This window comes from Arachis hypogaea, chromosome 2 (genome assembly GCF_003086295.3).
Source record: "Arachis hypogaea cultivar Tifrunner chromosome 2, arahy.Tifrunner.gnm2.J5K5, whole genome shotgun sequence".
NCBI lineage: Eukaryota > Viridiplantae > Streptophyta > Magnoliopsida > Fabales > Fabaceae > Arachis > Arachis hypogaea.
In genome coordinates, this window is record NC_092037.1 from 72,856,868 (window position 1) to 72,928,956 (window position 72,089).

The 72,089-nt window shown below is 37.9% G+C and overlaps 2 protein-coding genes and 1 non-coding gene across 7 annotated transcripts; 2 read left to right on the top strand and 1 right to left on the bottom strand.

The window, feature by feature from the left end:
* Nucleotides 1-1,075: 1,075 nt before the first annotated feature.
* On the top strand, nt 1,076-2,777 carry LOC112747932 (protein ENDOPLASMIC RETICULUM-ARRESTED PEN3-like). The gene has a single exon (XM_025796142.3). The coding sequence runs from the start codon at nt 1,157-1,159 to the stop codon at nt 2,591-2,593; it is 1,437 nt and encodes a 478-aa protein (XP_025651927.1). The 5' UTR covers nt 1,076-1,156; the 3' UTR covers nt 2,594-2,777.
* Nucleotides 2,778-22,685: 19,908 nt separating this feature from the next.
* LOC112747956 (uncharacterized) lies at nt 22,686-31,605 on the bottom strand. 5 transcript variants are annotated; one of them, XR_011873289.1, is made up of 10 exons: nt 31,364-31,537; nt 29,149-29,235; nt 28,965-29,001; nt 28,739-28,812; nt 28,536-28,629; nt 28,357-28,439; nt 27,700-27,912; nt 24,328-25,100; nt 24,141-24,225; nt 22,686-24,062 (listed from the first exon to the last, which is right to left on the bottom strand). XR_011873289.1 is itself a non-coding variant. In XM_025796174.3 (7 exons), the coding sequence occupies exons 1-7, from the start codon at nt 31,603-31,605 to the stop codon at nt 27,739-27,741; spliced, it is 714 nt and encodes a 237-aa protein (XP_025651959.2). In that variant the 3' UTR covers nt 27,623-27,738. The 5 variants fall into 5 exon arrangements, 3 of the variants coding, with proteins under 3 accessions (XP_025651959.2, XP_025651954.1, XP_072074962.1); XR_011873291.1 differs by having other exon boundaries at nt 24,141-25,100; nt 31,441-31,555; XM_025796174.3 differs by lacking the exons at nt 22,686-24,062; nt 24,141-24,225; nt 24,328-25,100 and having other exon boundaries at nt 27,623-27,912; nt 31,441-31,605.
* A 9,853-nt stretch (nt 31,606-41,458) lies between these two features.
* On the top strand, nt 41,459-41,566 carry LOC112766787 (small nucleolar RNA R71). The gene has a single exon (XR_003184553.1). It is a non-coding gene; the product is annotated as a small nucleolar RNA R71 (small nucleolar RNA).
* The last annotated feature ends 30,523 nt before the right edge of the window (nt 41,567-72,089 follow it).

Genomic DNA, 72,089 nt, shown 5'->3' on the forward strand with positions numbered 1-72,089 from the left:
CGAATTAAATGTATTTTATTAACAGAAATCATCTTGTCCTATTTTAAAATAGATAAAGACTTAAGTATTTATTCCTTAAAAAAATTTTATTGATATATTTTTTGAGTCCCGCTACACATCTAAACAATTTAACATTCAAGTTCATCCAAGTCATTTAGTTTATGCTGCGAAACTTCGTCGTCTTCTTCTTCTTTCTCCTCTTGCTGCTGCTTCTTCTTCTTCTCCTCCTTCTCTTTTTTCTTCATCTTTTTTTCGTTATCGTCATCATCATCACCACCATACCACCATATCCATCTCCTCCTGCTTCTGTTTCTTTTTTATTTGAATTTCTTTGATTTTCTCCTTCCTTTTCTTCTTTTTCCTCCATCATCATTATTGTCATCACCAACAACACTAATATTTGGCTAACATCTTTATTGATTCTGATTCTCTGTGGCGATCAAATGAACCGAAAATATTATCAAAACGAAATCATTGTATAATACCAAATGAACCGAAAATGGTCCATTATATAAATTCAAATTCAGAAACACTTGCGTCTCGAATGAATCGAAAATATTATCAAAATGAAACCATTGTATAATACAGAATGAACCGAAAATTGTCCATTATATAAATTCGAATTTAAAAATATTTGTGTCTCGAATGAAGCGAAAATTAGTTCAAAATAAAACTATTGTATAATACTAAATAAACCGAAAATTGTCCATTATATAAATTCAAATTCGATGATAACGATAACGACAATACGTATTAAAAGAAAACAATGACGATAACGATGATAATTATGATAATGATAATGATAATAGAAGAAAAGGATAAAAAAAAATGAAGAGACGAAATTTCAACGAAAAAAAAAATAAAAAAAGAAGAAAAAAATGTGTTGTTGGTATCAAAAAATAATAAAAAAAGAGAAAAAAAAAAGATGTAACATTAAAAAATACATAACTCAAATTATTTAGATAAACTTAAATATAAAATTATTTGAATAAAAAAAATTACTCATTTCTTTTAAGAGACTAATCTATCTAAATATAAATTTCGAGGTTCTTTTACGTTCCTTAATAGTTCAAAAAGAAAACCGAAAATGACCAAAAGTCCAAAACTAAGATAGGGAGAAGCATCAGCTGATAGACATAGTCATCACCAGTCAACAATGGAGGCAGAGGGCAGTTCCCAAGCCTCTGCGGCGGCATCAGAGTCCCAAGCCACCAGCGAACGCATCAAGCTCAACGTCGGCGGCAAGCTCTTCGAGACAACCCTCTCGACCATCCGGTCCGCCGGTCCAGACACCCTCCTCTTCGTCCTCTCGAACCGCCCCGCCAACGACCCCAACCCGGTTTTCATAGACCGGGACCCCGAAATCTTCTCCGTCCTCCTCTCCCTCCTGCGCACCAATCAGATCCCCTCCGCCGCCTGCCGCTTCTCCACACAGGAGCTTGCTGACGAGGCCGCCTTTTACGGCATAGACTCCCACTTCCGCTCTGCTGCCGCTCCCCCGCCCTTCTCCGGCATCGATGCTTCCATCGTCAAGTCCATCAGTCCCGCCTCCGAGGGTCTCCCTTCCACCTTTGTCGTCGCCGACAACGGCGCGGTCTGGATCGCCCACGGCGGCCAGATCTCCAGCTATGACTGGAGCCTCGCCCACACCGACACTCTCCGTACTCACCTCGACGAGATCGACTCCATCTGCCGCGTATGGACGGAGATCGCTGCCGTCGGATCGGAATCCGATGCCGGACTTCATTTCTACGACTTCTCAAGCAGCCGCCACGTTGGATCCGTACACTGGACCGATCCTTCAGATCCTCGCATATTCAAGGCTCGCGTTAACGCCATAACCGCCTCGGAAACCTCCGTGTTCGCCTCGTTCGATTGTCCTCACCGCGAGAACATTGTTCTCGAGATCGACAAAGAGAGGATCCAGATTGTATCGCAGTTAGGGCGCCAATCGGGGAACCAGGCAAAGCACATGGTTCCGTCGAAGCTGACGTTTGTTCCGGCAACCGGAGTTCTCGTCGGAACCGCCATCACGAGCGGCGCGTTCGGCTACTCCGGTTACATACGGATTTGGGACCCCAGGTCCGGAGACGTGGTTTGGGAGACAAACGAGCCTGGTGCGGGTCGGAGTAGCAGGTTCGGAGACTCATTTGCTGACGTGGATGTTGACGCGGAAGGGTTATCGATTTTCAAGCTGTGTTCTAAGTCTGGGGATTTGGGTATGGCTGACATGAGGCGTTTGGGGGATGATCCTTGGGTTTATTTGGAGGAGAAGAACCCTAGCATGGTAAATTATGGTGGTGAAGTGAATAATTTGTTGATGCATTGTTGTTGGGGGCAAGTGTTTGTTGGAAGAGATGGAAGCTTGGAGGTTTGGTCAAGGGTTCAAGCCCATGGTGGCAGCATCGAAGGTGAGAGCGGGCGTGAAGGGTTGTTTCGGAGGAACTTCGTGGATAAGAGGGGTGATTCAGAGAGAGGGGATATAAAGAAGATTGAAGGTGGTGGGGATAGGTTGTTTGTTAGTAGGGAAGGTGTTGAAGGTATTGAAGTGTGGGAGAGTTCTCATACTTCTGGAGCTGTTCCTGTTTCATGACCCCTCCCCATGGATTAGGGGCCTTTCTTTCTCAACATTTTAGGTAGGGGTTTCTTGTTTTGTAAGATTCATATATTTTTTTCCTTCTGATGATTCAATGAGAAACTGTTTAGTTAGTTATAGCGCTGATATTTTCAGCTGTATACACTTGAATAATTTATAATAAGATGCAATTTCCCTTACAGTGTATGTGTTGGTTGTGATTTTGTTATTACTCATTAGTCACCGTGTTTTGTCAGGTTCTTTGCTAGGGGTTTCCATTTTTTTATGCAAGGTTCTTCTTCTTTCATGAAAACTGTGTTATTAGCCATAGAAAGTAGTTCTTTACTCTAATAGCTTGAACATTTTCATATCAAGAAGTGTCTTGGACTTGGTTGTGAAACTATGATCTTGGTATAGTGCTGTTTGGATATCTTCAATCTGATTTACTGATAGTTGCTAATTATGTGAGTATATTTTAGTGAAAGCTTTGGGATCATTTCAATGTTCATGGTCAATTAAGTACTATACTTTTCTGTGATGGCCTTAGTGAACTTTATCTTTCACTATAGTCCTGTTATGTTTGACATAATGATAGAGAAGCATGATTTGTGTACAATGCACCATTCTTGTTAAGGGATATGTTCAGTACTTAGTAACTATTTTTGTTCTCTTTTTTAATGAATGTTATGATATAAAGCTTTGTTTTTTTTTTCACTGCAACATTTTGCTAACAGCTTTTTTTTTCGGATAAGTAACACAAGGTAACTAGAATAAGAATCACAAAGTAACTCAGCCTGTCCGAAAGAAGCAGGGGTCAATCCGTCGCAGTTTTTACAATATCAAAACACCAAACATATCAAGCTAAACAGCACATTTTTATAACAGCTTTTATGCCTTTGCCAGTTACTATTGTCTTTGATCACACTATATTTATCTGCTTTGTTTGTCGTGTTTCCTGAATGAAAACCTTTGTCATGGAAGCCTCAGATCATATAGTTTACTTTTGTTGCAAATTCTCCCCTTCATTCATTGCTCTATTGGCGGATTACAGAACACACCAGTTACTTAATTCTAAGGATCTCAACTTCAGGTATGTTTACATTACATGTATAATTATTAATAATCTATCTATATTCGATGACCACCATTTCTTAAACTGTCAGGTCTGGATTTTAATATTTAAAAACGTAGTTACTTGTATTTATGATGACTTGATGACTTTGTAAGTATTCGCATTTTATATAGTACTACATCGAATTTGATTATCTTGTTTTAGGATGGGATGGGCATTAGAAGTAGATTTCAGCACTACAATTTCCCTACTACTTACCCATGGTTGATATTTCGTCAATTTAATCTATTGCTTATTTATTTTTACTATCATGAGCCATTGTTTATTGATATTATGAACATTTGAGGACATCACCATCTTGTCGTACTATAATTTTCTATTATATTCATTTTCTGATTTCTGAACTCAAGCTGTATGTATGATATAGCATGATTAGACATTTCAAAATGTAAACAGAAATCGTCATAAATAATGAGGAATCTGAGGGTTAGAAACTTCACATATTATTAGAGGAAGAGTGGATTGGATGCTGTTAATCCTAGGGGAGATGGTGCAATTCAGCCCTATTAGGGATACATAAGGCTTTGGTTGAGGAAAATTAAAGAACCAAACTCTTTTAATCATGCTTACAAATTCAGGTACACTTCTGCATTCAAATATTGCATTCAAATATTTCTTTCTTAATGATTTAACATGGATAATCTTGGTTAAGAAAATTCTGAAAATTTTTAACAAGTGGTTTCAGAACCATCTATGATTGAATTATTGAGAAATAATAAAGATTTATTTTTCTTATTCAGTATTCTTTTTAAAGAGTTTGGCATTCAAAGATTTAATCCTAATCTTATGTATTATTGCTTTCTTATATATATTGGTTATGTTCGCATTTATATATATATATATACGGATTGGATTGTGTAGCAATAATTTCAAGCAAATAAGAACAACAATTTTGTATTCGAAAATATTTGTGATTTTTTTTTACAAATAAAGACATGATTTTTTGTACAGTAACGAATTTATATGAAGCATTGTATATAATGTCGCGTTTGTTTTTTTAGAACAGAACAAGACAAGATACTGAGAATAAGACATAAAGGATAGAGACATAGAATTTAGTCTTCTTGTATTCTGTTTGGTGATAAAATAGAAATTATAGAAATCTAATTTATTCTCATTTTTTTTCATTCAAAAAATTTGAGAAAAAATATAATAATAAAAAATATAATTATAAAAAATTAATAAAAATAATAAAAGATTTAGCATACTTATTTTGGTGAATTAATCGGTTTTTACACGTCATTTTTTTTTAATTATAAGATGTTTGATGAAAGTTCTCAACCACGGACTTTATGGGTATGTGGTGTTCGATGCTGAGTTTGAATTTGTTGAACCTGTTTTAAGTAGCTAGGGATTCGTGTTTTGATTTTACAATTTAGCAGCTATTGCTGATTGTAAGCATTTGGTGTAGTCTCCTCCACAAGACACTGATTGATGCTTACAAATGGGTTCCTTTTCATAATTGGTTGCAGTTTCAACCTCCAAGACCGGTAAGCACGGTCACGCCAAGTGCCACTTTGTAGGAATTGATATTTTCACTGCCAAGAATGTTATAACCGAGAGAAAAAAAAAAAAGAAGTGGAAGCACGGGAAGCACATTCCCCCACTTAAATTTTTCTTTTTCCCTCCCCCTTCGGTGAACTCCCACCAACTTAAAATCCTCTCTTTCTCTTTCTTTTTTTCTCAACTCTTTTATTCAACTTTCTTTTTCTACTGTATTTCATTTTCTCAAAATCTCAAATCATGAAATGTCAACTTAATGAGTGAAAAAAGCATTTAACTTTAAGTTCCAATTATTATTGAAATTTCAAGGTAACTCTTTAATTTAATAATTAGCCATATCTCTAATTTTTGTCATCTCTATATTTATGGGTATATATAAATCCGAATTAGGGTTATTAGAGTTAGAAAATTTGGGGCTTTTGTCAAGGTGAGTAAGATTATGTTAATTGACAATATTAGTAGTTCACAAATATCATTATTGTCATATTTCTAAATTTGTAGAATTATTGGACATCATTTGGTAGCTCGTTGATGCGCTCAGAGTTGCTTTCGGTTCTTTGAAATCAAGTTGTGAGTGGATATTATGTCTATAATTATTTTTAAATATATTATTATCAATATTTATGTTGAATTATTATTTTTGTAGTTTGAAAATATTTGATTATTGTGATTTTTGAAAATAAATATTGATTTGTGAAACTTATAATTTTATAAAAATACACACGAGACGATATTTATATATTTTGTAAAGCATACATGTTTTCTTATTTGATTTTATTGAATTTTAAATAAAAATTTTAGTATGCAATCTTATATATATTGGATTTGTTATGGAATTTAGTAGTATGTTATATGTATTAAAGATTTTTATAAGTGATTTGGTTTGGATTGGTTTGGGAGACTCTGACTAGAAAACCGTAGTTAACGGCAGTTATGATGTTAATCTAGATGCATCTGGTTCAGACCTCAGCTAGCAGGGACGTTGCTAGCCTAACATGTAGGCTACACGTTGGATCTGTTATACCGTACGAGTACACTAGAGGAAAAGGGCTACCTTTAGAGGTGGAGCCGCCCTAGGTGTATAATATTTGATTTGATTTGACTTCTGGAATGAGAACTCCCATTTCAGCTCATCCGCTTAACTACTTATTTATTTGTTTGCATAATAAATTAATATGAATTTCTCATATCTGAAAAGAAATATAATTTTCAAGGTAAATTCTGTATTGTCTCGTGTGAGTTAATAGATGTAATGTTTGCTTACTGAGTTGTAAAACTCACCCTATTATATTCCCATATTTTTCAGATACAGGAGTCATTTCAGGTTCCATTCCACCTGCCCCTCAGTAGATCTTAGTCATTTCAGTGAGTCCTTTTTCTTTCCAAGGGCTAAGTGATTATGTAATGGAACTTTTGCTCAAAATTTAGATTATGTCAATGCTTCATATATCACAGGCAGGATTCTCGTGTGAGCTATGTTATTTTAAAATCTTGAACTATTTAGATAGTAATTATAAGTTGGTTATGTAAGACTTATGGATTTAACTATATACTCTAGTTATCAACTTGATATATATATATATATATATAATGCGTATTTTGGATATATTTGGTTGTGGATATAGTTGGAATATGCTGCTGTTGTTGTCTGTCCTGTGTAATATGGAGCAAGTGTCATTTAGTTAGATCACAATTGTGCAAATGGAAGCCGGCCCATTTTCATAAAGTGTGACGTTACTAGAGGCCTATAGGAAGTCGTCCTCAATCTTTTGATCTCATAATTCTTTTTGTTTATCCTATTGTCTTTGAACTCCATATACATATGCCGTTGGTGATCCAATCGCTTTATTTACTCAATATGTGGAAGATGCCATCTAAGAAAAGACGTGGTGGAGCTGTTAATGCTCCTGATACTGCTGAATCCAATAGGGTAGGATCTCCGCCACTTGGAGCGCTTCGACAAAGGCCAAGGAGCCAAAGGATAGCTGATAGGCGCGAAGGAGAGAACCCCGCAATAAGAGAGGCTCAACCGGACTTAGCGGCTGAATTAAGGGGAATGAATCAAACCCTTAATGCGGTATTACAGGTCCTAACAAATCAAAATAGGGGCGAAGCAGAAATTCCTAGTATGCCGAATCCTCAGCCTCATAGAGTTCATCAATTGTTTGGGGATCAAGAGCCGCCAATTGAAAAGTATTTGAAGTTAAATTCGTCCACTTTCAATGAAGATTCATTGGATGAAGATCCACAACAATATCTAGAGGATGCATAGAAAGCTATTCAAGCTCTCAAGTGCACCAACGAATAGGCTGTTGAGCTCTCAAGTGCAGCAAGGTATTGGTATGAGTCTCTTCTTGAGAGCAAAGAAGCAGCTGGACTTCCTCCTCCCTCTTGGGAAGAGTTCACTAAAGAGTTTCTTTCTCGATTTTATCCAGCTAACAAGCAAGCAGAAGATGCAATTGCCTTTGAAAGATTAAGGCAAGAGAATATGACAGTGACTGAGTATGCTAAGGAGTTTACTAGACTTTCTAAGAGTGCTCCATACTTTGTGAATTCAGAAGAGATGAAAGTACGCCGGTTCGTTAGTGGGTTGGCAGAACCTATGTTCACCACTCTTATGCCTGAAGTCGGACGCATGTCTTTTAAGGATGTCCTAAACTCTACTTATGGAATTGAAGCTGGTATAGTGGAGAGAAATGCTTTTAAGGATATTGGTAAGAAGCCTAAGATAAAGGGACAATTTTCTGGTGGAGCTAGTTCAGGAGGATTTCAGTCTCATCATGGTCAGACAAATCAGCAAGGTTATTCGGGGTATCGAGCTCGTCTTCAAGCATCTTTCGGTGGGGTTGCTTCTTCTGGATCTGCTCCCATGAGTGTTTCGAATCCCAGACCTTTTGTTAAGAGCACCTTTTAATCTAGTGCACAAGGTTCAAATTAGACAAGGCCAGCTCAGCCCTATTGTCTTCAGTGTGGGAGTTACCATTCCGGTATATGTTTCAAGGCTACTAGTGCATGTTTTGGTTGTGGTCAATTTGGTCATCTTAGGAGGGATTGTCCGAATTCTAGAGGAGGCTTTGCTCTGGTATTGCACGTCCTACAACACAAATGCCATCATCTTTAGCTATGTATATTGGAAATTTTTCTGGTCCTAGTGGCAGAGGAGCAGGTGGCAGCGGTCAGACTTATAACAGAGGAGGGAGCCAAAAAGGAAGAGGTCAGGCACGTGTGTATGCTTTAACTCGTCAAGATGCTCAAGCTTCTAATGCTGTGGTGGCAGGTACTTTACAAGTTTGTTCTTTAGATGCTCGAGTGTTATTCGATACGGGTTCTCATTATTCATATGTATCTCCACATCTTGCATCTCGTTTCGATAAACAACCTGAACTGTTATCCCACCCATTTCATGTTGGCACTCCACTTGGAGTCTCTACGGTGGTCCGAGTCGTGTTTTGGTTTTGTGTTGTTAGAATTAATACGATTGAAACCTTAGCTGATTTAATCCTTTTAGAACCAATGGAAGATATTGATGTCATCTTAGGCATGGATTGGTTAGCAGCTTGTCACGCTGATGTGGGATGTTACTCTAAAACTGTAAAGTTTGACATACTAAGTATCTCACCTTTTGTTTTTAAGGGTGATGATTGTCCCACTTTAGCTAGCATCATCTCATCTATGAGTGCTATGCAATTGATGGATAAGGGAAACCAAGAATTTCTGGCAGTTGTTAGAGATGTTGATGCCGAAGTGCCTAGTCTTGATCAGGTTTCTATTGTTAGAGAATTCCCTGACGTGTTCCCTGATGAGCTACTGGGAATGCCGCCTGACCGTGAAGTTGAGTTTTTCATAGATTTGGCTCCGGGAGTCCAACCTGTATCCATTCCTCCCTATCGTATGGCTCCAACTGAGTTACGAGAATTAAAAGTTCAATTGGAAGATATTCTAGGGAAAGGATTCATTCGTCCTAGCACTTCTCTGTGGGGAGCTCCTGTTCTATTCGTAAAGAAGAATGATGGAATGATGCGACTATGTGTAGATTATCATCAGCTCAATAAGATAACTATTCGCAACAAGTATCCATTGCCAAGGATTGATTATTTGTTTGATCAACTTCAAGGAGCTACCTGTTTCTCAAAAATTGACTTGCATTCAGGGTACCACTAATTGAAGATAAAAGAGGAAGACATTCTGAAAATTGCTTTTCGTACTCGGTATGGCCACTATGAGTTCTTAGTAATGTCCTTTGGTCTGACGAATGCGCCTGTAGCTTTTATGGACTTAATGAATCGAGTCTTCAAACATTTCTTAGATCGCTTTGTTATCGTCTTCATCGATGATATCTTGGTGTATTCGAAAAGTGCTACGGAGCATGAGTATCATTTGTGGACTGTGTTACAAACCTTAAGGGATCACAAGCTCTATGCTAAGTTTTCTAAATGTGAGTTTTGGCTTGATCAAGTGACATTCTTGGGGCATGTGGTATCAAAAGATGGAATCATGGTGGATCCAAAGAAGGTTAAAGCCGTTCAGAAGTGGCCAAGGCCTACCACAGTGACAGAAATTCGTAGCTTTCTAAGGTTGGCCGGATACTATCGGCGATTCATCAAGGACTTCTCGAGAATTTCGGCACCATTAACCAAGTTAACTCAAAAGAATGTGAAGTTTCAATGGTCAGAAGCTTGTGAGGAAAGTTTCCAGACACTTAAGGCTTGTCTAACCTCAGCACCAGTTCTTGTTTTACCTTCTGGGTCTGGGGGATTCTCAGTCTTTTGCGATGCATCTCGGATAGGACTTGGTTGTGTATTAATGCAGCATGGCCACGTTATTGGCTATGCCTCGCGACAACTCAAGAAGCATGAACAGAATTATCAAACTCATGACTTGGAAATGGCAGCGGTCGTCTTTGCTTTAAAGATTTGGAGCCACTACCTTTATGGTGAGACCTGTGAAATCTATACGAATCACAAGAGTTTGAAGTATATATTCAACAAAAGGATTTAAATTTGAGACAACGGAGATGGATGGAGTTGCTAAAAGATTACGATTGTACCATTTTGTATCATCCTGGAAAGGCAAATATTGTAGCAGATGTCCTCAGTAGAAAATCTATAGATAGCTTGGCCCATATCACTCTTGAAAGGAGATCAATTGTTGAAGAAGTCCATCAATTGGAGGCCAGTGGAATTTAATTTGATCTTGGAGAATCAGGAGTTTTCTTAGCACATGTTCGTGCCCAATCTTCCCTGATAGAACAGATCAAGGTTGCACAAAGTGATGATCTGAAACTAAGAAAGCTTATGGAAGATGTTCACAATGGGAGGAACTCAGACTTTTCTCTAGATCAAGATGTATTGCGTTGCGGTCAATGCTTATGTGTGCCAGATAACCCCGACTTGAAGAAAGCTATTTTGGAGGAGGCTCACAATTCTAAGTACACAATTCATCCGGGCTCTAATAAGATGTATCAAGATTTGAAACAATTATTTTGGTGGGAAGGCATGAAGAAAGACACAGAAATTTTTGTTTCTCATTGCTTAACTTTTCAATAGGTTAAAACTGAACATCAAAGACCTGCTGGGTTATTGCAACAAATTGAGATACCTGAATGGAAGTGGGAAAGGATCACGATGGATTTTGTAACAGGTTTACCTCGTAGCTTTAAGAGTTTTAATTCAATTTGGGTAATTGTGGATAGAATGACAAAGTTAGCTCACTTTCTTCCGGTGAAAACAACTTTCAGCGCAGCTCGGTATGCTCAACTTTATGTTGATGAGATAGTTAAGTTACATGGAATTCCAGTGTCTGTTATTTCAGATTGCGGGCCCCATTTTACCTCTCATTTTTAGAAATCTTTTCAAAAAGCGTTAGGAACTCGTCTGGATCTTAGCACAACTTTTCACCCTCAAATCGATGGACAATCAGAGAGGACGATCCAGATATTGGAAGACATGTTAAGATGTTGTGTTCTAGATTTTTGTGGGATTTGGAACATCTATCTACCTTTGATCGAGTTCTCTTATAATAATAGTTATCAAGCCAGCATTCAAATGGCACCATTTGAGGCTCTTTATGGGAGAAGATGCAGGTCACCTATTGGGTGGTTTGAAATTGGTGAGGTTAAGCTTTTGGGGCCAAATTTGGTACAAGATGAAGTTGAGAAGGTTCTCTTAATAAGAGAACGTTTATTAGCAGCTCAAAGTAGGCAAAAGGCTTATGTTGATAATAGGAGGCGTAACTTGGAGTTTTCAGTGGTCGATCAAGTGTTTCTTGAGGTGTCGCCTATGAAGGGAGTGATGAGGTTTGGAAAAAGAGGGAAGCTAAGTCCTCGTTATATTGGTCCATTTAAGATATTGGACAGAATAAGTGCAGTCGCTTATCGCTTGGCACTACCGTCTGAGTTGTCTATGATTCATCCAGTTTTTCACGTATCAATGTTGCGCAAATACCTTTCTGACCCATCTCTTGTGCTCGCACCACAAGCCATAGAGATAAAGGAGGATTTATCATTTGAAGAGGAACCGGTGGCTATAGTCGATCGCTAAGTAAAGAAACTACATTCTAAAGAGATAGCATATGTGAAAGTTGTTTGGAAGAATCAGTCAGTAGAAGAAGCAACTTGGGATGTAGAGGATGCCATGCGCGACAACCGTATTTGTTTAAGTCTGAAGGTAACTATCACACTTATCACCATATATGAATTCGAAATTCGGGGACCGAATTTCTTAAGGGGGAGAGAATTTTATAACGAGAGAAAAAAAAGTGGAAGCACGTGGGGGGCACATGCCCCCACTTAAATTTTTCTTTTTCCCTTCCCCCCTTCGGTTACCCCCCCCCCCCCCGGTCCCCTCCTTCCTTCTTTCATTTTCTTTCTATTTCTTTCCAACAACTTAAAACCCTCTCTTCCTCTTCCTTTCTCATTCAACTCTTCCATCTTCTCATCTCTTCTTGCAATTACACACTATTATCAAACTTATCTTCATCATCTTACCTTCCTTTCTTTTTCTACTCTATCTCTATTTATTCAAAATCTCATTTTCTCAAAATCCCAAATCATGGAATGTCAACTTAATGAGTGAAAGAAGCATTCAACTTTGAGTTCCAATTATTATTGAGGCTTCAAAGTAACTCTTTGACTCAATAATTAGCCATATCCCCAATTTTTGTCATCTCTATATTTATGGGTATGTATAAATCCGAATTAGGGTTATTAGGGTTAAAAATTTTGGGGCTTTTGTCAAGGTGAATAAGATTATGTTAATTGACAATATTAGTAGCTCACAAATATCATTATTGTCATATTTCTAGATTTGTAGAATTATTGGACATCATTTGGTAGCTCGTTGATGCGCTCAGAGTTGTTTCCGGTTCTTTGGAATCAAGTTGTGAGTGGATATGTCTATAATTGTTTTTAAATATATTATTATCAATATTTATGTTGAATCATTATTTTTGTAGTTTGAAAATATTTGATTATTGTGATTTTTGAATTTTTGAAAATAAATATTGATTTGTGAAACTTATAATTTTATAAAAATACACACAAGACGATATTTATATATTTTGTAAAGCATATATGTTTTCTTATTGACTTTATTGAATTTTAAATAAAAATTTTAGTATGCAATCTTATATATATTGGATTTGCTTTGAAATTTAGTAGTATGTTATATGTATTAGAGATTTTTATAAGTGATTTGGTTTGGATTGGTTTGGGAGACTCTGACTAGAAAATCGTAGTTAACGACGGTTATGACGTTAGCCTAGATGCATCTGGCTCAGACCTCAGCTAGCAGGGGCGTTGCTAGCCTAACATGTAGGCCACACATTGGATCTGTTATACCGTATGGGCACACTAGAGAAAAGGGCTACCCTTAGAGGTGGAGCCGCCCTAGGTGTATAATATTTGATTTGATTTGACTTCTGGAATGAGAACTCCCATTTCAGCTTATCCGCTTAACTACTTATTTATTTGTTTGCATAATAAATTATTATGAATTTCTCATCTCTGAAAAGAAATATAATTTTCAAGGTAAACTCTGTATTGTCTCGTGTGGGTTATAGATGTAATATTTTCTTACTGAGTTACAAAACTCACCCTATTATATTCCCATATTTTTCAGATACAGGAGTCATTCCAGGTTCCATTCCACCTGCCCTTCAGTAGATCTTAGTCATTTCGTTGAGCCCTTTTTCTTTCCAAGGGCTAAGTGATTATGTAATGGAACCTTTGCTTAAAATTTAGATTATGTCAATGCTCCATATATCACAGGCAGGATCCTCGTGTGGGTTATGTTATTTTGAAATCTTGAGCTATTTAGATAGTAATTATAAATTGGTTATGTAAGACTTATGAATTTAACTATATACTCTAGTTATCAACTTGATATATATATATGAAATGCATATTTTGGATATATGTGGTTATGGATATAGTTGGAATATGCTGTTGTTGTTGTCTGTGGAAATGGATGTTTATTATTGATACAAGGGGTTAATATTTATGTTGGTAAGGTCCTAGAAACAGAGTAGATTCTGTCCGTTTTTCTGAAAATTTGGTCATTTGGCTTGTTGAGGGACGTGTCCCTTGAGCGCCAGTCATGGCCAGGTTCGGGCCATGACAAAGAAGCGTGAAGATATCATGCCCTCTTCCCGCAACTGTGATGTATGAATCTAGTAATTATGTTTCATGTGCATTTGATTCTTGCATTTCACTGATAGCTAAAACTTGGAAGAACTCATGGGGGAATGAAATCTATGCTATCTGTTACTCCATACTGTTGATAGCTAAGGCCTAGATAGTCTCTATGTGTTGGGTAACTCTATTTGTGAGCTATTTTTTGAGGTTCAGTTAGGCATATTGAATTCTAAGAATTAGTGATCCTTGCCATTATACTATGAGATTAGGCTTTCCTTTGTAGAATATTGTTCACGATAATCTATGTTGGAAATAGAAATAAGGATTGGTGTTGTAATTATTCTATAATTAGAACAGATTTATTTATATTAGGACAGATTTGGTGTAGATTTGTTTTGAATAGCTTTTATTACCTGTTATTTTTTCCTTAATTAGGTTGTAAATAATCTTTATATTTTGTATGTAAATCACTGTCTAAGTGAAACAATTCAAGAATAATATTCAAAAATCTTCTTTTCAAGTTGGTATCAGAGCTCCCGATTCCGAGGGCTCTGCTTCTGCATTTTTTCAGGCAGTCTTCATTGCTGCAACTGTACCTGTTTCAGTGCCCTGCCGCTGCCGCACGCCGCCACGGGAATTTTTTTCGGCGAATTTCTGAACGAGTCCACTACCATCGGAAGTAGGATTTGTCGATCTACAAAGCCCAGGAGATTTCGTTGCCCTAGGCCACTCTGCACGCGATCTCTTTGATTGCGACGCTGCTTGCCTAGACACGATCGTTGATTTCTTTTTTCTTCTTCTGTCTTCCTTTTGCTGCCGATTCTTACCAATGGTGGATGATAAGACTGCGCCTCTCGTCAGTTCTAATGATCTACCGGTGTTACAAGGGTCGTATCATTTTGATGGGCGCAACTACCTCCAATGGTCTCAATTGGTTCGCATTACTCTCAAGGGGCGAAAGAAATTAAATCATCTAAAAGGAAACCCTCCAGCCACAACAGACCCCAAATATGAAGCCTGGGATGATGTGGATGCTCTTGTCATGACTTGGTTATGGCATTCTATGATACCAGAAATCAGCCGTAATTATATGTTCTTCCACACTGCTAAGAAGATTTGGAATAATCTAAGTCAGGCATACTCAATGAAAAAGGTTACTGTAGCATATTATGAAATAGAAAACAAGATCTTTAATACCAAGCAAGGGAGCCTCTCTGTAACAGACTACTATGGGACGCTGAATCATTTGTGGATTGAGTTAGATCAGTATCAAAATTTAACTATACAATGCACACCTGATTCTACTACATTGACACAATTTATTGAAAGGATACGTATATTTAAATTTCTATCTGGCTTGCACTCTGAATTTGATCCAATTCGGGTTCAAATTTTGGGTAAAGAAAATATTCCTTCTCTCTCAGAACTTTTTCATATTGTACGAGGGGAAGAAACTCGGAGGTCAGTTATGTTGGAAGGAGAAAATTCTATTGATGGTTCAGCTCTAGCCACCGACAAAGGTCCTTTAAAAGGTCCATTCCTTTCGTATGGAAAGCCTCCCTCAAAAGCTCACCGTGATGATCGCTGGTGCAGTTATTGTAGGAAAACGGGTCATACTAAGGACACATTTTTTAGATTTCATGGAAAGGAGAAGATCCTCGAATGTATTGGAGGATTCAAAAGTACCATACAAAGATGTGCTAATCACACATTATTTGACTCTGAAAGTGTGGAAGATCCAACTATCTCACAAGCTGCAAAGGGGGCCCCAGTCCTTAGCAAAGAAGAATTAGACTGTGGTCTTATGGACTTACTTAGTAAGACATCTAACCCTTATGCTTTAACCATGACTGGTAAGAGTTCTAGCTTATCCTTTAATGCTCCTAGCACTGAGTGTATCTGGATTGTAGACTCTAGGTGCTACAGATCATATGACACCTCATTCCCTTTCTTTTTCATCGTACACTAATTCATTTGGTCACAAACAAATCACTGTTGCTAACGGTTCCCATATTCCTATTACTGGATATGGTAACATCCACCTTCAACCTTCTATCCATTTAAAAAATGTGCCTCATGTTCCAAAATTATCTACTAACCTCTTATCTATTCATAAGATTACCAAAGACTTAAATTGTGCTGCAACTTTTTTTTATACCCATTGTGTATTTCAGGATTTTGTCACGGGGAGGACGATTGGAATTGCTAAAGAGCAGGACGGGTTGTACTACTTACCGCATGAAAAGAGTACCACACAAAAGGCATTTAATTCAAATCATCAGACAAACATATTGTCCTTGGTAAACTCTCAGATATGGCTTCAGCATAAACGTCTTGGTCATCCTCCATTTAGTACCCTAAAATTTTTATTTCCTTTTTTATTTACAAAAGTGTCTGTCAAGTCTTTTCAATGTGATGTTTGTCAATTAGCTAAACACCATCGGGCTACTTTTTCTCCTAGTAATAATAAAAGTTCTAAACTTTTTGATCTTGTTCATTCTAATGTGTAGGGATCTTCAGCTATTAGTAATATTTCTGGTGCAAAGTAGTTTGTTTCTTTTATTGATAAGTACTCGAGTTACCTGGATCTTTCTCATGAAAGATAAATCTAAAGTTTTCCACTTGTTTGAAATTTTTTACCAAATGGTTTGAACACAATTTGGAAGCGCCTGATTAAACGAATACATTCTGATAATGGCAGAGAATATGTGAACCAAAATTTTTCCAAGTTCCTTAAGAATAATGGAGTTATTCCTGAATTGACCTGTGTAGACACTCCTCAACAGAATGGGGTGGCAGAAAGGAAAAATCGTCATTTTTTTGAGGTTACTCGAGCATTACTCTTCCAAACATCTGTTCCCAAGTCTTACTGGGGGAAGCTGTCCTAACGGCCACTTAAGATTAATAGATAGATGGTGTTAGCCCTGTTCAATTTCTGACCAAAATTTACCCCTCTATCCCTATTATGAGTAGTCTTTAAAGTGGTATCTTTGGCTGTCCTGTTTTTGTTCATATTCATAGTTCTTATCGGGGTAAGTTGGATCCTCGAGCAATCAAATGTGTCTTTATAGGTTATGCTTCAAACAAAAAGGGATACAAATGCTATCATCCTCAAAGTCGTAGATTTTATATCTCCAAGGATGTCACATTTCATGAGTCCGAGTCCTTCTTCCCTAGTTCTCAGCTTCAGGGGGAGAGTATTCTAGAAGTTGAGTTCCTTAAGTCGTCACATTTTTCCTTGTTGCAGAATTTCACTTATCTCGAGGATAACAAAGACCCTGAATCAGCATCACTACTAGAAAAGAATAATGAGGAGAATAATGAGGACATGTTTTTTGGAAAACAATATCAGCGAAGGCAGCAAGAAACCATCCTGGTCAAACAGCAACTTCATTCGTCTGAACCGGAGGTAAGACCTCATACTCTTGAGACTCTTGACATTTTAAATACCATTTGTGCAACCAACCTAGATGATTTACCTATTGCCATGAGAAAAGAAAAAAGATCTTGTGCCAAATATCCTATTTCCAAATTTGTATCCACCAAAAATATTTCTGTACAGTACCAAAATTTCCTTTCAGCTATTGATTTTGTCAACATCGCTACATCAGTACAAGAAGCCTTAAAAAATGAGAACTGGGTTCGAGCTATGAATGAAGAAATGGGTGCATTAAAAAGGAACAAGACTTGGGAGATTGTAGAGAGACCAACAGATAAGAAAACAGTGGGTTGTAGGTGGATATACACAGTTAAATATCAATCTAATGGCACACTGGACAGGTATAAAGCAAGGTTGGTTGCAAAAGGATATACCCAAACCTATGGGATCGATTACGAGGAGACATTTGCTCCGATGGAAAAAATGAATATCGTCAGAATTATCCTTTCCTTAGCAGCACACTTTGGTTGGGAGATTCATCAATTTTATGTTAAAAATGCCTTCTTGCATGGAAGTCTGGAAGAAGAAGTGTACATGGAGATTCTATCAGGATATGGTATCACTAGTGAAGGAAATAAGGTATGCAGACTAAAAAAGGCTTTGTATGGTCTTAAACAGTCACCTCGTGCCTAGTTTAGAAGATTTACTCAAGCTATGATATCTTTAGGGTATCGACAAAGCCAAGGTGATCATACTATGTTTATAAAACATTCATAGGAAGGCAAACTCACTCTACTCTTGGTCTATGTAGATGATATGATTATTGAAAATGATGATGAGTTAGAAAAACAGACTTTGAAAGAAAAGTTAGCCACTCAGTTTGAGATGAAGGATCTTGGAAAGTTAAAGTACTTCCTTGGGATAGAGGTTGCTTACTCTAGACAAGGCATTTTTATTTTCCAAAGAAAATATATCCTATATCTCCTCAAAGAGATTGGTAAGTTGGATTGTAAGATCACTGGAGTGTCTATAGAGCAAAATCATAGAATTGAAAATGATGAAGAAAGCCCAAAGGTGGAGAAGACACAATACCAGAGGTTTGTGGAAAAACTCATCTACTTATCACACACCAGGCCTGACATAGCCTATGCAGTTAGTGTGGTTAGTCAATTCATGCATGATCCAAGAGAGAGACATTTTCAGGCTATAAATAGGATTATTCAGTACTTAAAAGCCTTTCCAGGGAAACGATTGCTATTCAAAAAGGAAGGGATTTTATTCATTAAAGTATATATTGATGCTGACTACGCTGTATTAATTATTGATAGGAGATCCACCTCAGGATATTGCATGTTCTTGGGTGAAAACTTGGTGACATGGAGGAGCAAGAAGCAAAATGTAGTTGCAAGATCAAGTGCAGAGGCGGAATTTAGAGCCATGGCCCAAGGGATTTGCAAATTATTATGGATGAAGATCGTACTCGATGACCTCAAAGTAAAGTATGAAGCTCCTACAGAACTGGTTTGTGATAATAAGTCTGCCATTAGTATTGCACACAATCCAATACAACATGACCGAACAAAGCATGTAGAAATAGACCAACATTTCATTAAGGAGAAATTGGACAATGGTCTTATAGCCACCAAGTACATCCCTTCAAGACTCCAATTGGCAGATATGTTCACTAAGGGACTTCCCACATAACACTTAAAAGACCTTACTTGCAAACTGGGAATGATAGATATACATTTACCAGCTTGAGGGGGAGTGTTGTAATTATTCTATAATTAGTATAGATTTGTTTATATTAGGACAGATTTGGTGCAGATTTGTTTTGAATAGCTTTTATTACCTATTATTTCTTTCCTTAATTAGGTTATAAATAATCTTTATATTATTCTGTAATCACTCTCTAAGTGAAACAATTCAGGAATAATATTAAAAAATCTTCTTTTCAAGTATTGGCATTGCGGCATAAGTAGTTTCAAATTGTATTTATCTTTTGAGTGGTGAAGATACTTGGATAATTGGAACTTTAGTGGTTATAGGTTACCTTCGTAGAATCTGATAATGCATTGTTTTGTGTTGTATAAATTATGTCGCAATATCTCAAAAGTAGAATTGAACTCTGATCTGAAGTTGTTGAGCTCACATACTCTATTATCCTCTTGCACATACTGTAGTGACTTGTTCTCATAAGTTCTCTTGTACATCTAAGATATATTTTGATCTCTTAAATAACATCTTAAAGCTATCTCAAAACACCAAAAAGAAAAATTATAAACTCAATTATAAAAGTTGGGAACATCTTTAGTTGGTTTACACTATGAGTATTTAAACTTCAGATTATTTAATGATTAAATGATCCTTAGTCCTGAAAAGATTCAAAAAAATATATATCTAAATTTTTTAGATTAGATTATAGTCATATATAAGTTTTTCCTAAAAAGTCGAGATAATATCTTAACTCTTTTGATTGGTGGGGTAATCAATCTGAATCAAGACTTAGATTGAGAATACTTAAGAAAATTATATCTAAGGTTCTTAGGTTGAACTTTGGACTAATCTGAGTCTTTTTTAAGGAGATCAGGATAATGTCTAAAGTTCTTAGTTGGTGGAGACTAGGTGTGACAATGGGTAGGGTAGGATTTGGATCTAATCTAATCCTACCCGTGGATTGAGAATATTTCAACCTTAACTCTACTCGTTCTTATCTTCCCGGGTACTCGACTGTACATGCTGATTACAAAAAAGATGCAATATTATTATATAACTTATTGATAATTTAAAATAAAACTGATTTTATGTAATAAAAAATATTAAATTATCAATTAATGATCTTCTTTTAATGGCTAAAGATCTTTTGTATATAGTGAGAAGTCCTTGATTCAACATCCACCTGAAAAATATTTTTATATAAGTATATAACATATACATATATAAAATGCGGATTGGTCGGATAGGGTTTTTAATCCAACCCACACCCTATCTGACCTGCACAAAAACCCTATCTGCTGCCCATCGGGTTAGCAATTCTATCTTATCGGATTGGGTCGGGTTGGATACCTGTGGATATGATGTATATTGCCACTCCTAAATGGAGTATCTTGAAACAATAATATCTAAAGTTCTTAAATTGGTAGAGTATTTAATCTAAGTCTTATGTATAAAAATCGGTAAAAGATTGATTTAGATAATTGGCCATACACAATAAATTTAGATATAGCAGGTATCAAATTCAAAAGTAAATTTCGATTTCAAAAAAGTAATACAATGATACTCATATAATATTCATGTAATAGAATTAATAAATAACAACCATTGGATAAACAATATATATGATAAAGTATATATTATCTTTGATGTTTTTTAAAAATTTTAAAAATATTTTTAATGTTAAATTTAGGCTAAATAATTTAAATAGGAAAAAAAGATGTGCTTTTTCTGGAAATGGACGTTTTGGTGTATATACAGGTATATGGATATTGCAGAGGTGCAGACCTAACACGCAAGTAACGTGCTGACAGAGCACACAGCCCATGTGTTGAACACGTGTCCAAATATCTAAAACAACACGTAAGTTGTGTGTTGACACGTCGCGGCCATCCATGAACACGCATGAGGCGTGATTCCTACGTGGCAGGCAACTCGCAGGTTGCATGCTGCACACGTGGCGGATGTTGGTTGGATGATTTAGCAACACGTAGCCTGCGAGGTGAGTCTTCTGCCTATAAAAAGCAAAGTTCGTAACCATTTTGCTTCATTTTGAGAGAAGTGTTTTCCTCCAGGGTCGGTACGATGGAGGGCACAGCAAATATAGTGGTTTACCACAACGGTGAGGTCGTACGAAATACGTATGTGGGTGTGAGCTTTGCGTGTGAAAATATGTTTTCATTTGTCGTTCTGTGCACTATAACATTCACGGAACTACAGTATAGGCTTTGTTAAAGCATAGAGGCTGATATTGTAAAGAGGGTGACCAACATTCTCTACAGGAGTCTGGTTGTCATTTTTGGCGGCCTAATACAGTTTGAGGTTATGCCAATAGTCGACGAAATAAGTATTCAGTGGATGTTTCGTATTCACTAGCAAAATCAGGTGCAACACCCGAGGATTGAGTTGTACGTTGAGTTTGAGCATATTGTTGTAGATGTGGTTCAACATGACTTAGATGTGTAAGGTGACAAAGTTGAGGCGTACTTAGGAATGAACGATGATAGCGATGATGAGTTCGAAACTATGTACGAAGCCGGTGATGAGGATGAGATGGGGGAAGTGAGGCTGTGGCAGAAACTTTAGTGGTTCCATCCGCAGTTAGTCAACCGATGGACATTCCACCCTTTATGCGTAGCTTGGATCTTGACGCCCTGCATGCACCGGAGTTTTCCGAATATGCAAACATAGGTACGTGAGCAATGGGTAGTATGTTTACTTGATTTTGTTTTAGTGGATCAATGAACGATAAATTTGTTTTCTTATAGATGTTGTTAATCCTGAGGATGGGGAGTTTAAGATTGGAATGGAATACAGTTCAAAAAAATCAGTCATTGCGGCAATTCGTAGTTACACTATCTCCAAAGGAGTCGATTACGTTGTTTACGAATCCGAGCCATAGACATTCTATGTAAAGTGCAAGACTTACAGACGTGGGTACGACTGGCTTATCCAAGCCAGCTTGATACAAAAGAAAGCCTGTTAGGAGATTCGGAGATACAACGGGAGGCACGCGTGTTCTATGGGAACGATCTCTCAGGATCTCACAGGATCACTCCAAGTTACACTCGGTGTAAACTTAGTCGGTGGATGAACATCTATCTGTAAGTTGTACTGATGGCCCCGAACAACTCCCTGTCCCTCTGTCAGAACGGACCGACCTCCATCTGCCTGTCCTTTTATTGGACCTGACCCACCTGTCGAGGTCAAAGGACCGGGGATATACTCGCCAACATGCTCCTGTGATGGCTCATTCAAGTCCAGACCGATCGGACCCTACTGTGATGCATTCATACGACTCCGATCGATTCGAATTTGCGAATCGATGCATACACTAGCTCGACTATCAGGTATGGCTGGTGGATGGTGTCAATGAGACGAACCGTCGACCGATTCCTGGTGGGGTTGCGCGGACTGCTATGATGGGATGGTTGGGATGTAGGCATCATCAAGACCAGGACCACCGCTATCAAGGAATCGATGGATGATATCGTAGTCCCCAAGAGATGGTTGTGCTATTGAGAATAGGGGAGTGTCTGCGAGCCCGAATGGAAATTACTCCAAAACTAAGATTGGCATTTCATCAAACACCTAATGGGCATAATCATAAAACATGGCAAAATTGGTAAATTAATGAAAGCTATGAACCATAAATGATCAAAAGCAATAAAAACAACTCAACAAACATATAAAAGCCATCAAACATCAAATTAAATAACTAGAAATCCAAAATTGCAAGGCAAAATAAATATTGACAAGAGAAATGGAAATATAAGAAAGTGTAGAACAAGTAATGTAATTGAAAGAGACAATTAAAGAAATACTTACAATGTAAATTGCAAAAATCCAAAAGCAAGACTTGAACTATAAAATTCTACATTGAAAACCTAATTAAAACCCTAATGAACTAGAGAAAAAACCTAAGCTAACTACCCTAAAACTACTCCTAAAATGTGTTTTTCCTCTTCTAAGAAGGCTCTCTTTGCTATGTGTTGTTGCCTCCTTAATATAGCCTCTTGAACCAGCCTCAGGCCTTCAGAAATGGGCCAAAAAGAGCCTTAAATCGCGAGTGCACGTGCATTTTTAATGAAGGCACGCACTAGGACCTGTGCGGACGCATAGGTGTGTGCGTCCGCACACTTCACCAAATTTCCACTTGTGCGTACGCAAAGATGGTTGTGCGCACGCACACTTTTGCGATGCTCTGGATTCGCTCTGCTTGGGTTCTTGTGCGTACGCACGGGTAGTTGTGCGCACGCACGCATGCTGATTCCTTCTGTACGTACGCACGCATTCTTGTGCGCACGCACGCATTCTTGTGCGCACGCACGTATGGCTGAGCTCTCCTCCTTTGTTTTCTTCATGCTTTCTCCCAAATGCATGCTCCTCTTCCATTCCCACCAAGCCATTTCTACCTTATTCATCTAAAATCACTCACAAATAACATCAAGGTATCGAATGGAAGGTAAACGGAATAAAATTAGTCAAAATAAGTGCAAAAGAGCATGTTTCCACATTTATGTCCAAATTAGGGAGATAATACAAAAGTATGCTATTTGAGTGCTTAAGTGTGAGTTCATGTGCTAGAATCCATCCAATTTGAGTCAAAATATATCATCAAATATGGACTCATCAGCCTATGAGATGGCCATGAGCGATGATACGAAAATGGCTGAAACACTGCATAAGGCTGAGGCGGTGGCTGCTGAGGTAGCTGCTGCGATGGATACTATGGTGGGTTCTAATGAATGAATGCCGACAGCCTTAAGTACATTTTGTATGATCCACAGTACAAACTCCGGTAATCGGCAGACGGGGTGAAGTCGAAAATTGGTCGTAAACCCCGATCTCGCAGATGACTGTTGCAGTGGTTACCCCATTGTTGTATCCATTCGTCATGAATCCCGTGCTAGTCATGGTGCTGTACTCCCCGAAGAGTAATGCAGTGCGTGTCAACTGGTATGGCTTGTATTGCCAGAGGGGGGACTGTGCATATCCGTATTGGCAAACCACTCGGTCCGCAGGAAGCCATTCGACACACTCGAACGACACCAATGGCCCCACCGTGTCACAAACATTAAGGTGTGTGTATAGGTCTGCAAGAATGATGATGTCGACATACGACAAACTGCAAAATGATTCGAGGAGCATTAGATTATTAATAATACTGTAAATCATAACAACAAACCTCTAAACCCATACTCACCTCCTCCATAAAGTCAATTGCGTGCCTAATAGACGCACTTGAGTCATATCTCACCAATTTTTGGACCCGTGGATGATGACTCTATCTGCAACATAGAAAATTATTCACATAGTTTGAATTAAATCTTGCCAGTAATCCATAAATAACATACACGTTAAATTCTAATAAAATAATGATGGTTTCCTACGTGCCACCGGTATCTCAGCCGGCACAAGCCGGTGTCGGGGAATCGGCGCCAGCCACGGCATACGCTCCCACACCCAAGCAAACAACAAATCAAGTGGGCTATCCATTACACGGCATACGCTCCCACACCCAAGCAAACAACAAATCAAGTGGGCTATCCATTTCCTTACAGTCGTACCGTGATGCACGACACAGTGACCTATAAAGGTGCGTTAGACAAACTGATCCCCAACTGTAACTGCCAATCTGATAAAAGTTTTGGAGCAGTGGTAGATACTTTGAGTGGGCATATGCCGTCAACTTATCCATGAAGAGTGTGGTACCCAGCAGACAGAAGATGTGACACCTAACATAGCGCATAACAAACTCCCATGTGTCCAAAGGGTGTGTGTCTCTAATATGGCGAACTCATGAAAGATTTATGTAATTCTTGGAGGAACTGCTCACTTGGGGTTCGCTGCTGAATATTGCAAGGCTCTGCGTGATAAAGAAGTCATGACTGCTATTGGTCCAACCAGTTACAACCTCTCCGTCGATTGGTAGGTGAATATGTATAACACGTCCTCCAGTGTCACTGTAACCTCACCACTGGCATTACAAACATATGTGTCTCCGGCCGCCACCTTTCCACAAGAGCAGCTAGCATCGCGGAATGTCCTCTGATCACACAATTCTCAAGAGCTGGTAAAATCCGGTGGTCCGTAAAGATTGCTCAACATCCGGATGCCACGTCTCTGATTGGTCAAGCTTACGGGACAAAAGATTCCTATTAACCTGATAAAGTTCAACCACAAAAGAAATTAATTTAATAAATAGCAATATGAATAAATTGATAACTTCTTATTACTCACATTTATATTTTTTGTTAGTTTCACTATAACATATAACTATATATTATTGGCTAGCAAAATATATGTTTACAAAATATAAAATACCATATTCTAATAAATAATAATAAATATATATTAATTTTGAAAAAAATTAACATTAATTATAATTTATATTAATATTTAACACTACACTTAGAATAATAATACCCAAATAAATAATAATAAACTACTAAATTAATGTTAACCAAGTAAATACTAGTACATTAAACAAAAATACAAATTTGCATAATTTGGATGTCCTAAATAATTGACCACATGATCTTCAAGAGACATATAATTACGTATCATTTTGAGTATTCTAATCTCACTCTCAACCTTAAAACTAATTCAAAATCCTAAGTCTCAATGAGCGAAAACCCCACCCTCATCTCCCTCAACAATGAAAGGCAACCTTAAATCTCCAACTCCACCACCTCCCAATAATACATGAGCAATGAGCTCCACCACCCTCTTAATATAGACGGACACGCTACCAACCTCCCCTCCCACCATTAATAACGCTTGTTCCCGGAGGGAGGCCTGCCTCCTGCATGCCGACACGGGACAACACGCATCCCGCGTGCTGCTGCATGCTAGACAAGTGGCACAGCGACATCAACACGCAACTCGCGTGCTGCTGCATGGTGGCCAGATGGCGGAGCGCCACCAACACGCAACCTGCGTGCTGCCTTGGTGGCATGCACGTGTCGTAGCGTCCTCAACTCGCATCATGCGTGCTGCATGGTTGGCCTACGTGATCCTTGGATGAAGACACCTTCGCTTGATGAGTTGAGTATGTATGATTGTCTCTTACATGGAATAAGGTTAAGCTAAGTATGTATGGTTGCCTCTTGTCTCTTATCTTTTGCCCCCTTACATGGACAACACGTCAGCACGCAAGCTGCGTGGTGAACAACATGGGATCTTCGTGTTGGCCAGCATTTTAATGGCTCCACAATTCTGAAAATCACCCCAAACCTCAATATTTGAAGAAAACATCATTACTTTCTCCATATAGAAAATAATTTCTGTTAAATTTGTTTCAATTATATTTTTAATATTTTTGATATGTTTTAATTTTAGGGGGTTGTGCTCTGGTGATGAAGCTAAGTTGCTTTTTCATGTGATGAAAGTATGGTGGCATTTTGCTATGTGGCCACGTGTGGGAACTGCAGAAGTGGGGACACAGCAGAACCTGCTATGACAGACACATTACTGTGGATGTTTTGAAATTGTAGGAAAATTGATCCTATCAATTTTTTTAAACAATTGAGAGAGTAAAGTGTGATTTTTTACTATTTATTTTATAAGTGAGACCAAAAATAAATGAGAGAGAACAATGAAGGATTAGAGATCACACTTTATACTCAATTTTTTTTTTTAACAATCGAGAACATTCATTCCCTAATTGTAGTGGTTAGTTATGACTAATCTGAAGTGTTTAATCGTTATTAGTAAAGTGGGCTTTTTTTTGGGATATTTGGCTAGTTTGATGATTTTTTTGGTATTGATCTAGTTGGCACAATGTGGGCTGTACATATAGATAGAATGTGCTGAAAAATAACATAGTTACCGAGGATGTAACCCAAAATAAGATGAAAAAATATTAATTTAAGCAAAAGAGAAAGAAATTCAACCTCTCATGAGCTCACAGGTGAGCTGAATAATCCAAAGTGCTGAAATATCAATTACTTAATTACCAAATTGAACCATATTTTTCTATATATGAATGAAATTATTAATTTTTTTTACTGAAAAATAAATATTGACACAAGGAATAAATATTATTCATCTATTAAATAATAGAAAAAAAGTTACCAACTATGCTATCTATTAATTACTACATTAACTGACTTTTTATGTTCAAATCGTAAACAATTTGAATTTTTTAAGCATTCATAGCTTAATTTTATTTTCTCATGTTTACAATTGATATATTGGAATTTCATCTAAGTAAATTTATTCCAAAAATTGTGTCAACTATTCCTGGTTATATATAAATTAATTTCAAATGCTAAATTCATTTTTTCTTTGCATGCAATGGGTCTCAATAAAACATGAGTAATATATGTTTTAATCATTTCGGCCTATACCCAGCCTTCTACAGCCGAACCATTCCAAAAATAAAAGGATCCAGAAATTCATACCCACTATCCTTTCTCCTTATTTACTTCTTTCTTTTATTTTCTCTTTTATTTTCTTTTATTTATTTATTTATTTATTTTTTTTTTTTTTTGTCAGAGTGAGAGAGTAGGGATTTTCAAACCCCAACAATATACCGTATAGCCCACTTCTCTTTTAACATTATTTGTCTAACACTTTACTTTATATCCCACTAAACCCAATATTTCAAGCCATTCCCTTCTTTTCCTTTCCTTTCAAAATCTCAACTGTTATCAAGTAAATAATGTTGATCACAAGACCATATAATTTGAATAAATGCTAATTGAACTTAAACCGAAGTGAGCATTGTAGAATAATTAAGTTATAAGTCAGAAAATAACCTTATACAGGATAGTCTCTCTGATATTGAATAGTAAACTCTAGTTCTCAGATAGATGTTTGTCTAGGAAAGCTTTAGCTAGATTACTGAAGCTTGCACTAACTTCTTCAGCTGCTGCATACCTCTTGATGGCATCAACAACTTCTGGCTTTAAAATCTCTTCCTTGTTAGATTCATTACACACATAATAAAGTGCTCCAAGTGCATAATTTACCTAAATATCAAACGGTAATTACTCAGTGATACATTGAATCATAATATGAAGAAAATTAAGAATGTAAAGGTCAATAAAGATACATGATTTACTCAGCAGTTACTAGGTAATTTTGAGAACAAGTTATTAGTAAGCAAGTTTAACAGGTATAAAGGTATATACATTCTAGAGAATCTAACATCCTATGAAAATTCATTCAAAGTTATTTCTTCTGATACACAGAAGACAATAAGAGAGCCTAAATTTCAAAGATAGAGTAACAAATATGAATCATGCTCATATATAACATAAACTAGGGGAAAGATTATTGTGTCAAAAACAATTTTAAGATTCTCGCTTTACATGTCCCTTTGGCTTATAGCATTCACAAGTTGAACTAAAGAGCCAAAACAAAATCATGAGGTGGTCAAGCAAAACAAACTCAAGAAAGTTTCTTATCCTTACAGTGTTCCTGACTGGGCTTGATAGACATTGAATGATAAGAGGTATGCCACCAAACTTACTTACAACTGCAACATTTGCCTGATCTAAAATAAATAAATCAATTCAAAAGGCTGTTATCATGAATAAAATTCTTTAAAATAGAAGTTTACAAAACAGGAGCAAAACAACTAGCATTTTACCAGCACAAGAATTGCAGATGCCTCCAACACCAAAGTCTACAAGTTTTTCATTGGGTTCAGTCATGCAGTCCAGGAAGAGTTCCAAAACATTAAGCTGCTCATGTGTCAAATTGGGTAAAACAGAAGTTACAAACGGAACAATGCATGCATCGATATTAAAGAAAGTTACAAAGTACAAAATATACAATTCTTTGGCTCCATACCTGTCGCAACAAGTTATAATTGTAAGGATCATAAGCGAAGTTGGCCAAATTTGCCAGAATCCTCTCTTTTGTTTCTGTTAAGGTGGGAAAAAGAATATGAAAAAGTTTCAGCAATCTAGAACTCTAGAAGACAAATGTGTCTTTACAAATGCAGTTGAAAAGAGTGTTTCAAACATTACTAAATTATCAAATAAAACATCTAAAAATAAATGAAAAAAAATTATACCTTCATCAGTTGTGTTCTGAAACTGAGACACCAGTTCCTGAAACAAGTGTCATCTATCAACGAAAATACTTGTGTCTAAAATAGTTGTACATGATTATTATTTGTTTTTGTTTTGCCGTCGTTGTTGCTGTTATAATAATAAAAGCAACAGAAGTTGAAAAGAAAAAGATGATGAGAGAAGCACCTGAAGGTATTGAAATCTAGGACTTCCATATTTTCCAGTTCGCTCTTGTTGTCTCTGGTCATTGGTGAACATCGATGGTTCCCTCTTCTGCTCAATAACTATTTATTAATACTAAGAATAATAAACATACAAATCTGTTTGCACTAAAACTTGCTGATAGAAACAGTAAGAGAAGCATGGGAGGGAATGCCAACAAGAACGATACAAGCTTGGAAGGGCATCAAAAAAGAAAGATAGAGATAGCCTAGAAGTAATTGTGATTACTGCTACATTAAGCTTCCTGGCTAATTTTGATGACATAAGATTAGATTCGACCAAGAGACCACAAAGGAGGTAAAAGCTATCACTTGATGGACAAGGCGGTGTGCGTAGTGTATAAAAAGGTATTCAATAGCATCATAGCAAAACAATTGTAACCAAGGTTCTGAAAACCAGACCAATCATCGAACCGCTCTAATTACTGGTTTACTAGTCCAACCGGTTCAACCGTAGTTCAACCGAAAAATTCGTTTTATAATAAAATAATAAAAAATATAAATAAATACCCTAAAACATAATTATAATCTAATATAAATCTTAAAACGTCTTCTAAATTTAAAGCACTACATGAAATGTTATCAAAATCTTATGATTTGATCAAAATACAAACTCAAAAATTAAATAACTAAGGTATTTATTTAAATATATTTTGAATCTAACTCTAATCTCATTGTTGATGAGAGTGAAAATTAATAATCATAATACTAACTCTAATCTAATTAAGCAGCTATTGTCCCATCTGAGCCAAATTAGATGCTTATATGCTAATAAAGTAGAAGTACTACTTGATCCCCTACTAATGTTCTCCATGATGATAGTACCAAAAGCATAATTAAAAACCTAAGCACACAAAGTAATTAACATCAAGATATTTCCATCTTTGAAACAAACTTAACCAACCAACCAAATATAAACTAACCTGAAGAAATTTCTTATGAACTAACCTTAAGAAACAAGAAACAAGGATAATCCCAATCTCAAAAATCACAACAATTTCAATTTAGCAAATTAGAAGAACAACACAGCAACTCAAAGACAACAATACACAACAACAATTTGCAAATAAACAACAAGAATAGAAAATCCAGCAAAATTATATCGCAGCAACCTATTAATTTGGCAAATCAAAACAACAGCAGCCCAACAATTTAGCAAATTATCAACTGAACAAGTTCAAGAACAGAATTACTAGGTCATTGGTTCAACCGATGAGTCATTAGTTCACTCGATTAACCCGGTTATAATTAAATAAAAATATAAATTATAAAAATAAAAGCAAAGCAAAGCTTCTTGGTAGAATATATGTATTCAAGTTGATGTAGATTTTCCATAAATGAAAAATGAGCTTATCTCATTCAACATTTTGAGTATATTTGTCATTTTAAAATGAAACATTCAAATGTTTTTAAAGCAACACAACCCATCAAATGTAGGCAAAATTGGTCTTGTTATGGATATCAACAGAGGACTTGAAACAATTCATTTAAACATTCTTCTAATTTTAAGTTTGAGAATGCCTATTAGATCCAACTGAGTTGCAGGCTCAAAATGCAATTTTCCCATGCTGCTTAATTCCAAATTTTACACTAGAACAATGTTCAATAATGAAGTGCAAGATGTTATCACAGAACTCCCACAGAATTCAGTTTAGTTTATATTCAGGCCTAAAAAAGCTTTCATCTGCAATAGAATCCACCAAGGATTCTGCATAGTATATTTTCTCTATTATCCAGCAAATTCAACAACAAATTCAACTATTCAAGTATTTAACTCTGTTATCCAGCAACAAAATTCAACTCAATGATATTATCAGATTCAGCAACAATTCTAAAAAACCAAATACAATAACAACAAGCACCAGATTCAACAACAATTCTAATTAAAATTTGCTAAGGTTCAACAACAATTCTGAAAGAACAATGTTTGTGTGTTTTGTAATAAACAAAACAGGTAAATGAAGCAGGGCACATGGTGCCGAACTGCCAATGGATCAACCAAAAGCTGCACTTGAAATGATCACAAGATGGATGAAAGGGACATTAACTGTCACAACCAAAACTAACTATGCCTCACATAATTATAAATATATTTTATTTTTATATAAATAATAATATCAAAAATTATAATAGGAATATATAGGATTACGAAATTTAAGCTTGGAGTAGTAGATAGTTACTTGAAGTGTCATAACCCTAATTTGGTGAGTGATAGCATGAGGAAACACATTTTTTTTCCCTCAGGTGAGGAACTCACGTGGAGTAGCTTGGATTCTGACGCGAGTGGTGGACGCGAAGACAGCCACTGACTATGAATGCAGATATGCTGTAGAAGTGTAGATAGTTGGTTTATTAGGGGAGGCTGATAATGCTTTAATTTTGTTTTATTTTTGTTGGAATTTTTGGGCTTTGTGAGACACATTTTTATAATGCTGGACTTTGGATTTTCGGCCTTTGAATATGAAAGGAAGTTTATATTTTATTTTTGTTATTAGATATTTTGGGCTATTCAAACATTTTTTTAAGTAGGGAAAATTTTGAAAACAAAAAAAGAAATAAAATATATGAATATATTTGAGATATATACGAAAATTAATTTAGTTACGGAGAGAATAATGATGATAACTTTGAATATGGATGCATGGTAAGTTTTCCATTAATGTGGACCTAGGTGATTCAGAGACATGCAAAATGCAGGTAACGTTTTGCAGTGGCGTAAAAAACAAAAATCTGCATACCTGCAAAACGCAGGACACGATTGGACTGGGCAACGAAATCAGGAAACGAAACGTGGCCTGCATGCTGAGAGGGGCAATGTTGACCAGCATAGGGCTAAGCAAAACGCAGGTTGCGTTTGTCAGACTTACACAGCCAAATGTGGGTTGCGTTTTGTAGCGTTTCCAGTTGCATGCGTGCTACGTGTTAGAGAAGATTGTTGTGGGAGTGTTTAAAATGCAAATCGCACTATCGCAGAGTAAGTTTACTGGAGAGAGTTACCGAAGAGTAAGTGTTATGTGAGTGAAGAGTGAAGAGTGTTGTTGTGTGAGGAAGGGTTGTAGGAAGAAGAAGAAGAGTGAAAAGCGTAGCTTCATTTGGTTATCAAATAAAAAATGGTTCAAGATTTTACTAAACTGAAGATCACATTATTAAGTACTTAGATCATCCTCAATGGGTAAGTTAATTTTTTTAAAAAAATTTTATGAGAATAATGTTTAATAAAAATAATGTTTATGAGTACTTGGATCATATAATATTGGATCATATAATACTGTTTAAATTTTATGAGTACTTAGATTATATAATACAGTTTAATAAGAAGAATGGTTGTTATGTTTTTGAAAGAAAAAATAAATAATATTTAATTATTTTTAGTTACCGTTATTATTATTATTATTATTATTATTATTATTATTATTATTATTATTATTATTATTATTATTATTATTATTATTATTATTATTATTATTATTATTATTATTATTATTATTATTATTATTATTATTATTATTATTATTATTATTATTATTATTATTATTATTATTATAAAATACTGTATAGTATTATAATTAATTTTTAATAATAAAAATTAAATAAATATTTTTTAATATTTATAATTAATTTTTAAGATAATAATAGTAATAATATTGTTTAGTCTATATAATGTTTATTATTATTTTTGAAAAATGATAAATAAATTATTATTTTTTAATAATTTATTATTAATTTTTAAGATAATAATGGTAATAATGTCGTTTAGTTACCGGTTTTATTATTATTATTATTATTATTATTATTATTATTATTATTATTAGGTTTATTATTATGATTATTAGTTATTATAGAAATGTATAATATTTATTATTATGTTGTGATAATAAATGGTAAATAAATATTGTATAGTTGCTGTTTTGATATTATTATTATTATTATTATTATTATTATTATTATTATTATTATTATTATTATTATTATTATTATTATTATTATTATTATTATTATTATTATTAACTGATATTATTTAGAATTTAATAATTATCGTTTTTTTTGCAGGTTAATAAGAATTTGTTGTTTAGAAAACTCGATCCGTCCGATACCTTTAACGAAGTAGCTGCAGCGGCACTGGAGTTTACTGGGTTTCAACACGTTTCTCGAGTAGGCGAAATGAGAGGTCATTCTGCACTACTGAGTGCCTTGGTAGAACGCTGGCGGCCGGAGACTCACACATTTCATCTTCCGGTCGGTGAAGTCACGGTGACGCTGGAAGATGTGGCCTATATTTTTGGTCTCCCGATTAATGGGGAGGCCGTTATGGGTAGATCAGATAGCAGTCACCAGTTTTTGGTGGAGAACTGCATTGCGTGTTTTGGTCAGGAGCTCGGTCCGCAAGATCACGTGTTGGGGAAGGTTAATATTGCATGGGTCCGGCGGTGCAGAGATAGCGAGTCGTGTGATACTCAAGAGTCGGTTGAGCGGTACGTCCGGGCGCACATTTTCTGCGTGTTTGGAACAATTGTGTTTACGGATAAGTCGACCACTTCATTAAACTCGGAGTTTCTACCGCTACTTCGGGATTTCCACCGGATATCATCATACAGTTGGGGGGCAGCCAGTCTGGCGCACCTGTACAGATTGTTGCGCTCCATCTCATTTAAGTAGCGGGTTGACTTTGGTCTTCCTTTCGTTGCGCGCCTCAATGTCCAATTGGCAATCACCTTCGCTCCTTCATATCTATCCCATGTAGATGGGTCACCCATAGGAACAAACTCGCCTCTGTATACCTTGCAAATTTCAGACATCTTGTACACGTCGTGCACGTACACCTGCCAATCAAGACGCTGGTTGGCGCAACATGCAAGCACGTGGCGACATGGGAGTCGCTCGACCTGGAAATGGCCACAGTGGCAGTGTCGTTGCGCAAGGTTAACTGTGTAAATGGAACCATCTTGCATCTCGTGAACCTCAAACATCTCGTTGCGCCTGTCGAACCGGTTGACCACAATGTTTCCTACACGTCGGAAGCTTTCTTCAACTCTCTACGTCGCAAATTCTGAATATGTGAATCCGTTGCGGAGACGCTCATGAGCCTCGGTACTCTTCCGAGTAAACAACTCATTCAGCCGATAGAAAGTTGACCGGACAAGGGCAGTCACAGGAAGGTTGCGTGAACCCTTCAGGACAGAATTTATGCACTCTACCAAGTTTGTCGTCATATGTCCCCAATGATGACCACCATCGAATGCCAACACCCATCTCTCAACACCGATCTCATCGCACCATTGAGTATATGCCTCACCCCGCTCTTCAAGCCTTTGTTAGTTTTTGTTGTACTCCTGCTCCGTCCTAGAATAGCCTGTAGAACAAACCATTTAATCATAAGTAGATGCCAGAAATTTACTATGAATAGAACCATAATAGTGAGTTGAAATACCTGTGTTCACTACGATTTTATGTAAATATGGAGCCTTGAACCTCCTTAAGAAGTTGGACCCGATGTGCCTGGTGCAGTACATGTGCCACGCCCTTGGTGGTGACCATGCACCGTTACTGCGAGCTATTGCAGCGTCGATGGAGGTATGGCGGTCTGAAATAATACCCACACCATCAATGGTAACAACATATCTCCGCAAATTGGTTAGGAAAAACTCCCATGCGTCTGCTGTCTCGCCCTCGACAATCGCAAATGCAATAGGCACAATGTGTTGATTCCCATCTTGTGCAACCGCTACCAGAAGTGCACCTTTATATTTTTCGTACAGGTGCGTGCCATCAACTTGCACCAGTGGCTTGCAGTGTCTGAATGCTACAATACACGGATAGAAGCTCCAAAAAACGCGGTGCAGAACTCTTACACCCAGATTCTCCTCACTCTCACGATAAACGGGGAGTGTTTTAATTTGAACATGAGACCTTGGCATCTTCACTGTCATTGCTTTCAACCATACTGGCAGAGTCTGGTAAGAAACTTCCCAATCACCGAAAACTTTTGCGACAGCTTTCTGCTTTGCCAACCAAGCATTTCGGTAACTCACAGTGTAGTTGAACCTGCCTTGGACTTCTGCAATAACAGACTTCACCTTTATCGAGGGGTCTGCTTCAACCAACGGCCTAATGGCATCTGTAATTGTGTCCGAGTCCAACTTGGCATGATCTTGTGAAATCATGCCCACGGTGCACGTGTGCTTGCCATTGTATCTCCTGATCTCCTGGTGCACGAAATTGTGATCACTACTTTTCACAACTCAAATAATCCCCGGTGATGAAACCAAAAACTTGGTGTTCAATACCATGGCATAAACACAACTTCGCACAACTAACCAGCAAGTGTACTGGGTCGTCCAAGTAATAAACCTTACGCGAGTAAGGGTCGATTCCACAGAGATTGTTGGTATGAAGCAAGCTATGGTCACCTTGTAAATCTCAGTCAGGCAAACTCAAATGGATATGGGGTGATATACGCATAAAACATAAAGATAAAGATAGAGATACTTATGTAATTCATTGGTAGGAACTTCAGATAAGCGTATGAAGATGCCTTCCCTTCCGTCTCTCTGCTTTCCTACTGTCTTCATCCAATCCTTCTTACTCCTTTCCATGGCAAGCTTAAGCAAGGGTTTCACCGTTGTCAGTGGCTACCTCCCATCCTCTCAGTGGAAATGTTCAACGCACCCTGTCACGGCACGACTATCCATCTCTCGGTTCTCAATCAGGCCGGAATAGAATCCAGTGATTCTTTTGCGTCTGTCACTAACGCCCCGCCCTCAGGAGTTTGAAGCACGTCACAGTCATTCAATCATTGAATCCTACTCAGAATACCACAGACAAGGTTAGACCTTCCGGATTCTCTTGAATGCCGCCATCAGTTCTAGCCTATACCACGAAGACTCTGATCTCACGGAATGGCTGGCTCGTTTGTCAGGCGAGCACTCGGTTGTCAGGCGATCAACCATGCATCGTGTATCAGGAATCCAAGAGATATTCACCCAATCGAAGGTAGAACGGAGGTGGTTGTCAGTCACACGTTCATAGGTGAGAATGATGATGAGTGTCACGGGTCATCACATTCATCAAGTTGAAGAACAAGTGATATCTTAGAACAAGAACAAGCGGAATTGAATAGAAGAACAATAGTAATTGCATTAATACTCGAGGTACAGCAGAGCTCCACACCTTAATCTATGGTGTGTAGAAACTCCACCGTTGAAAATACATAAGAACAAGGTCTAGGCATGGCCGAATGGCCAGCCTCCCAATGATCTAAGAACTAGATGTCCAAAGATGATCTAGAGATCTAAAGTGATCAAAAGATTTTTTTAAATACAATAGTAAAAGGTCCTACTTATAGAAAACTAGTAGCCTAGGGTGTACAGAGATGAGTAAATGACATAAAAATCCACTTCCGGGCCCACTTGGTGTGTGCTTGGGCTGAGCATTGAAGCATTTTCGTGTAGAGACTCTTCTTGGAGTTAAACGCCAGCTTTTATGCCAGTTTGGGCGTTTAACTCCCATTTTGGTGCCAGTTCCGGCGTTTAACGCTGTGATTTCTGAGGGTGACTTTGAACGCCGGTTTGGGCCATCAAATCTTGGGCAAAGTATGGACTATCATATATTTCTGGAAAGCCCAGGATGTCTACTTTCCAACGCCGTTGAGAGCGCGCCAATTGGGCTTCTGTAGCTCCAGAAAATCCACTTCGAGTGCAGGGAGGTCAGAATCCAACAGCATCTGCAGTCCTTTTTGGTCTCTGAATCAGATTTTTGCTCAGGTCCCTCAATTTCAGCCAGAAAATACCTGAAATCACAGAAAAACACACAAACTCATAGTAAAGCCCAGAAAAGTGAATTTTAACTAAAAACTAATAAAAATATACTAAAAACCAACTAGATCATACTAAAAACATACTAAAAACAATGCCAAAGAGCGTACAAATTATCCGCTCATCACAACACCAAACTTAAATTGTTGCTTGTCCTCAAGCAACTGAGAATCAAATAAGATAAAAATAATAGAATATGCAATGAATTCCAAAAACATCTATGAAGATCAGTATTAATTAGATGAGCGGGGCTTTTAGCTTTTTGCCTCTGAACAGTTTTGGCATCTCACTCTATCCTTTGAAATTCAGAATGATTGGCTTCTTTAGGAACTCAGAATCCAGATAGTGTTATTGATTCTCCTAGTTAAGTATGATGATTCTTGAACATAGCTACTTATTGAGTCTTGGCCGTGGCCCAAAGCACTCTGTCTTCCAGTATTACCACCGGATACATACATGCCACAGACACATAATTGGGTGAACCCTTTTCAGATTGTGACTCAGCTTTGCTAGAGTCCCCAACTAGAGGTGTCCAGAGTTCTTAAGCACACTCTTTTTGCCTTGGATCACAACTTTATTTCTTTCTTTTCTCTATTTTTTTGAATTTTTTTTCTTTCCCCTCTTTTTTTTCGAAATTTTCTTTTTTTTTCATTGCTTTTTCTTGCTTCAAGAATCATTTTAATGATTTTTCAGATCCTCAGTAACATGTCTCCTTTTTCATCATTCTTTCAAGAGCCAACATTCATGAACCACAAATTCAAAAGACATATGCACTGTTTAAGCATACATTCAGAAGACAAAAATATTGCCACCACATCAAAATAATTAAACTGTTATAAAATTCAAAATTCATGCAATTCTTTTTCTTTCTCAATTAAGAACAATTTTTTTTATTTTTATTTAAGAAAGGTGATGGATTCATAGGACATTCATAACTTTAAGGCATAGACACTAAGACACTAACGATCATAAGACACAAACATAGATAAACATAAGCAATAATTTTCGAAAAACAGACAAATAATGAACAAGGAAATTAAGGAACGGGTCCACCTTAGTGATGGCGGCTCTTTCTTCCTCTTGAAGGTCCTATGGAGTGCTTGAGCTCCTCAATGTCTCTTCCTTGTCTTTGTTGTTCCTCTCTCATGGTTCTTTGATCTTCTCTTATCTCATGGAGGAGGATGGAATGTTCTTGGTGCTCCACCCTTAGTTGTCCCATGTTGGACTCAATTCTCCTAGGGAGGTGTTTAGTTGCTCCCAATAGTTTTGTGGAGGAAAGTGCATCCCTTGAGGCATCTCAGGGATTTTATGAGGAGGAATTTCCTCATGCTTGCTCCATCCTTTTCTTAGTGATGGGCTTGAGGTCATGCCTTTTCAGTTGAATCGGCTTCCCTCTTGAGTTTCTCTTCCATTGAGCGCCCTCTTCACATATGACTGTGAGGACTTGGTCCAACCTTTGATCAAAGTTGACCCTTCTAGTGTAAGGATGTTCATCTCCTTGCATCATAGGCAAGTTGAATGCCAACCTTACATTTTCCGGACTAAAATCCAAGTATTTCCCCCAAACCATAGTAAGATAATTCTTTGGATCCGGGTTCACACTTTGATCATGGTTCTTGGTGATCCATGCATTGGCATAGAACTCTTGAACCATTAAGATTCCGACTTGTTGAATGGGGTTGGTAAGAACTTCCCAACCTCTTCTTCGGATCTCCGGATATTCACTCTTTTTGAGTGAAAAAGGGACCTCGGGGATCACCTTCTTCAAGGCCACAACTTCATAGAAGTGGTCTTGATGCACCCTTGAGATGAATCTTTCCATCTCCCATGACTCGGAGGTGGAAGCTTTTTCCTTCCCTTTCCTCTTTCTAGAGGTTTCTCCGGCCTTGGATGCCATAAATGGTTATGGAAAAATAAAAAGCAATGCTTTTACCACACCAAACTTAAAAGGTTTGCTCGTCCTCGAGCAAAAGAAGAAAGAAGAGAGTAGAAGAAGAAGAAATGAGGAAGAAGGGAGTGGCTTTGTGTTCGGCCAAAAAGGGGGAGAAGTGGTGTTTAGGTTGTGTGAAAATGAAGGAGTGAAGATGGGTTTATATAGGAGAGGGGAAGGGTGATTTTCGGCCAAGTGAGGGTGGGTTTGGGTGGGGAAGTGGTTTGAATTTGAATGGTGAGGTAGGTGGGGTTTTATGAAGGATGGATGTGAGTGGTGAAGAGAAAGATGGGATTTGATAGGTGAAGGGTGTTTGGGGAAGAGGTGTTGAGGTGATTGGTGAGTGGGGGAAGAAGAGAGAGAGTGGTGGGGTAGGTGGGGATCCTGTGGGGTCCACAGATCCTGAGGTGTCAAGGAAAAGTCATCCCTACACCAAATGGCAAGCAAAATTGCGTTTTTAGCCATTTCTGGCGTTAAACGCCGGGCTGGTGCCCATTTCTGGCGTTTAACGCCAGCTTCTTGCCCTTTTCTGGCGTTTAACGCCAGTCTGGTGCCCCTTTCTGGCGTTAAACGCCCAGAATGGTGCCAGACTGGGCGTTAAACGCCCATCTGCTAACCTTACTGGCGTTTAAACGCCAGTTGGTGTGTCCTCCAGGGTGTGCTGTTTTTCTTCCTGTTTTTCATTCTGTTTTTGCTCTTTTCATTGATTTTGTGACTTCTCATGATCATCAACCTACAAAAAACATAAAATAACAAAAGAAAATAGTTAATTATAAAACATTGGGTTGCCTCCCAACAAGCGCTTCTTTAATGTCATTAGCTTGACAGAGGACTCTCATGGAGTCTCAGAAATGCTCAGAGCTATGTTGGAACCTCCCAACACCAAACTTAGAGTTTGAATGTGGGGGTTCAACACCAAACTTAGAAGTTGGTTGTGGCCTCCCAACACCAAACTTAGAGTTTGACTGTGGGGGCTCTGTTTGGCTCTGTTTTGAGAGAAGCTCTTCATGCTTCCTCTCCATGGTGACAGAGGGATATCCTTGAGCCTTAAACACAAGGGATTCTTCATTCACTTGAATGATCAATTCTCCTCTATCAACATCAATCACAGCCTTTGTTGTGGCTAGGAAGGGTCTGCCAAGGATGATGGACTCATCCATGCACTTCCCAGTCTCTAGGACTATGAAATCAGTAGGGATGTAATGGTCTTCAACTTTTACTAGAATATCCTCTACAAGTCCATAGGCTTGTTTTCTTGAATTGTCTGCCATCTCTAGTGAGATTTTTGCAGCTTGCACCTCAAAGATCCCTAGTTTCTCCATTACAGAGAGAGGCATGAGGTTTACACTTGACCCTAAGTCACACAAGGCCTTCTTGAAGGTCATGGTGCCTATGGTACAAGGTATTGAAAACTTCCCAGGATCCTGTCTCTTTTGAGGCAGTTTCTGCCTAGACAAGTCATCCAGTTCTTTGGTGAGCAAAGGGGGTTCATCCTCCCAAGTCTCATTTCCAAATAACTTGTCATTTAGCTTCATGATTGCTCCAAGGTATTTAGCAACTTGCTCTTCAGTGACATACTCATCCTCTTCAGAGGAAGAATACTCATCAGAGCTCATGAATGGCAGAAGTAAGTTCAATGGAATCTCTATGGTCGCATTTTGAGCCTCAGATTCCCATGGTTCCTCATTGGGGAACTCATTGGAGGCCAGTGGACGTCCATTGAGGTCTTCCTCAGTGGCGTTCACTGCCTCTTCTTCCTCCCAAAATTCGGCCATGTTGATGGCTTTGCACTCTCCTTTTGGATTTTCTTCTGTATTGCTTGGGAGAGTACTAGGAGGGAGTTCAGTAATTTTCTTGCTCAGCTGACCCACTTGTGCCTCCAAGTTTCTAATGGAGGACCTTGTTTCAGTCATGAAACTTTGAGTGGTTTTGATCAGATCAGAGACCATGGTTGCTAAGTCAGAGGTATTCTGCTTAGAACTCTCTGTCTGTTGCTGAGAAGACGATGGAAAAGGTTTGCTATTGCTAAACCTGTTTCTTCCACCATTATTATTGTTGAAACCTTGTTGAGGTCTCTGTTGATCCTTCCATGAAAAATTTGGATGATTTCTCCATGAAGGATTATAGGTGTTTCCATAGGGTTCTCCCATGTAATTCACCTCTTCCATTGAAGGGTTCTCAGGATCATAAGCTTCTTCCTCAGATGAAGCTTCCTTAGTACTGCTTGGTGCATTTTGCATTCCAGACAGACTTTGAGAAATCATATTGACTTGTTGAGTCAATATTTTGTTCTGAGCCAATATGGCATTCAGAGTGTCAATCTCAAGAACTCCTTTCTTCTGACTAGTCCCATTGTTCACAGGATTCCTTTCAGAAGTGTACATGAATTGGTTATTTGCAACCATTTCAATCAGCTCTTGAGCTTCTGTAGGCGTCTTCTTCAGATGAAGAGAGCCTCCAGCAGAGCTATCCAAAGACATTTTGGATAGTTCAGAGAGACCATCATAGAAAATACCTATGATGCTCCATTCAGAAAGCATATCAGAAGGACACTTTCTGATTAATTGTTTGTATCTTTCCCAAGCTTCATAGAGGGATTCTCCTTCCTTCTGTCTGAAGGTTTGGACTTCCACTCTAAGCTTACTCAATTTTTGAGGTGGAAAGAACTTTGCCAAGAAGGCATTGACTAGCTTTTCCCAAGAGTCCAGGCTTTCTCTAGGTTGAGAGTCCAACCATGTTCTAGCTCTGTCTCTTACAGCAAAAGGGAATAGCATAAGTCTGTAGACCTCAGGGTCAACCCCATTAGTCTTGACAGTGTCACAGATTTGCAAGAACTCAGCTAAAAACTGATGAGGATCTTCCAATGGAAGTCCATGGAACTTGCAATTCTGTTGCATTAGAGAAACTAATTGAGGCTTAAGCTCAAAGTTGTTTGCTCCAATGGCAGGGATAGAGATGCTTCTCCCATAGAAGTCGGGAGTAGGTGCAGTAAAGTCACCCAGCACCTTCCTTGCATTGTTGGCATTGTTTTTGTTTTCGGCTGCCATGAGTTCTTCTTCTTTGAAGAATTTGGTTAGGTCCTCTACAGAGAGTTGTGCTTTAGCTTCTCTTAGCTTTCGCTTCAAGGTCCTTTCAGGTTCGGGATCAGCCTCAACAAGAATGCTTTTGTCTCTGCTCCTGCTCATAAGAAAGAGAAGAGAACAAGGAAATATGGAATCCTCTATGTCACAGTATAGAGATTCCTTGAGGTGTCAGAAGAAAAGAAAAATGGAAGGCAGAAGTAGAAAATTTGAACTTATCTAAGAGGATGGAGTTCGAATTTTGCATCAAGGAATAGTGTTAGTCCATAAATAGAAGGATGTGAGAAGAAGGGAAGCAATTTTCGAAAATTAAGTAAAATATTTTGAAAACATTTTGAAAAATCTTAATTGATTTTCGAAAATCAAGGGTGGAAAAGAAATCAAGTGATTTTTGAAAAAGATTTTGAAATTAGAAATTAAAAAGATATGATTGAAAATTATTTTGAAAAAGATGTGGTTAAGAAGATATGATTGGTTTTAAAAAGATGTGATTGAGAAGATATGATTTGAAAAACATTTTAAAAAGATGTGATTTTAAAAATTAATGACTTGGCTATCAAGAAAAGATATGATTCAAACATTAAACCTTCCTCAACAGAAAAGGCAACATGCTTGAAATGTTGAATCAAATCATTAATTGATAGCAAGTATCTTTGAAAAAGGAAAGAAATTGATTTTGAAAAAGATTTGATTGAAAAGATATGATTTGAAAAAGATTTGATTTTGAAAAACTTTGAAAACCTGAAAAAAAATTGCATTGAAAACAGAATCTTCCCTCTTGTGCCATCCTGGCGTTAAACGCCCAGAATGGTGCACATTCTGGCGTTTAACGCCCAAAACACTACCTTTTTGGGCGTTAAACGCCCAACCAGGTACCCTGGCTGGCGTTTAAACGCCAGTCTGTCCTTCTTCACTGGGCGTTTTGAACGCCCAGCTTTTTCTGTGCAATTCCTCTGCAGTATGTTCCGAATCTTCAATTCTCTGTATTATTGACTTGAAAAGACACAAATTAAAAATATTTTTGGATTTTTAATAATAAGAAATAATCAAAATGCAACTAAAATCAAATAACAATGCATGCAAGACACCAAACTTAGCAGTTTGTATACTACTGACACTAATGAGAATGCATATGAGACACATAAACACTCAAGTCAAGAGAATTCAAAGATCAGAGTAAGAAATCATCAAGAATTACTTGAAGATCCTTAAGACACATGAATGAATGCATGCAATTGACACCAAACTTAAAATGAAACACTAGACTCAAACAAGAAATATTTTTGGATTTTATGATTTTGTAATTTTTTTGTGTTTTTCGAAAATTAAGTGGAAAAAGGTATCAAAATTCTTAATGAGAATTCCAGGAATCATGCAATGTTTAGTCTAAGACTCCGGTCCAGGAATTAGACATGGCTTCACAGCCAGCCAAGCTTTCAAAGAAATCTTCGGTCCAAAACACTAGACATGGCCAATGGCCAGCCAAGCCTTAGCAGATCACTGCTCCAAAAGCAAGATTGATAGAAATCAACAAGCTCTTGTGATGATAAGTTGAAACCTCGGTCCAATGAAATTAGACATGGCTTCACAGCCAGCCAGACTTCAACAGATCATCATGAAACTCTAGAATTCATTCTTAAGAACTCTGAAGAAAAAAATACCTAATCTAAGCAACAAGATGAACCGTCAGTTGTCCAAACTCAACAATCCCTGGCAACGGCGCCAAAAACTTGGTGCACGAAATTGTGATCACTACTTTTCACAACTCAAATAATCCCCGGTGATGAAACCAAAAACTTGGTGTTCAATACCATGGCATAAACACAACTTCGCACAACTAACCAGCAAGTGTACTGGGTCGTCCAAGTAATAAACCTTACGCGAGTAAGGGTCGATCCCACAGAGATTGTTGGTATGAAGCAAGCTATGGTCACCTTGTAAATCTCAGTCAGGCAAACTCAAATGGATATGGGGTGATATACGCATAAAACATAAAGATAAAGATAGAGATACTTATGTAATTCATTGGTAGGAACTTCAGATAAGCGTATGAAGATGCCTTCCCTTCCGTCTCTCTGCTTTCCTACTGTCTTCATCCAATCCTTCTTACTCCTTTCCATGGCAAGCTTAAGCAAGGGTTTCACCGTTGTCAGTGGCTACCTCCCATCCTCTCAGTGGAAATGTTCAACGCACCCTGTCACGGCACGGCTATCCATCTCTCGGTTCTCAATCAGGCCGGAATAGAATCCAGTGATTCTTTTGCGTCTGTCACTAACGCCCCGCCCTCAGGAGTTTGAAGCACGTCACAGTCATTCAATCATTGAATCCTACTCAGAATACCACAGACAAGGTTAGACCTTCCGAATTCTCTTGAATGCCGCCATCAGTTCTAGCCTATACCACGAAGACTCTGATCTCACGGAATGGCTGGCTCGTTTGTCAGGCGAGCACTCGGTTGTCAGGCGATCAACCATGCATCGTGTATCAGGAATCCAAGAGATATTCACCCAATCGAAGGTAGAACGGAGGTGGTTGTCAGTCACACGTTCATAGGTGAGAATGATGATGAGTGTCACGGGTCATCACATTCATCAAGTTGAAGAACAAGTGATATCTTAGAACAAGAACAAGCGGAATTGAATAGAAGAACAATAGTAATTGCATTAATACTCGAGGTACAGCAGAGCTCCACACCTTAATCTATGGTGTGTAGAAACTCCACCGTTGAAAATACATAAGAACAAGGTCTAGGCATGGCCGAATGGCCAGCCTCCCAATGATCTAAGAACTAGATGTCCAAAGATGATCTAGAGATCTAAAGTGATCAAAAGATTTTTTTAAATACAATAGTAAAAGGTCCTACTTATAGAAAACTAGTAGCCTAGGGTGTACAGAGATGAGTAAATGACATAAAAATCCACTTCCGGGCCCACTTGGTGTGTGCTTGGGCTGAGCATTGAAGCATTTTCGTGTAGAGACTCTTCTTGGAGTTAAACGCCAGCTTTTATGCCAGTTTGGGCGTTTAACTCCCATTTTGGTGCCAGTTCCGGCGTTTAACGCTGTGATTTCTGAGGGTGACTTTGAACGCCGGTTTGGGCCATCAAATCTTGGGCAAAGTATGGACTATCATATATTTCTGGAAAGCCCAGGATGTCTACTTTCCAACGCCGTTGAGAGCGCGCCAATTGGGCTTCTGTAGCTCCAGAAAATCCACTTCGAGTGCAGGGAGGTCAGAATCCAACAGCATCTGCAGTCCTTTTTGGTCTCTGAATCAGATTTTTGCTCAGGTCCCTCAATTTCAGCCAGAAAATACCTGAAATCACAGAAAAACACACAAACTCATAGTAAAGCTCAGAAAAGTGAATTTTAACTAAAAACTAATAAAAATATACTAAAAACCAACTAGATCATACTAAAAACATACTAAAAACAATGCCAAAAAGCGTACAAATTATCCGCTCATCATCTCCCAACAAGCCTTTTTTCGAATCAAGCTAGCTCGGATAAGCCAGTCGGACCCTGCACCATACCCCTTGCATTTCGCATAGAATTTCTGTGGCTCAGACTCATACACAGTGTAATCAACTCCTCTAGGTGTAGCTTTTGATTGCAGATATCACCGACTCTCTCAAACCAAATTCCATTCCGACCCTAAACTCGTCATCTTCCACCGAAGCGTTGCCTTCACCTACGACATGCGCACCACCATCAGTCAGACAAGACAAATAAAATAAGCACTATAGAAAACTTGAGTTAATAATCAAAACATACCCGTATTCGCATACTCACGAAATTCCGGGGCATGCATGGCTTCGAGATCTAGAGTCCACATAAAAGACGGAACACCAAACGGGTGCTGGCTTACAATCGCATTTGCTTCATTTTGCACCGCCGGATTGCCTACCAAGTCTCCATCATCATTTTCGTCATCGACTTCATAGTTAGCTTCGAATTCCTCTTCACTGTCATTATTATCTTCTTCCCAACCTATATCTCCGAGGCCATCAACATTGACACCCTCCTCGACCGCGCCCAACTCTGACTGTTATTCGAACTCAACGTACAGCTCTATCATCGGCACATGAAATTGGGTTTGTTGATAAGTACATAACATCTGCTGCATTCTGGCATCATCAGTGATGGGCATCATTTGAAACTATATCAGCCCACCAAATATTTGTACAGGATTCCTGTATAAAATGTTGCTCACCCTTTTCGAAATGTGGCTTTGAATGTTATTACAAAGTCCATTTTGCAACTCTACAAAACTCATGGTACATGGAATAACAAATGACAACGGACATTCACAAACAAAAGTTACTCCCTCATGTGTGTTTGGTATAACCTCACCGTTATAATATACTCGCAAATTTGTAATATTTTCCATAACTGCAACCTCACCTAATCCGATTTTTTTGATACACTTGACTGCCAAAAAAACTCAGAACTATGACATATGTGTAAGAAAGAAGAATACAATGAGTAGAAATAGAGCAAGGCAAGCTGAATGAAAGTGTTGCTTCGTATTTATAGGCTGGACCCTTCTTTAAATTATTATTTTTTAAACAAAATGCAACATGCGTTTTTAGTTTCTCCAAAAAAAAGCTGACAGCCCATAAAACACAACCTGCGTTTATGAAAAAGCTGCCATCAAAAAGTAAAACGCAAGATGCGTTTGGTTACTTTCAAAAAAAATTTTTTATATCAACAACAAAACGTGGCTGATTTTTTTGCTTATGGAAAGAAGCCATGTGTATCACCATGAAATGGAAGGAATGCAAAATATTGCACTGCTATGGGTCAGAGCAAAACATGACTTATGTTTTATATTTGTTAAATATTTTTTAATTTTGAAATAAAATAAACGTAGCTTACGTTTTGGCTTTTAAATTTTTTTAATTTCTTTTTAGTTGGCTTTTAAAAAAATGCACCTTGCGTTTTTGCACCTGAAAAGGCTGAATTTTTTTTTGAAACCCACAAAACACAGGTTGCATTTTGTCAGTGTCAGAAACTTTTTCTTGGAAGTCCAAAAATGCAGCCTGCATTTTGTGCACATAATAATATTTAAATCCACAAGTTTGCCTATAAATACGAAGTCCGATTTCGTTTTTCTTCATCTTCACTTCTCCTCTTGGTTTTTCTTTCATAAAGTCCTCAATAGGGTGTTTTTTTGCCAGATAACTGTGTCAAAAAAATAGAGTTAGTCGAGGCTGAAGTTATGGAAAGCGTTGCAAACTTGCGAGTATATTATAATGGTGAGGTTATAACAAACACACATGAAGGAGTGACCTTTGTTTGTGAATGTCCATTGTCATTTGCCATTTCATGTACCATGAGTTTTGTCGAGTTGCAAAATGGTCTTTGTAATAACATTCAAAGCCACATTTTCAAAAGGGTGAGCAATCTTTTATACAGAAGTCCTGTGCAAGTATTTGGTGGGCTAATACAGTTTCAAATAATGCCCATCACTGACGATGCCAGTATGCAGCAGATGTTTTATATTTATCAACAAACCCGATCTCAAGTGCCGATGATAGAGCTGTACGTTGAGTTTGAACAGCAATCGAGGATGAGTACGGTCGGCGAGGAGGTCAATGTTGATGAGTTTGGGGATATAGATTGGGAAGAAGATAATAATGATAGCGAAGAGGAATTCGAAGCTAACTATAAAGTCGATGACGAAAACGATGACGGAGACTTGGCAGGCAATCCAGCGGTGCAAAATGAAGCGAATGCCGTTGTAAGCCAACACCCGTTTGGTGTTCCGTCTTTTATGCAGACTCTAGATCTCGAAGTCATGCATGCCCCGGAATTTCCTGAGTATGCGAATACGGGTATGTTATGATTATTAACTCAAGTTTCCTGTAGTGCTTAAATAATTTGCCTTGTCTGAAACTGATGCTGGTGCGCACGTCGTAGGTGAAGGCAACGTTGCGACGGAAGATGGCGAGTTTAGTGTCGGAATAGAAGATGGTTCGAGAGAGTCAGTGATATCTGCAATCAAAAGCTACACCATCTCTAGAAGAGTTGATTACACTGTGTATGAGCCTGAGCCGCAGACATTCTATGCGAAATGCAAGGGGTATGGTGCAGGGTGCGACTGGCTTATCCGAGCTAGCTTGATTCGAAAAAAAGCTTGTTGGGAGATCAGGAGATACAATGGGAAGCACACGTGCACCATGGGCACGATTTCACAAGATCATGCCACACAATTGCAGATGCCATTAGGCCGTTGGTCGAAGCAGACCCCTCGATAAAGGTGAAGTCCGTTATTGCAGAAGTTCAAGGCAGGTTCAACTACACTGTGAGTTACCGCAAGGCTTGGTTGGCAAAGCAGAAAGCTGTCGAAAAAGTTTTTGGTGATTGGGAAGTTTCTTACCAGACTCTGCCAGTGTGGTTGAAAGCAATGACAGTGAAGATGCCAAGGTCTCGTGTTCAAATTAAAACGCTCCCTGTTTACCGTGAGAGTGAGGAGGTTCAAGGTGTAAGAGTTTTGCACCGCATTTTTTGGAGCTTCTATCCGTGTATTGTAGCATTCAGACACTGCAAGCCACTGGTGCAGGTTGATGGCACGCACCTGTACGGAAAATATAAAGGTGCACTTCTGGTAGCTGTTGCACAGGATGGGAATCAAAACATTGTGCCTATTGCATTTGCGATTGTCAAGGGCGAGACAGCAGACGCGTGGGAGTTTTTCCTAACCAATTTGCGGAGATATGTTGTTACCATTGATGGTGTGGGTATTATTTCTGACCGCCATACTTCCATCGATGCTGCAATAGCTCGCAGTAACGGTGCATGGTCACCACCAAGGGCATGGCATATGTACTGCATCAGGCACATCGGGTCCAACTTCTTAAGGAGGTTCAAGGCTCCATATTTGCATAAACTCGTGGTCAACACAGGTATTTCAACTTGCTATTATGGTTCTATTCATAGTAAATTTGTGGCACCTACTTATAATTAAATGGTTTGTTCAACAGGCTATTCTAGGACGGAGCAGGAGTACAACAAAAACTACCAAAGGTTTAAAGAGCAGGGTGATGCATATACTCAATGGTGCGATGAGATCGATGTTGAGAGATGGGTGTTGGCATTCGATGGTGGTCATCATTGGGGACATATGACAACAAACTTGGTAGAGTGTATAAATTCTGTCCTGAAGGGTGCACGCAACCTTCCTGTGACTGCCCTTGTCAAGTCAACTTTCTATCGGCTGAATGAGCTGTTCACTCGGAAGAGTACTGAGGCTCATGACCATCTCCGCAACGGATTCACGTATTCAGAATTTGCAACGAAGAGAGTTGAAGAAAGCTTCCGACGTGCAGGAAACATTGTGGTCAACCGGTTCGACAGGCGCAACGAGATGTTTGTGGTCCGCGAAATGCAAGATGGTACCATTTACACTGTTAATCTTGCGCAACGACACTGCGACTGTGGCCACTTTCACTGTTAATAATAATAATAACAATAATAATAATAACATAATAATTATAATACTACCAAAAAAATTAAACGGTTATGAGAAATAAATAATAACATAATATTAGTAATAGTAATATTACTAACCACAGTACTAATTACAAACAAAATTTAAATAAATATATATTAAAATAAAAAATTTACTTACCCATTGAGGATGATCCAAATATTCAATAATGTGATCTTCAGGTTTAGTAAAATCACGAACCATTTTTCAAATGATGGTCTTCACTCTAACTAGCCCCGTTTTCCTCTTCTTCTTCCTCACTAAACCACTAGGAAGCCTCCAAGGGTACCCCTCACCATTGCCTCTCTCTCTCAACAAGCCTTTCACTTTACAAAATTTTCTTCCTGCGTTTTACATTGCACTCGCGTTTATAGCCCCTGGAACTGATGTCCTGAACACGTGTCGTGCATGCAGCAGGGGAGCCTTCAAAACGCAACCTACATTTTTCCCTGACAGCTTCAAAACGCATCTTCCGTTTTGCTTCTCCAATGCGGTCAAAAAAGCAGTCTTGGTCTGCATGCAGGGGGCACAGGGACACATTTCGCTTGTTGGAGCTACTCCCCTTCAAAACGCATCCTGCGTTTTGCAGCATGCTAATAGCTTTCAGAATTCCTCATGCAGGCAAAACGTTTCCTGCGTTTTGCTTTTCCTGCCACTTGCAGATCCACATTCCAGTATTACATGCCATGCAACAATATACTTGAACATCACCATTTTTTCCCCATTCATTAATTAATTTCTGACAAAACGTGGCCTACGATTGAGTTAAAGGAAATTAAAAAAAATAAAACGTTATGAAAAAACAAAACGCATGCTGCGTTTGTCCTTTTCTCTCAAAACAATAAAATAAAATAAATTAAAACAAACCTAAACGTAACCCACGTTTTGATTAACTTCCATAGCAGTGAAAATATTTCTCATGCATCCATTTTATCAGACAACACCTATACTAAATCCATAATGAAAAAAATGAGCCAGATATATAAGGGCGTTCGAAAAATTTTAAAAATTATTTTTTTTTTGAACTTTTTTCACTTATGAAAAATAGTAATATTAATGTCTGATATAATTTTTAAAATTAAATTATAGTTTTTTAAGAAGTTATTTAAGTGCTTATAGAGAAGTTAAAAAAATGACTTCTCTCATAATAGAAATTTTTTTTATCACATTTCTTTTAAAATAAACACTTTTAGAACTAAAAAATAAATATAAAATAACTTATTTATAAACTACTTTTAATATAAGCATATATTGTTTAAGTTATTTTTTAAAAAGAAACTTAATTAAATTATTTATCTAAACTGGACCATAATACCGTCCAAAAAATAATAATAATAAGGGATTACAAAATTAAAAACATATATGAAGTGTTTAGGATTTACAAATACATGCTTTAAAAGAAAATTAATCCAAAACGTGTTTAGGGTTTATAATATTTATGAAACTCATTTAGGTATGGCTGATTTTTTCCTATATGGAAACAAGAAACGTGATGTGCAATGAAATGGAAGAGTGGAAAGAAATTCTACTGGTACGATGTCAGAGAAAAAACATAAGCTACGTTTTATATTTTTTTTTTCTTTTTTTTTGGTTCAGCAATTTAGATAAACGCAGGTTGCGTTTTATTGTTTTAATGGTTTTCAAATTTTTTTAAAATTTTGATTGAGCCCAAATGCAACCTGCGTTTAATGAGGGCAGTATGTTATTTTTTTTTTGAAATAATAAAACGTAGTTTACGTTTTTTTTAGTTTGGCAGTCTTTTTTTATTGAACAAATAAAACGCAAGTTGCATTTTTTATGCGTCAGAAATTTTTTTCGAAAAGCCAAAAACGCAGGCTGCGTTTGTTAAAAAAATATTTTAAGCAGGAACCCAGCCTATAAATACGAAGCGAGATTCATTCAAAATACTTCATTCCACTTCTACTCCTCCTTTTCTTCTTTCTTTCATATATGTAACAGTTCTGAATTTTTTGGTGTAAAAAAATCGAGTTATGGAAGGTATTGCAAATTTGCGAGTGTATAGTGATATTATACCAAACACACACAAAGGAGTGAGTTTTGTTTGTCAATGTCCGTTGTCATTTGCTATACCGTGTACGATGAGTTTTATAGAGTTGCAAAATGGTCTTTGTGATAACATACAAAATCACATTTTGAAAAGGGTGAACAATATTTTATATAGGAATCCTGTACAAGTATTTGGTGGGCTGATACAGTTTCAAATAATGCCCATCACGGATGACGCCAGCATGCAGCAGATGTTTTGTATTTATCAACAAATCCGATTTCACATACCGATAATAGAGCTGTACGTTGAGTTCAAACAGCATTCGAGCCTGGACGTGGCCGGCGAGGAGGTCGATGCTGATGAGTGCGGGGACCTAGATTGGGAAGAAGATAACAACGATAGTGAAGAGAAGTTCGAAGCCAACTATGAAGTCGATGACGAAAACGATGACAGAGACTTGGCAGGCAATCCGGTGATGCAGAATGAAGCAGCCTCGATTGTAAGCCGGCACCCGTTTGGTGTTCTATCTTTTATGCAAACTCTAGATCTCAAAGCCATGCATGTCCCGAAATTTTCTGAGTATGCGAATAAGGGTATGTTATGATTATTAATTCAAGTTACCATTAGTGTGCATTTTATTTGCCTTGTTTGTGTAATGGTGGTGCGCATGTTGTAGGTGAAGGCAACGTTGCGGCGGAAGATGGTGAGTTTAGTATCGGAATGGAATTTAGCTCTAGAGAGTCGGTGATATCTGCAATCAAAAGCTACACTATCTCTAGAGGAGTTGATTACACTGTGTATGAGTCTGAGCCGCAGACATTCTATGCGAAATGCAAGGGTTATGATGCCGGGTGTGACTGGCTTATTCGAGCTAGCTTGATTCGAAAAAAAGCTTGTTGGGAGATCAGGAGATATAATGGTAAACACACGTGCACCATGGGCACGATCTCACAAGATCATGCCAAGTTGGACTCAGACACAATTGCAGATGTCATTAGGCCGTTGGTCGAAGTAGACCCGTCGATAAAAGTGAAGTCTATTATTGCAGAAGTTTAATCCAGGTTCAACTACACTGTTAGTTACCGCAAGGCTTGGTTGGCAAAGAAGAAATCGGTCGCAAAAGTTTTTAGTGATTGGGAAGTTTCATACCAGACTCTGCCGGTATGGTTGAAAGCAATGACTGCAAAGATTCCGAGGTCTTGTGTCCAGATAAAGACGCTCCCTGTTTACCATGAGAGTGAGGAGGTTCAAGGTGTAAGAGTTTTTCATCGCGTTTTTGGAGTTTCTATCCATGTATAGTAGCCTTCCGACATTGCAAGCCACTGGTGCAGGTTGATGGCACACTCCTGTACAGAAAATATAAAGGTGCACTTCTAGTTGCCGTTGCACAAGATGGGAATCAAAACATTGTACCTGTTGCATTTGCAATAGTCGAGGGTGAGACGGCAGACGTGTGGGAGTTTTTCCTAACCAACTTGCGGAGATATGTTGTTACCATTGATGGCGTCGGCATTATTTCTGATTGCCATAACTCCATCGACGCAGCAATAGCTCGTAGTAACGGTGCATGGTCACCACCAAGAGCGTGGCACATGTTCTGCATTAGGCAAATCGGGTCCAACTTCTTAAGGAGGTTTAAGGCTCCGTATTTGCATAAACTTGTGGTTAACACAGTGGTGGACGAAATTGTGATTCATATGTTTATGTATTTTGTAAAATTCATTGCTCTTTCTTTCCTTGGCAATGGCGCCAAAAATCTGGTGCCAATACCATGGTTCACAACTTCGCACAACTAACCAGCAAGTGCACTGGGTCGTCCAAGTAATACCTTACGTGAGTAAGGGTCGATCCCACGGAGATTGTTGGTATGAAGCAAGCTATGGTCATCTTGTAAATCCCAGTCAGGTAGAGTCAAATGTAATTGGATCAGATATTTAAAAGATAAATAAAATAAAGGGATAGAAATACTTATGTAAATTAATGGTGGGAATTTCAGATAAGCGTATGGAGATACTGTGCCCTTTCTTTTTCTACTTTCCTACTTCTTCCCTCAATCCTTCTTACTCCTTTCCATGGCAAGCTGTATGTAGGGCATCACCGTTGTCAATGGCTACATCCCATCCTCTCAGTGAAAAAGGTCCAAATGCTCTGTCACAGCACGGCTAATCATCTGTCGGTTCTCAATCAGGTTGGAGTAGAATCCCTTGATTCTTTTGCGTCTGTCACTAACGCCCAGCCTTCAGGAGTTTGAAACTCGTCACAGGCATTCAATCCCGGAATCCTACTCGGAATACCACAGACAAGGTTAGACCTTTCCGGATTCCCATGAATGCCGCCATCAATCTAGCTTATACCATGAAGATTTTGATTAAGGAATCCAAGAGATATGCGCCCGGCCTAAGGTAGAACGAAAGTGGTTGTCAATCACACGCGTTCATAGGTGAGAATGATGATGAGTGTCACGGATCATCACATTCATCAAGTTGAAGTGCAACGAATATCTTAGAATAGGAATAAAGAGAATTAAATAGAAACAGTAGTAATTGCATTAAAACTTGAGGTACAGCAGAGCTCCACACCCTTAATCTATGGTGTGTAGAAACTCCACCGTTGAAAATACATAAGTGAAAGGTTCAGCCATGGCCGAATGGCCAGCCCCCAAAATGTGATCAATAGTCTCCTAAGATGAAGAATAAAACAAAACTGAGACCAAAGATGTCTAATACAATAGTAAATTATCCTATTTATACTAGACTAGCTACTAGGGTTTACATGAGTAACTAATTGATGCATAAATCCACATCCGGGGCCCACTTGGTATGTGTTTGGGCTGAGCTTGATCTATCCACAAGCTGAGGCTTCTTTTGGAGTTGAACACCAAGTTGTAACGTGTTTTGGGCGTTCAACTCCGGGTCGTGACGTGTTTCTGGCGTTTTACTCCAGATAGCAGCATGGAACTGGCGTTGAGCACCAGTTTACGTCGTCAATTCCCGAATAAAGTATGGACTATTATATATTGCTGGAAAGCTATGGATGTCTACTTTCCAACGCCATTGAGAGCGCGCCATTTGGAGTTCTGTATCTCCAGAAAATCCATTTCGAGTGCAGGGAGGTCAGATTCCAACAGCATCAGCAGTCCTTTGTTAGCCTCCTATCAGAGTTTTGCTCAAGTCCCTCAATTTCAGCCAGAAATTACCTGAATTCACAGAAAAACACACAAACTCATAGTAAAGTCCAGAAATATAAATTTAACATAAAAACTAATGAAAACATCCCTAAAAGTAGCTTGAACTTACTAAAAACTACCTAAAAACAATGCCAAAAAGCGTATAAATTATCCGCTCATCACACAGGTATTTGATTTTGCTGATATGATTCTATTCACAATAATTTTGTGTCATTTGCTTATGATTAAATGGTTTGTATAACAGGATATTCGAGGACGGAACAGGAGTACAACAAGAACTACCAAAGGCTTCAAGAGCGGGGTGAGGCGTACACGCAATGGTATGATGAGATCGGTGTTGAGAGATGGGTGTTGACATTCAACGGGGTCATCGTTGGGGACATATGATGACAAACTTGATAGAGTAAATAAATTACGTCCTGAAGGGTGCACGCAACCTTCCTGTGACTGCCATTATTATGTCTACTTTCTATCGGCTAAACGATTTGTTCACTCGGAAGAGCGCCGAGGCTCATAAGCGTGTCCGCAATAGATTCACATATTCAAAATTTGCCACCAAAAGAGTAGAAGAAAGTTTTCGACGTGCAGGAAGCATTGTGGTCAATCGGTTCAACAGGCGCAATGAGGTGTTTAAGGTTCGCAAAATGCCAGATGGTTTCATTTACACAGTTAATCTCGCACAACGACACTGCGACTGTGGCCATTTCCAAGTCGAGCGACTTCCATGTCGCCACGTCCTTGCATGTTGCGCTAACTAGCGTCTTGATTGGTAAGTATATGTGCATGACGTGTACATGATGTCCGAAATTTGTAAGGTCTATAGAGGCGAGTTTGTCCCGATGGGTGACCCATCTACGTGGGCTTCGTATGAAGGAGCGAAGGTGATCGCGAACTAGACATTGAGGCGCGCAACCAAAGGAAGACTCAAATCAACCCGCTACTTGAATGAGATGGATTCGCGGGACATGCGTGGTCCTCGCCGGTGTACTACATGTGGTAAGGAGGGACATAGCCGGAGTCGATGTCCACAACGCGCAGGTCCAAGCTCTGCTGGGGGTCAATCGTGATTAAGCCTTTTGCATGTTAACGCATTTTAAACTAGTCAGTAACTTTGTATGTAACTTTTTATGACCTATTTAACTTTTCATGTAACTTTTTTTGTGCCTTCATTACTTAGTTCTAACTAGTGTGTAAGCTTTTTTATATCTTTGTGCATTTTACTTATGTCTTTGTGCATTTTATTTATATATGCATTAAATAATAACTACGAATGTAGTTAAATTGTGCAACACACGGAACTGAAACAAAAATATACTATACAAATCTAAGTACATAATAATAGATACAATGACTAATAGAAATATCTAAACATACTATACGATCTACATTACTGAATGAAAAAATAAATTGAAACAGACTGAACTAAAAAGCAACAACCTACTTCCTGGGCGCCTTCTTCGCATACTGCGATGGGGTGTATTTGTTTGGGGGCGTAGTCTGTGTCCGTAAATTATACCGATGACCTGGAGATATACTGGCGTCACCAACCCCGACATCTGGCATGCTGGCACCGCCAGTGTCGACATAACCGGAACTACTCATACCCGAAGCACTATAACCACCATAATGAGACTCGTGCTGGAGGTCATGTTCCAGAAATCCCTCTTCCGGCTGCGGGTACTCATTCAAGTCAAACAACTCGATGCGCAGCGGTGCGGAAGGACGAGGAGGCTCTACATTCCCCGACGATCGATCCATGTCGAAGTCACTGGCATGACCTGACGTCGCACGACGACCAACAGACGGCTCACTACCAGCAGGCCCTTGCTTCCCTGGCGCTGAAAAGAGATGAGATGTCTCTCTCATGAGCCGAGAGAAGCTGATCGAATCAAGCCCACTCAATGGACTAAACTGACCATCAGTTGGAATTACCAGCTGTGGTATGTAGGGATCCGCTACCTGATGTTGTTGTGGTTCAGGTATGTATGGTTGTTGCTCCTGATATACCAGAAACTGTTGGGCATATGCTGGCTCCTCAACGTGCTGCTCGTATGCCGGTACATGATAAAGCTGCTCATATGCCGGCATCATAAATGGGTGCTCAAATGCTGGCATTTGGAAGTGGTGGTCATGTGCCGGCACCTAAATGAAAATGAATGCCACTAATAAATAACGGTAACAGTAATGATAATAAGTAGAGGAAGTAATATTAATACTAATAGACCTTAATGATACCTGAAACCCTCATACGCCGGATCCTGATGCTGAGGTCCAGCTGGTTGTGGTGGACCTTCTTGTTGTACGTTGGCGTCGGCTTGTTCACCTGCAACTCTATCTGACAGCTGTAGGTGACCCTCGTACTGCTGTGTGTACCAGTCATAGTACAATGGGAGGGGATGGAAGTCGACAATCTCGTCCCCGACTTGCAGTGAGTTATAGCGGCCATAACGCCACATGTCAAGCCATTCCTTGGTCCGGTCTCTCCAGTTATGATGCTGGGCACCGCTCAAACGCCTGCAATGAGCACTGCCGATCTGAAATGCCGGGTCTGGTGGAAGCTGCTGCAACCCAAACTGTCGTCGAACTCGATCTGTTGGGTGCCACTCTATACATTCGAACGATACTAACGGCGACTTTGTGGAGCACATAAACAAATTTGGGCCGAGATCTTGTGGAACAACAACTCCGACATACGACCGCCATGTAAACTGCACATCAGTTACCACGAGACCTATTAGTAACATTATTATTCTAAATAAGCACGGTAACATAAATAGTTAAAACTTACATCATTGACTCCCATGTCATCGAGTCCTCGCCTAAACTGCGCTATAGACCTCCGTGTATATTTCGTATGCCGACGCCAATGACTCCACCTATGCACGAGTAGAATGAACGCAGTAACAACAACAACAACAACAACAACAACAACAACAACAACAACAACAACAACAACAACAACAACAACAACAACAACAATAATTATTATTATTATTATTATTATTAATAATAAAATACAATACCATCGCGCAAGTGGAACACCAACATCGAGGAGCTCATTTCGCGGTATATGAGCCATGAACGGCATACGCTCCCACGCCCAAACAAAAAGCAGAATGAGTGGCCCATCCATTTCTTTACAGTTGTACCGTGATGCACGACACAACGATCTGTACAGATGTGCCAGACTAGCTGCCCCCAACTGTATTCCAAAATTCGATGAAAATCTTGAAGTAGAGGCAAAAACTTCGGGTTCAGAAACGTAGTAGACTTATATGGAAACACCACTGTACCAAGCACATAGAAAATGTGAACCCTAACGTACCGCTCAATAGACTCCTGCGTGTCACACGGTTCAATGTCTCTGCACCGCCGGATCCATGCAAGATTTACCTTGCCCAAAACGTGATCGTCTGGACCCGGCTGCCGACCAAAACAAGCGATGCAGTTATCCACTAAAAACTGGTAACTGATATCCGATCTACCCGTGACAGGTTCTCCGTTAACCTGGAGGCCAAGTATATGTATCACGTCCTCCAGCGTCATTGTCACCTCACCCACTGGAAGGTGGAATGTGTGAGTTTCTGGCTGCCATCATTCCACCAAGGCACTCAAGAGTGCAGAATGACCTCTCATTTCGTCTATTCGCAAAACGTGTTGAAACCCAGTTAATGCTAGTGCTGCCGCAACTCTTTCATTAAAGGTATCTGGCGAATCAAGCTTTCTAGACAACAAATTTCTGGTCGCCTGCAAAATAAAAGATAATATTTATTCAAATTAACAACAACAACAACAACAACAACAACAATGATGATGATGATGATGATGATGCTACTACTACTACTACTACTACAAATAATAATAGTAATAACAATAATAATAATAACAATAATAATAATAATAATATTGCAACTATCAGTAATAATAATACCGATAATAATAATAAAAATAACAATAAAACAGTCCAAATAAAATTAAATAAAATAAAAATAAATATATTTATTTATCATAAATTTAAATTTTTAAAAAACTTACTAATTGAGGATGATCCAAATGCTCAATAATATGTTCTTCAGGTAACGTAAAATTGCGAACCATTTTTTTGTGAACTAACTAAATTCCTAAATCTCCTACTTTTCTTCTACTTCCTCCACTTTCTCCAACTACTCAACGCACCAGCCTCCCCTCTTTCCCGCACAATGGAACCCACCTCACCTTTTTTTTGTCCCTCTTTATTGCCTCTTCTCCTACGTTTTTCTTTATAAGTGCACCCTCAACATTCCCATTCGAAACGTGTTATGCATGCAACATAGCTTCCTGACAATCACATCCTGTGATTAATGTCTGTTTGCTGACAAATGCAACCTGCGTTTGTTGAGTTCCAAGCGGTCAACATACAGGAAGTGTCTGTTTCCATGCAGGAAGCTACGACAGGTTGCCAAATTTGACTGTCCGACACTGACAAACGCAACTTGCGTTTTTTTGGTTTCTGACTGTGGCAGATCCACATCTCAAGATTACACGCTATGCACCATTAAGCTGCATATCACCATTTTTCTATCCATTAAAAAATTAATTTCTGATATATATATATATATATATATATATATATATATATATATTTTGTTAACATATAAAAAAAATATTTATAATAATTTATAAGTGTCATATCTTTTAAAAATATAATATTTAAATTATTTATAAGTACGAGACAATTTTTATTTTGTCTCCACAAATTTTAGTCCGCTGTGTGTTATTTTTTTGAATTTAGGATTTTATTCTCTTGAATGTAGGTTTTTAATGATTTAATTATATATGTAATGTAAGGTTGAGGATTTTGGATTTAAGTTTTCGAGTTGAGATTTTAGGACAAAAAGTAAGTATTTTAGTTATATGCAGTATGTATATAATTAAATGTCAAATAATTTAGCAATATTAATAATGATGTGTATTTGTTTTTTTTTTTTAAATTGTGGTATAACATTTTTTGAATTAGAAAAATTTGAGGACATTAATTTAAATTATAGAAAAGTTGAAGAAATACGAAAAGAATTTAGAAAAATAAATTTGAAAATCTGAAGTTGATAATTAAGTTAATTATTTTTTGTGTTATTTCAAAAAATATTGTTTTATTTGTCATGAAATAAGTAAAACATGATGTGAGTTAATATTTGGTGGGTCGGGTAGAGTGGGCTTCTAATTTCAAATAAATATTTGGAGGAAAGGGTTGAAAAAGTGGTGGGAATAAGAAATTGGGGTTCTCGGTCAGGTACAGCTGGTTCAATTATTATTATTATTATTAGAATTTAATTTACATAGTTGTGCAATTATAATTGTTATTTTGGATGATTATTTACGCGATTAATATAAAAGATAGTTATTTTTATTAATATAGTATTATGTGATTAGATGCACATGTAAAATAATTCTACACTAATAATGTATCAAAATTAAATTTATTATTATTTTTTTATGATATTTATTATTATTGTTATTGTTTTTTTTTTTGTTATCCACGGTATCCTCCAACCCTACAGGTTAAGAACTAATCCGTTGCGGATTTGAGCTCCATTTAAGGGTCTGCCACTGGCCAATGGGTCAAAGCGGAATTTGAACCCCCGATACTTGATTAAGTGGACGAGTGAGCTGACCATTCGACCAATCAAAGTTGGTTTTATTATTTATTTATTTATTTATTTGTAAAAAGTCGGGGCTAAACCCAAAAGAAAACTACAAAATAGAAACAAGTCGGGGTAAGGTTGCCCCTCTACAGTCATCATTTAGGATTAACCTAAGATTACAAGGAGGACTATCAATAAACTGACAACCTGATGGTGATTTTAAACTTTCTTTGGCCAGCCAATCCGCACATCTGTTGCCCTCTCTGTATATATTTTCTATTCTTAGTTCTCAATTCTTTTGCATCAAGTTCGCAATGCTTCTCACAAGAGGTTCAAGGTGGGAGTGCAACCCCTCCTTTTTGTTAAGTAAAGTGACGACTGCTGTTGAATCTGACTCCACTATAATCCTTCTTAAGCCTAAATTTCAAGCAATTTTTAATCCATGATAGATACCCCACATTTCTGTCTGAAACGCCGAACAACATCCTAGATTGGCCATAAAATCAGCTACCCATCTTTCTTGCTCATTCCTAATAACACCTCCACATCCTCCTGCATTCAGATTTGTTGATGCTGCACTGTCCGTGTTAAGTTTTGTCCAATTTTCAAGTGGATAACTCCACGCTACATGGACCTCTCTGTGCCTTCTTCCTTGAGGGGTTAGGCCAGATTTTTCAAAAGCTGTCTTAATAGTATGAGCATGGTTCAGAACTATAACATGTTCATTGTGGGGTCTTTAGTAGGGTGGTGAGAAGAGTTCTTTATTCCTTCATTTCCAAAGCCACCAACATGAGACAAGGAATTGAGTTTTTCAAGTTTTTTGGTTGGTGCCAATTCCGGCATTCGTTGTGAGGTTCCAACGAAGCTAAGTATCAAAGGAAGCTCTAAAGAAAAAATTGATATGAGTGTGATGTATGATTCTTACCCATAACCTAGATGCCGTTGGGCAATCTCATAAAGCATGTTGTATAGTTTCAGGCACTCCTTTACATCGATGACAGCTAGAGTCCGAACCAAAGAAACGCGCTCTTCTTTGTGCTGTGAGTAACTCTTGGTGGGTAGCCATCCAAGTGAAGCATTTAATCTTTTCGGGGCCTTGCCATTTCCACACAATGTTCCAAATCCAATCTTTAACCCTTGTATCATTTTTCAGAGCCTTGTAGGCATTAACCACTAAAAAGTTTTCATCTTGAGTGAACTTCCATTTCTTCCTATCTTGTCTGAGGTTGTCTGTTGGGGGGGGGGGAGAATAGCTTGAATTTTTTTAATGGTGTCCTCATCAATGTATTGTCTAAGAAACGGAATGTTCCAAGAGTCTTCATTTAACTTTGCTTCATAAACTTTCATGTCATGCAGCATTTCTTCAACCGGTCTAATGACATAATGGAGAATGGGTTCATCCTTCTCTAGCCACGTATCCTTCCATAAGTGGGTTGATCTCCCATCCCCTAAAGACACGATCAGAAACTGCACAAAAAAGGAATGGATTTTAGCAAGGTCTTTCCATAATGAAGAATCTGCATTATTACATATAATTTGCTGAGTTAAATCACATTTCCTTCCATATTTATTGATGAAGATTCGGGCCCAAAGGGAATCTTGGTCTTGGTTAAGTCTCTAGAAAATCTTCATTAAGAAAGATTTATTCATAGCATGGAGTGATTTAAAGCCCATGCCTCCCATACTTCTTGGTTTACACAGCAGTTCCCAGCTAATATGGTGTATTTTTCGTTGCTCTCCTACCTCCCCCCAAATAAATTTACGTTGCAATTTTTCAATTTCATTGCATATGCCAATGGGACTCATGGAATGCATCATATCATCATTAATGGAAGGGCTAATGATAGTTTGTGTTAGAGTCACGCGTCCTGCCATAGATAGGCAATGAGCTTTCCAACCTTTAAAATTGTTTTTGACTCTTTCAAGAGTGTTCTTGTACTTGTCCTTCTTCTTGCGACTATTAGTGAGCATAACCCCGAGATATTTTCCCAATTCAGCAGCTTCATCAAAACCACTTAGGTTGGTGATAGCACTTCTAATGGCAACATTCACATTCTTCGAGAAAAAATAGATGTTTTTGATGCATTAACTTTTAATCCGGAAGCTAGACAAAAATCTTGCAGAGAGTCAAGGATAATTCCCATTTGGCTAGTGTCTGCCTCAGCAAAAAGGAGAAGGCCATTTGCAAAAAGGAGGTGGGAGATGAGAGGTTCGTTCCTTCCCGCTTTAATGGGTTTCCGTATTTTCCGATTCACCTTTTCCTCAATGAGTTGTGATAATTTATCCATAGCAATGGCAAAGAGGTAAGGAGATAACAGATCTCCTTGTCTAATCCCTCTCGTGGGTTGGAAACCATCTGTTTTGCACCCATTCCACATTAACTTGTAAGAGACAAAGGTTACTCCCGCCATGATGACATCCAACATGTACTGTAGAATTCCAAATTTTCCAAGACATTTTCTTATGAAGCTCCAACTAAGTCTATCATATGCTTTCTCAAAGTCAATCTTTACCACCATATAGCATTTTTCCCCTTTATTTTTCTCATCTCATGAACCATTTCCTTAGCAATGATGATGTTATCATGAATCATCTGTCCTTGAATGAAGCTAGATTGATTTGGTGCTATTCGGCTTGCCAAGGTGGGCAATCCTCTCTACAAGGATCTTTGAGAGGCATTTATATACCACATTGCAAAGGACAATTGGCCTGAATTGTGTAATATATTCCGGTTGATTGATTTTTGGAATCAAAGTGATTAAGGTCTGATTTACCTCTTGTATGCTTGCTGGTTCTTCCCAAAGATGTGCTATACAAGTGTAGACTGAGTTTTGGATGGTGTTCCAGTGTTCCTTATAAAACAAAGAAGGAAATCCATCTTCTCCGGGAGCTTTTAAAGACCCCATACTGAAAACAGCTCTACGAATTTCCTCATGAGTAGGGACAGCTTGCATCGCATCTCTGTGTCGGTTTTCCATCTGGAAAAATGTATAAGTAGTTGGCAAGATATTGCTTCCATATTTATCTTGACGAAAGAGATCTTTATAATAGTCCACAGCTAAGCTTTTCAACTCTTTCACATTATCACACTATCTTCCATCAGCATTTTTAAGTTTAAGGATCCTATTTTTACCTCTTCTAATAAGAGTTTTTGTATGGAAGAACTGTGTATTCCTATCTCCTTCTGCTGTCCACTGTTGTCTAGATTTTTGTAACCACATTATCTCTTGTTCAAGAATAACTTCTAATTGTGCAGACAACTCTTCTTCAAGTTGGCTAAGGAAGGGATTGTTGCCATAATTATGTGCTCTTTGTATGCCGAATAGCCTATTTAGAATATCTTTCTTCCTTTTGAATATGTTTCCGAAGATCTCCTTATTCCACCTTTTTAAGCAAGTTGTCAAGTCTTTCAGAACTTCAGGGAAATGTTTATCTTTTTTCCATTCATTAATCACAAATCCGTCAAAATCTGGGTGAGTCTCCTACATTGCTTCAAAACGAAAGGGCTTGTTTCCTCTATCCATACGATCAGGTATAAACCGCACAATCAGGGGATGATGATCAGAATGCAAGCACGGTAAGACTTCAATTCTCACATCTGGGAATAAAGTTCTCCATTGAACATTACCTAGTGCTCGATCAAGCCTTTTAAAAACTCTGTCAAGATCCCCTCTCACACCACCCTTCCAAGTGAATCGTTGTCCAACATAACCCAAGTCTAGAAGTTTGCAGTCATCAATCCACTTCCGGAATCTTCTGCAATTGTGGATATTACATAAACCACCTCCTCTCTTCTCTTTTTGATCAACAATATAATTGAAGTCCCCCATAAGAATCCAGGGCTCCGCTAAGTTATGTGCAATATTCTGAATGCTATCCCACATTTGCTTCCTCTCTCGCTCTTGGGGGCTTGATATATTGCAGTGAAAAAAACATTTTCCAATTCCCATCCTATCAAAACTAAAATGCACCAGCTGCTCTTGCCTTTCTATAATGTTAATATTTGAATTAGGGTCATCCCATAGCACCCAAATTCCACCCATAAAACCAATAGCTTCTTCAACAAAATAATTCATAAAACCCAGCTCCCTGATCACTCTTTGCGTCTTATTTCCGCTACAGCGGGTTTTAAAGAGAAGGGTTATATCTGGCTTGTAATCTTTTTTGTACTCTTTCAAGGTTCAAATGGTAGCCTTATTCACTATCCCTCTAGTATTCCAAGCAAAAACAATCATTGTCATATAGAAGGAGAAGAAGAGGAAATACCAGGACATGCCCCTAGGCCTTACGCAAGTTGTATATCTTCCCCTTGTGGGGGTTGATCATTTGCATCACAGAAGGTCTCATCAATGATTTCCTTTTCATGTTGAACAAGAACTGTGGCATGTTCACTAGAATGTCCTGAGGTAGGCTCAGGAGGGGGTAAGGTGTTTTCTACTACTTCACACATGAACAAGTCATTTTGCAAAGTAGGGGAAAGGCTGTGTTCAGGGTTTGCCCAGTTTTCTTGATGGTGGGCCAGGGATAAGTGGTTCGGTGTATTGTTCCTATGATTTATGGTATGGGTTATCTGAGCAGTGATGACATGGCTAGTTTGGGCTGGGTCTGGTGTAGATTGCATAATGTTGGCTTGTGTGTGGGCTTTTTGGTTTCGAATGGTTGATTTAGATTGTGTATGGCCTATTTGTGAGTTGACTGGGTTAGTTGAAAGGCTTTTTTGTGTGTTCTAGGTTGGTTTATTGTTATTGGGCTGGGTGGTCTGCCTATTACTTTGTTTAGGTTGTTTAGTCAGGTAGGTTCCTTTTTGGTGCACAGTTATATTCTCTACTTCCTTGTCTTTCTTCTCATTTACCTTGTTGGCAACGTCATTCTGGTTTTGGATGCTTCTAGAATATGGATTTAAATCCTGAAGAACAATAAATCTAGATTGATTACCTATATTAGTCATTTCCTTGTCTTTCCCTTTTGAAGTGTTGCCACTAACTGTACCTTCCCCCATTTTTCCAGTCTGCCTTCCTCGTAATGGTCTTTGTACGATCGTCCACGGTCTGTACATATCACCATCTCCATCCTTTCCTACTATGCCCTTGCCTTTTGCTAAATTTCCAGGATTGCCCCCTTCATCTGCCTTTGTCCCTTCCATCTGAGCTCTTCTTCCTTCCTCCCTATTTTCTGGTGTTGCTGACGTATGTGTTCTTTTTTCAGGGCAAATCCATTTTTCAATACCTACTCTACCACATTTAAAGCAGACTTGATGAAGTCCTTCGTATTCAATTGTGTAGTAGACCCCATTGATCATGTATTGAGAGACCAGTGGCTGTGTTAGGTCCACTTCCGCACAAAGCCTAGCAAACTTTCCTCTAGTAACCTCCGCTGTATTGGTATCAACCTTCAGCTTTCTCCCCATAATGTTAGCAATCTTTTCTAAGATTGCTCTATGGTAATATTCTATTGCCAATTCTGGCAAGCGTATCCAAGCAGCAATTTTGTCAATGGTGGCAGTAGAAGGATTAAAGTCCGGTTTCCACATTTGAACAGTCAGGTAGTGGTCAAGGATTTTCCAAGGTCCTTCCATTAATGCAAAATCCAAATCACCAGAGTTATAAAATCTCACCAGAAAAAAATCGTTGCCCAAGTCAATGACATCCAAGCTTCCATTTTTTCCCCACATAATCTCCAGTCTCCTCTTTAGCACTACTAATGACACCTTTCTTCCAAGGAGTTTAACAATGAAGGTCTCCCACCACTCCTTTCGTAGCTCTCTCTGTACCCTTTCTCCAATCACAACATTGAATAGACCATTGGCCATTTTCTTTACTATTATGTCATCGATGTCCTCTTCTTCATCTTCCTCCATATGTATCTCCTGTTTGATTTTCTTTCTGGGTATTGTGTGTGAAGATTCGGTTCTGTTTCCAGCCTTGACTGCCTCAGCAAAAGATCTCTGTTCTTCTATTTTTTTCGATGGGGCTTTTTGATTCTGTAGCTCTTCCGATTCCATAGCCATTGTGTCATTGAGTTTTCCTTCAGTCATCCATTCTTCCACTCTTACTATTGCTGTTCTATCTTTAGTGAAGGTATCTCCCTCTGTCTCCTTCCTACCCTTCTTGGCAGATCTTGGAGGTGGTTCGCCTCTCACCGCAAGCTCGTCACGGGGGCTGTGTGGCCGTGAGGCCCCTCCCCTCACGAAGGTCCCCCGCATCCTTGGTCACTATCCAGCAAGATGTGGCAGAAGAAACCCTAGCAACGTAAAAGAAAAGAGTGTTTCTTTAGCCAAGACACTTGTTAAGTTGATTCCAAACTAAGTTGGTTCTATCATTTTTATTGTTTTTTTTTGTTTACCCAAACGGTATCTCCCAACCTTGTTATTGTTATTATTATTGTTTTGGTAAAAAGAACGGGCCCAGGCCCAAGACACATAAAGCTCACTACACTAGATCTTCGCTAGTTACTCTCTAATTATGTCTTCTGATGGTTATATTTTTTTTTGGGAATAGCTGATGGGTATTCTTATTACTTCAACAAACCAAAACCACAAGTCTAGCCACCATGGAATCCAACCACATATTATCTATCCAATATAAAAACTTTTGGACAATACCAAGAAGGGGGATGTTACGGTGAAGTTGCCAATTTCATCTTTTTGTAAAGACGTTTTTTCATTTTGTGGTTGATATTGATTTAAAAGCGTATTATTAAAAGTGTTGCTTAAAGAGAAAGTGTTACCCTTGATCGTTAACTTGGCTTTGATACCAATTTTTCAATTTCGACTTTTCTTTTAATTCTTCTTTCGAAATTTCTACTATCTCTTCATATTTTGCTTCGAATAAATTTATAATTTGTATAGATTCAATTAGTGGTGCTTTATTTAAAGGATTTTTATAAAAATAATTTGCAACTTCATAATCTAGAGTATTAACCATTTCTGTAATTTCTCTTGTATTTGTTAAATGATTATTTATTACTAGTCATTGATGTATATTTATAATTCTGATTTCATATTTATAGTTTTTTAACTATGTTCTAATTTCTATTATAATATTCTTTTTTACATGGATTATTATAAAATCTTTTATCTGTTTATAATTTCTTAAATCCTCAAAAACTTCTTTTATTTCTACACTTTCTCTTATTTTTAATTATCTTTCTAGTTTTTCAATTTTATTCTCCATTTTTTTTTTCTTTCAACAGTTTTAATTCTTTTAAATCGTAATATAGTTTTTCAGGCATTTATAAATTTCCTAGATTTAATTTTAACTTGTTTATATTTATTCTTATTTCTATCCTTTTTATTATAAGGTCATCAATTTCGATCTGAAGATTATTTAATTCTCTTTTATACTCCTCTATTTTATTTTTTAATTTTTTCGCTCTTTTCCTTTTTATTTTATTTTCTGATTTTTCAATCTTTTTATGCCTCATAAATTAGGTAATCTTATTATAATTCCTAAAATAGTTTTGTTTATCATTATTTATTTTAGAATTTCTGCAAACTCTATCATTGATTCATCACTATTTTACAGAGATTCTATTAATTTTTCTAGCTCTTCAACTTCTCTTTTTAACTTGTTATAGATTATTTTTAGAGCTTTAAATGCTCTTTGATTTATTTCAGAAAACTGCAAATAATTCAAACGATTCTCTCTTTCAAAGAGCTCTTGTTTCTTATCTTGATAAATTACGTATATTTTTTTCCTTATTTATTGTCATAATTTAGTATTTAGGGTTCCATTTAATTTTTTGACCTTTTTTGTTAATTCTTTTATTTCAGAGTTTTTTCTTTAATTTTTAATTTAGATAAACTTAAAGGACTATTGATTTTAGATTCTCTTATTTGAAAATTTGATGAAATCGATCTTTTTGATGATTCTTTTAACAATAGAACTGGGCTTTCAATAGCTTTATATTTTGGTATTTCTGTTTTTACAATTTTCTGAAATAATTCATCAACATAAATTCTTTCTCTATTTTTAAATATTATACTATGATGGCTATTTGTTAAAGCATAATTTATTGCATATATAATTGAAAATGGTTCATCATCTTGTTCCATTAAACTTTTTCTATGAAATTTATAAGCTAAACTTATAGATCTACCAAGATTTTTAGTTGATAAAGGTATAGCATATCCAAGATAGGTATTAAATTTAACATTTACGTTTGCCGAATTTCCATGAACAATTCCAATTATTTGATCTATTGGGTCATCAGTAATTCTTTTGTCACAGATTGCTAAACTTATTGGTAAATTAATTCCTTTCATATATGTAGATTTGATTAAAACATGTATGGTACTTGATAAACCACTATTTTATGGTTTATCTTGTGCTCAATTGAGTGGTTTTTATCAACTCTTTACCCACTTATTCATACTATTTGCATGGTTTTACATTTGCCTTCCTAATTATGTGCTTTGATTGAAAACATGCTTCTTTGACCTTAAGTTCCCAATGTTTAATCCTCTCTTATTACCATTAGATGCCTTAATATGTGTGTTAAGTGATTTCAGAGATTATACGGCAGGAATGGCTCAGAGGATGGAAAGAAAGCATGCAAAAGTGGAAGGAATACAAGAAGTTGGAGAAATCGCTAAGCTATCCAGCCTGACCTCTTTGCACTAAAATGGCTATAACTTTAGCTACAGAGATCCAAATGATGCGGTTCTAGTTGTATTGGAAAGCTAACGTCCAGGGCTTCGATTTGATATATAATTTGCCATAGCTGCCCCGAAGTTAGGCGACACAAATGCCTGAATGATGCGCCCGCGTCGCATTTGCGAACTTCAATCCACGCGGATGCTTGGATGACGCCTCCGGGTCACTTGACCGCGACCTGTACGGACCAGAAAGCACTGGGAGTGACTTCTGGGTTGTTTCTGACCCAGTTTTTGGCCTAGAGAACACAGATTAGAGGCTATAAAGTGGGGGAATGCATCCATTCATAATCATGCTTTCATAATTCACTTTTCATAGTTTTAGATGTAGTTTTTAGTGAGAGAGGTTCTCTCCTCTCTCTTAGGATTTAGGATTAGGATTTTTAGAAATTAAGATTTATCTCATCTTCATATCAGGTTCAATATTTCTTTTACTTTATATTTCTCTTCTACTTTGAGATACTTTAATGCTTTTATTTGTATGTGATTTATGTTGCCCAATTGGCTTATCAACTTTTCCATGTTAGATTTTACTGCTTTGCATGAATGTTACTTGAGGTATTCCAGATATTTATGATTTCAATTTAGCTTTCCACATTCTTGGCTTTGGTTAGGGAATCAGTAACTCTTGAGTTATCAAACTCAACGTGATCGATAATCGCTATCTTTGACAATTAGCTTGAACTTCTATAATCCCAATCTTTTTCTAGGAATTAACTAGGATTTGGAGATCAAACTAATTAGCCACTTGACCTTCCTGTGCAATAGCAGAGGTTAACTAAGTGGAGTTAAGATTCAATTTTCATCATCATTGATAAGGATAACTAGGATAGGACTTCCAATTTCTCATATCTTGCCAAGAGTTTATTTTACAGTCATTTATTTATTTTACTTATCATTTACCATACTTGTTCCTCATTCTCAAAACCCCCAATTTACAAAACTCATAACCAATAATAAGAACATACCTCCCTGCAATTCCTTGAGAAGACGACCCAAGGTTTAAATACTTCAGTTATCAATTTATTTAGGGGTTTGTTACTTGTGACAACCAAAACGTTTGTAAGAAAGGTTGATTGCTTGGTTTAGTAACTATACTTACAACGAGATTTTACTATAACTTCTAAATCATCAATCTTCAGTTCTTCAAAATGGCGCCGTTGCCGGGGAGTTGCAAACGTGTGCCTTATTTTGGTTATTGTAAATATTTTTCAAAAAAAATATATACATATTTTTCTTTTACTTGTTTATTTGTTCTTTCCCTTCCCTCTTATTTCTGTTAGCTATTATGAATTCTCACCCCTCTCGCTTTGAGTTTAGTTCTAATTTTGTTGCAAGGAATGGAAGCTATAACAGGACTATGCATCAAGGTCTAAGCAATCAAAGATGGATGGAGCCACAAGGATCCGATCAACCCTTTAGGCAACAACATCCTCCTAGATATCATGGACAAAGACCATTTTACAATGCATGCCCAACTAATAGATTTGGTGGACCGCCTTGTGACTACCAACAAGCCCCACCCTATGCTTAGAGACTATCCTCTCGACACAACTTCGAACCACCACACTCACAAGCTTCTTTTCACCATTCACTACCACATGATCCTTATCCACCCCAACGCCAATCCAATTACTCCCAAGAACCACCACTCCCATACACACCATCTCCATATCCTTATCAAGAGGAACCACTTCCGCGTTATGAACCTTTTCTCCCAACAAATGAACCCTCCTATCCTCCGTGAAAAGCAAACTTGCCTCTATCATTAGTCTCATCTCTACTCTTCAAGCACTTATATCCCGCTTGGACCAACCCTCTACACCCAATATTCAACCCTCAAGCTCCACTGTACTTCTATCTCAACCACATAATGATCCACCCATCCCATCACCACCATCCATGGAAGAGCGCCAACATCCATCAATCCAAGAGCAACATGATCCCACTGACACTATTGACATAGAACAAGAGAAAAATGATCATCTTGGTGAATCCATACTTCATAAGGAGCTAGAGGAGGCACTAAAGGTAAAGGTAATAGAGACCTTTGCAGATGAAGGAGTAGTTGCAGGGAGTTATCATAGAAAAGAAGCCATCAAGGAGGATTTTGTACTTGAAGGTGAAGAAATGGTTGAACAGGAAATCATCAAGGATGAATACGATTTCATACTTAAATACCTGGATCAAGCAAGAAATCAATTATCTTCCAGAAGTTTAGCCCCTCAACAGACTCCCATGGCTTTATGTGGAGAATCCAATGAAGAACGCAGCATAAAAAAGACGCTAGAAGCTCCAATGGACAGCATAGCACATAACTTCGTATTGGAACAATTAGAAGAAGCTGTCATGGTAGAAGAAGAAGGGTTGGTTGAAGATTTAGGAGATGCCAAACTGCCACCTGAATCCAAAGTTGTGGAGAATTCCGTCAAGGATGTTATAATTGATGCTAAAGAAGATATTGCGCAGCCCCCAATGCAGATATCTATGAAGAACTGGACGGAATTACCCAAGACACATGTTTCCTTGATGATGATGATCACAAGTCAAGTCCTCTTAGTAATGAACTTGTATCCGCAAGTGAATTCTTTGAGACAGAAGAATCTTCCCCAATTGAATATGAAGATGATGCAGAGGTCGACTTTTCTCAACCTCCTGTTTATGACTCAAGTGATGAGGAAGATATCAATGACTTTGATCAAGACATGGGTGAAGTTGAAGAAATTTGCAAAGAGGTGGAGGAATTCACAGAAGACCACAAGGGAGTAGAGCTTACAGAACCACTGGAAACACCTATCCCAAGGCCACTACCACCCAATACAAACCTCAAGTGGGTAAAACCCTTAGCTTTTATCTTTACTTTTCCACTTGAATATGGTTTACTTGAAACAGATGGCCAGCTTAGAGTTCTCTGCGGCTTTAAGAGTAAAAGAGAAATGACTCGCACTCAGAGATAGTATGCAAAATTCAATGAGGTTTCGCACTTCAATTTGAGATGCAGGAATTGGTGTCAAGCTCAATTTAAAGGATCTCGGAAGCTGTTTGGTCACTGCAGTGAAAATTCAGATTACTCATCACCCGACTGGAAAGATGTAGATCAAGACAAAGACGGGTGTAGAAGAAAAGT

What these genes read in the sequence shown, in the direction of transcription:
- LOC112747932 (XM_025796142.3), top strand. Translation starts at nt 1,157, where the DNA reads ATGGAGGCAGAGGGCAGTTCCCAAGCCTCTGCGGCGGCATCAGAGTCC.
- LOC112747956 (XM_025796174.3), bottom strand. Translation starts at nt 31,605, where the DNA reads ATGTGTCTCACAAAGCCCAAAAATTCCAACAAAAATAAAACAAAATTA. An exon ending in CAGAATCCAAGCTACTCCAC is followed by an intron (nt 29,236 to 31,440) that starts GTGAGTTCCTCA and finishes GTTATTGAGCAG; the next exon opens with AAGAGGGAACCATCGATGTT. An exon ending in TCAGAACACAACTGATGAAG is followed by an intron (nt 28,813 to 28,964) that starts GTATAATTTTTT and finishes CCACCTTAACAG; the next exon opens with AAACAAAAGAGAGGATTCTG.